The sequence below is a fragment of the Nicotiana sylvestris genome, chromosome 6, assembly GCF_000393655.2.
Source record: "Nicotiana sylvestris chromosome 6, ASM39365v2, whole genome shotgun sequence".
NCBI lineage: Eukaryota > Viridiplantae > Streptophyta > Magnoliopsida > Solanales > Solanaceae > Nicotiana > Nicotiana sylvestris.
This window is the reverse complement of record NC_091062.1, coordinates 169,159,409-169,231,497: the sequence shown is the minus strand read 5'-3', so window position 1 is coordinate 169,231,497 and position 72,089 is coordinate 169,159,409. Positions and strand designations below refer to the sequence as shown.

General features: G+C 36.9%; 2 protein-coding genes across 3 annotated transcripts; both read right to left on the bottom strand.

The window, feature by feature from the left end:
• Window positions 1-14,240: 14,240 nt before the first annotated feature.
• LOC104216953 (phosphomevalonate kinase, peroxisomal-like) lies at window positions 14,241-23,201 on the bottom strand. Of its 2 annotated transcripts, none has more exons than XM_009767094.2 (11): window positions 23,049-23,201; window positions 21,645-21,706; window positions 21,397-21,547; window positions 21,147-21,244; window positions 20,839-20,948; window positions 20,675-20,727; window positions 19,223-19,609; window positions 17,588-17,692; window positions 16,595-16,822; window positions 15,216-15,338; window positions 14,241-14,803 (listed from the first exon to the last, which is right to left on the bottom strand). In XM_009767094.2, the coding sequence occupies exons 2-11, from the start codon at window positions 21,650-21,652 to the stop codon at window positions 14,534-14,536; spliced, it is 1,533 nt and encodes a 510-aa protein (XP_009765396.1). In that variant the 5' UTR covers window positions 21,653-21,706; window positions 23,049-23,201; the 3' UTR covers window positions 14,241-14,533. The 2 variants fall into 2 exon arrangements, with proteins under 2 accessions (XP_009765396.1, XP_009765397.1); XM_009767095.2 differs by lacking the exon at window positions 23,049-23,201 and adding an exon at window positions 22,029-22,058.
• Window positions 23,202-36,537: 13,336 nt separating this feature from the next.
• On the bottom strand, window positions 36,538-41,550 carry LOC104216954 (protein IWS1 homolog 1). Its single transcript, XM_009767096.2, has 11 exons — window positions 41,277-41,550; window positions 40,156-40,657; window positions 39,796-39,915; window positions 39,369-39,589; window positions 39,139-39,268; window positions 38,988-39,050; window positions 38,825-38,902; window positions 38,073-38,167; window positions 37,909-37,974; window positions 37,649-37,802; window positions 36,538-37,078 (listed from the first exon to the last, which is right to left on the bottom strand). Exons 1-11 carry the CDS (start codon window positions 41,294-41,296, stop codon window positions 36,980-36,982), a joined length of 1,548 nt encoding a protein of 515 aa, XP_009765398.1. The 5' UTR covers window positions 41,297-41,550; the 3' UTR covers window positions 36,538-36,979.
• Window positions 41,551-72,089: the final 30,539 nt, after the last annotated feature.

Below are 72,089 nucleotides of genomic sequence, written 5' to 3'. Positions count from 1 at the left end.
CAACTGGAGATCTACACTGCCTCCCATACAAATCCTCATATGGAGCCATATACTCGACTGGTAACTGTTGTTATAAGCAAACTCTGTGAGCGGTAGAAACTAATCCCATGACCCTCCAAAATCAATGACATAAGCACGCAACATGTCCTCCAATATCTGAATAGTGCGCTCGAACTGCTCGTCCATTTGAGGGTGAAAAGTTATGCTTAACTCAACCTAAGTACCCAACTCTCGCTGCACAAACCTCCAAAACTGTGAATTAAACTGAGTGCCCCTATCTAAAATGATGGAAACTGGGACACCGTGCAGACGAACAACCTCCCGAATATAGATCTCTACCAACTGCTCTGAAGGGTAGGTAGTACACATAGGAATGAAGTGCGCAGACATGGTCAGCCGATCCACAATCACCGAAATAGCATCGAACTTCTTCAAAGTCCATGGGAGCCCAACTACAAAGTCCATGGTGATCCGCTCCCACTTCCACTCTAGAATATCCATATGCTGAAGCAAGCCACCTAGTCTCTGATGCTCATATTTCACCTGCTGACAATTGAGACACCGAGCTACATATACCACAATGTCCTTCTTCATTCTTCTCCACCAATAATGTTGTCTCAGATCCTGATATATCTTCACGGCACCCGAATGGATAGAAGACCGCGAGCTATGAGTCTCCTCTAGAATCAACTCCCGAAGTCTATCTATATTGGGCACGTATATCCGGCCCAGCATCCTAATACCCCATCATCACCAATAGTCACATCTCTGGCATCATCGTGCTGAACTCTATCCTTAAGGACAAGCAAATGAGGATCATCATACTGGCGCTCTCTGATACGATCAAATAAGGAAGACTGAGAAATCATACAAGCTAATACCCGACTGGGCTCCGAAATATCCAACCTCATGGATCGATTGGCCAAGGCCTGAACATCAACTGCAAGAGGTCTCTCCCCAACAAGAATATATGCCAAACTCCCCAAACTCACCGCCTTCCTACTCAAGGCATCGGCCACCACATTGGCCTTTCCCTGATGGTACAAAATAGTGGTATCATAATCCTTTAGCATCTCCAAACATCTCTGCTGCCTCAAATTGAAATCCTTCTGCTTGAACAAGTGCTGGAGGCTACGATGATCAGTAAACACCTCACAAGACACATCATACAAATAATGCCTCCAAATCTTCAACGGGTGAACAATGGCAGCCAAATCCAAATCATGAATAAGGTGGTTTTTCTCATAGGGCTTCAACTGACGAGAAGCATAAGCAATAACTCTACCCTCCTGCATCAACACACACCCAATACCAACTCTCAAAGCATCATAACACACGGTATATGAACCTAAAGTCAATGGTAAAACTAACACTGGAGTTGTGGTCAAGGCAGTCTTGAGCTTCTGAAAGCTCTCCTCACACTCATCCGACCACCTGAATGGAGCACCCTTTTGAGTCAACTTAGTCAAGGGTAATGTTATAGATGAAAATCCCTGAACAAACCAACGGTAGTAACCCGCCAAACTAAGAAAGCTACGAATCTCTATGGCTGAGGACGTTTTGGTCCAACTCTGAACTGCCTCTATCTTCTTCGGATAAACCTGAATACCCTCACTGGACACCACGTGCCCCAAGAAAACCACTTAACTGAGCCAAAACTCACACTTGGAGAACATTGTATAAAGCTTCTCCTCCCTCAATCTCTGCAACACAACTCCCAAATGCTTCGCGTGCTCCTCCTAACTACGCGAGTACACCAGAATATCATCAATGAAAACTATGACAAACGAGTCGAGATAAGGCTGAAACATGTTGTTCATCATATGCATAAATGTTGATGGGGCATTGGTCAGCCCAAAAAACATCACAAGGAACTCATAATGACCATATTGGGTCCTGAAAGTTGTCTTAAGAATATCTAAGTCCCTGATCTTTAGCTGGTGAGAACCTAAACGGAGATCAATCTTGGAGAACACTCTCGCTCCCTGAAGCTGGTCAAACAAATTATCAATACGAGGCAAAGGATACTTGTTCTTGATTGTTACTTTGTTCAACTGCATGTAATCAATGCACATCCTCATCGTGACATCCTTCTTCTTCATAAATTGAACAGGCGCACCCTAAGGCGATACACTAGGCCGAATAAACCCCTTATCAAGAAGTTCCTGAAGTTGCTCCTTTAACTCCTTCAACTCCACTGGTGCCATACGATATGGTGGAATAGAAATGGGCTGAGTGCCCGACACCAGATCAATACCAAAATCAATATCCTTATCCGGTGGCATGTCTGGCACGTCTGCAGGAAACACATCGGGAAAATCCCTCACAATAGGAACAAAATCAATACTAGGAGTATATGCACCGACATCCCTCACAAAGGCTAGGTACAAAAGACAACCTTTCCCAACCATTCGTTGGGCCTTCAAGAACGAAATCACCCTACTAGGGACAAAATCAGTCGAACCTCGCCACTCAATCCGTGGCACACCCGGCATAGCTAATATCACTATCTTAGATGATAGTCCAAAATAGAACGACACGGAGATATCCAATCCATGCCCAATATCACATCAAAGTCTACCATACAAAGCAATAACAGGTCCACTTGGGTCTCCAGACCCCTAATAGTCACCACATATGACTGATACACACGGTTCACAACAATAGCTGACTGGGTGGGTGTTGGTGAAGTAACTGGCGCTGAAGTCGATGGCTGACTCCTTTGTTAAGATGAACCTCCAAGATAGCGAGGACACTGCCTCCACATATGACCCAACTCTCCACGCTCATAGCAACTCTCGAGAGCTAGATACGAGGACTGAAGGGAACCCCTAGCACCGAAATGACTAGCAGATGCACCTAGCATAGAAGAGCCCTGAACTGATGGAGCACGGGACGAACTCTAGGATAGAAGGCACTGAGTGATGAATGGCCCTACTGAGAACTGTGAGATCCATGACGCGATGATACCCCATGATAACCTGGGCGAGCTGACTGAGCATGCCTGAACGGATGGCCTCTACCGTGCTGAAACTGACCTCTCGAAGGAGCACCACCATAACTACCAGATCCCCGAGGCCTCTTGGCCTCTCTCTTATCTCGCTTCTGGCGACGAGTTGACTCAATCTCGCGAGCAATGTCAACATCCTCTTCAAAAGTAGCACCAGACACCCTCTCCCTGATCATGAGATTCCGAAGCTGATACGTGATGCCATCAACGAACCTCCTAATCCTCTCTCTTTCCGTAGGAAGCAACCAAACAGCATGACGAGCTAACTCCGAGAACCTCATCTCATACTGTGTCACAGTCATATCTCCCTGACGCAACCACTCAAACTGCTTGCGTAGCTCCTCTCTGCGAGACTGTGGCACATACTTCTCCAAAAAGAGAACGGAGAACTACTGCCAAGTAAGGGGTGTTGCACTAACGGGCCTACGCCTCTCATAAGCCTCCTACCAAGTGAAGGCAGCTCCAAAAAACTGAAAAGTAGTAAATGCAACCGCGCTGGTCTCCAGAATACTTGTTGTACGAAGAATCCTCTAACACTTGTCCAAGAAACCCTAGGCATCCTCGCCCTCTGTACCACTAAAAGTCAGTAGGCTGAAGTCTACCAAACCTCTCCAACTTGCGCTACTCGTCCTCTGGCATAGCAAGAGCTACATAGTCCTGAACAGCTACAACCGGTTGGGCTAGAGGTACCCTCGGTGTCTGAATTCCCTACACGACCTGCTCAGGAATGCGAGCGGCTATAGTCTGAGTGCCTCCTCCGGCCTGAGAAGTAGTTGCGGTTGTAGTGACTGAGACCGCCTGAGCTAGGCTAGTGCATACTGATAGAATCAGGGCCAGGGCCTCTTGAAGACCCGGAATCACAATGGGCACAGTTGGTACCTGAGTTGGTGTTGTTGGAGCGTCCACAACTAGGACCTGATCATGAACTGGGTAGCTGGTGGATCTGCAGGTGCTGCCCTAGCTACTGTGCGGGCCACACCCCTGCCCCTACCACGGTCTCGATCGCATCCTCAACATCTAGCTGCCCCAACTGGTGGTACTGGTGGTCATCCGTCCTGACTGGTAGCACATGTCCTCACCATCTGTGAGAGAATAGAATGACATAAATTTAGTACTCGGATCAACAGATTCGCACGACAAGAATTTCAAGAATATGAAGTTTTCCTAAAGGTTCTGGAGCCTCCCAAGTATAAATACAGACGTCTCTGTACCGATCCACAAGACTCTATTAAACATGCTCATGATTCGTGAGACCTATTAACCTAGGTTCTGATACCAACTTATCACGACCCCAAATCGGACCCGATCATGATAGCGCCTCTCGTGAAACAAGGTCAGCCGACACCAACCTCAAACCATTTAAGACAGTTATAATAATTGATTTTAAGTCATAAATAAACTATAAATCCCAAAATAAAGAGTGAAATAGAACAATTGCGGAAACAACATAGTCCGTCATCGGGGTGTCACCAGTCATGAGCATCTAAACATCCGTCTAAGAGTATGAAAAATGACTACACAGTCTATTACAGAGCTAATTCAAAGGAAAGTAAAGATAGGATGGAGAAGCACTGGGCTGCGAACGCCGAGAAACTACCTAGTCAACTCCGAATAAGCCTGCGGTAGAAGAAAATCAACCCTCGCTAGCGTGGCTCGAGACTCCTGAATCTGCAAACAGGGTGTAGAGAGTAATGTGAGTATGACAACTCAAGAAGTAATAAAAGTAAAGGCAACTGAGAGATAAGAAAACACATGAATCACAGCAAAATGCTTCAAAGAGGCAGTATAAAACCAAAAACAACATATTTAAATAGTAAAAGCTCATAGAAATATCTTAGTTCAGTAAAAACCTCTTTAAAACATCGTTTAGCAGTTTACACTAGTAAATGATATTAGGGAGAAAAGATAGATACATAAATCAGCCCCTCGGGCAAGATCACAATCACTCGTATCAGCGCATCGGGCAATAACATGGAACAACATCAACCCCTCGGGCTATAGCACATCTCACACTGGGTGCCCACGCTCACTGGGGTGTACAGACTCTGGGAGGGGGCCCTTACGGCCCAAGCACAATAACAAGTCATCTCGTGGCATAATCAAATAGGCTCTCGGCCTCATATCAAGCCACCTTGTGGCATAACAACTCAGGTCATTGGCTTCATAATCATGAAATAGCATAATACCGCTGCGGCGTGTAGCCCGATCCTATAGTAACCTCACAACACAGGCCCTCTGCCTCACTCAGTCAGAAATTGCTCAAAGCCACTCGGGCATAGTAAAATATGATGCTCAGCCCAAAATATCATTTAAGATATCAAAACAGAGTAAATATGGCTGAGTTGTGAAAACAGTAGAATACAGCATGATTGAGTACAAATATGAAGTCAAAATAGTGAGAAATAGTAGTAAAAATCCCCTAAGGGTCCAAAACAGTTGGCACGAGGACCAAATATGGCATTCAGCTTAAAACATGATGATAGCAAACAGTTTTCAATTAAATACGCGGTTAAACAATCATACGGGATGGACTAAGTCACAATTCCCAATGGTGCACGACCTTACGCTCGTCATCTAGCATGTACGTCATCTCAAAGTAGCACAACGATATGATATCCTGGGTTTCATACCCTTAGGACAACATTTACAATCATTACTTACCTCTATCCGGTCCAAACTCTAGCCCACGATACTTTGCCTCTCGAATCGGCCTTCGGATGCTCCAAATCTAACCAAAATCAGTACATAACCATCAAAATATGCTAAGGGAACAAAGCCCACTCGAAAGTAATCAAATTACAAGACAAATCCCAAAATTTACCAAACCCGACCCACAGGCCCACGTCTCGGAATCCGACAAAATTTACATCAATAAAATCCTTATTCCCCACGAGTTCATTCATATCAAAAGTACCAAAATCCGGCAACAAATGACCCCTCCAACCCTTAATCAAATGTCTCCAATCTCAAGCCCTAGTTTCTTTAATATTTACCCAAAAATTTCCATAATCTTCAAGCCTAATCAATGAAATAATACCATAGGAATGAGTTTTATATTCAAAAATCTTACCTCAATGAAGTTCCCTTGGATTCCCTCTTCAAAATTCCCCAAAAAGCTCCAAAATCGATTTAAAAAATGGTGAAGAAAGGCTGAAAATCGCGAATAAGGGTTTATATACTTTCTGGCCCAGCCTTCTCGCACCTGCGGTACCTATACCCCACCTGCGATACCGCATCTGCGGCCCACTTGGCGCTTCCGCAAGCCCGCACCTGCAGTCCCCAAGCCACAAGTGCGGTTATGACAGACTTCAGCAGCTTTAGCCGCAAATCCTTAACTCTAACTTTTCCGCCAACCATCCAAAATCACCCCGAGGCCCCCGGGACCTCAACCAAAAGCACAAACAAGTCACATTCCACTATCCGAACTTATACCAATCTTCGAAACACCTAAAACAACATCGAGTCAACCAAATAACATCGGATTCCAGCCTAAGGTTCCAAAAACTTCCAAATTCCGCTTTTGATAAAAAAAAAGTCCATCAAACCTCATCTGAATGACCTGGAATTTTGCACACACGTCACAAATGACACAATGGACCTACTCTAACTTCCGAAATTCTATTCCGACCCCTATATCACAATTTCACCAATCAACCGAAAAATGCCAAAATTCCAATTTCGCCAATTCAAGCCTGAATCTACTCCAGACCTCCAAAACATATTCCGAACATGCTCCTAAGTCCCAAAGCACCTCCCGAAGCTATCCGAACCATCGAAATTCACATCCGAGCCCTTTTTCACATAAGTCAACATTCGGTTAACTTTTTCAACTTAAGCTCACTCAAAAGAGACTAAGTGTCTCAAACCTTACCAAAACCTTTCCGAACCCGAGCCAGCCAACCCGATAACACGTAATATAGCTGGACAAGACAATAAGAATAAGAAATAGAGAAACAGAGCAGTAACTCATGAAACGACCGGTCAGGTCGTTACAGGATGATTATAGGCAAAGAAGGACATCAAAAGGTCCATAATAAGCTCACAGCTTTATGAGAGTCAAGGGTCCGCCCTGAGTACTACAGTGAAAGACTAGTTGAAGAATAAGGAAGAACGCTTCAACCAAAGCATAGTGACCTAAAGAAGAAATAGTTGTGTAACAACAATCTAACTACAAAATTGTATGTACTCCAAAAGAAAGTTGCACCTACCATGGTTAATAAGCAGGGAGTAAAACCAAAAGTAATGTTTGAGACCATATGAGTAGCACAAAAACTTTTTCATGTGTGAGAACTCAGATAAGCTAAGTATGCACGCAAAAGGGCATACAAAAGGGGGCAAAAAGACTAGGAAAAGTAATTGCTTACGTTTGAAGAAAGCTGAAATGGAACGAAAGAAATTATTCGATCAATGATCCGGAGTTAGTTACATTATGAATGCACTTATGTTTTTGGAGTATTATTCATGCAGTATACATATCGACATTCATACAGTCGTACAAGACTTCGGTATAAGTTAAAAGAAAGGAATTTGGGCCCAGGGCATAGATAAATAATTGAATTGTTAGAAGATTGTATCATGAATATTCCATAGCATCCATGAAAGGCTAAAGTAATAACTAATACCATGAACCACAGATCGAGAGATAGCTTAAGCCTACATAAAGACTGATCAGAAGGAGGAGGAAACTAAAAAGTTACATCAACTAAGTAAATTAGGAGTTTGCCTATTGGACCCAGAAAGTTACAGACATCATAATTGAAAACATTGTAGAATCACTCTTAATATCAGAGGTATAAGAGAAATAGTACAGTAGCCATATTCTATAACATCACTACGATAAAGCCAGTTAGAAGTGTCCCAACCTCATAAGAAGTTAGTATGAAGCTCTCACGAGATTGTGTAAAGAGGTGCATGTATTATAATAGAAGATCAAGTTGGGGATGTGAATTATACCTATGTGGAAGAGAGGTTATGAAAGAGATAGGAAATGTGATGTGAGATTTTAAGGTAAGTAAGGTAAAGGTGAACAGTGTACGAGATACTTAGGTGCAGAAGATTGTGAATAACCCATACTTCATATAAAAGGCTAGAAGTGCTGAGATTCATTATCTAGGAATGATAGCAGCATCTCCAGTGGCATATCTTCCAGCTTATAGTTTCTAGGTACCGAGAGATCTAGCCAAGAGAGTAAAGGAGAGTTAGAGACGATGTGATGTCTCGCTTGATGTTCTAGAATAACATAAGGGAATCTATGGTACAAGAAAATTGAAGGAAGGATGGGAATAATATAAATAGATACGTAGAGGTCGCAAGCTAAATTATAGTAAAGCGACGAGGTTTTATGATAGGAGTAAGAATGAAGTTTGGAAATTCGATTGAGTAATGATTTGAAGAGGATTTCACGAGTTGTACAAGATTAAAAATATCCATGTAAGGCGAGTCATATTGGGATGCTATAAAATACGGTTATGGAAGTATAGTATCGCCCTAGATGGATCAATTTAATTACTCCAAATGTCCCTAATGAGACGTGAGCCCTAGTGGTAGTGTTACATAAAAGATCAAGTTATCAGTGGTAGATGATGGATCAACATTAAGGTGAAGCAACAATAGATAACAGTATGAGATCAGATTAGACCATCAGTCTTAAGGATGAGCAACGAGATTAACCTGGAGTTGGTTGTAGACCTTAGTAACGATAAATCGAAGTAAGAGTTACGGTATAATATGACCTGCGTAGATGCAGTAAAGTCATACAGATGGATAACCAGGTCTATAAAATAAGAAATATCCATATTCACAAGTTCTACAAAGTACCGAGCAAAGAACTTCAGTACACTTATAGATGCCCAGAGAGGCATCCTATTAAGCTTTGTGTATGTTTACAAAGTAAGGCCTAGAGGTTGGCTAAAAGCTGGAAGAAAAAGGAGAGGAGAGTCGCATAGGCACACTTACAAGGTCAGCATCATAAAGGTCACATGATAGAAGGTAGCAACAGTTACGAGATTGAAAGCAATTCGATCACAAGTCATGGCGTGGGAAAGAGACCTAAAGGGGGGAGATGCCCTGGCCTTTTGATTTATTCACAGAACAGTTGCCTAAATGACAAGGAGAGTATTAAGGTATTCACAAGAGCTATAAGTTATGAAAATTATAAGAGCATCAGTCAACATTCAAGGATGAATGTTCCAAAGGGGGGAATAATGTTACACCCCACAATATTACGTTGATATTACGTCCTGCAATACTATATTATGATGATGTTACATTCCACAGTACTACATTATGATGATGTTACGTTTAACAGTACTACATTACGATGATGTTACGATTCGCAGTACTACATTGCACCCTGTAGTGTTGTACGTTAAAATTGTCGTAAGGTAATTGACATCAGTCTAAGAAAAAAATTATTTGGATATTTTAAAGATTGTGCTATTTCAAACAAGTAATGAGTAAATTCGTGAAGGTGAGAGGGGGAGCAAGTCAAAAAAAAATGAATTTTCGTCCAAGTTTAGCATGTTGGGATAAAATTCGGGTCGAGTATTAATACCCGATATTTATGGAATAGCACTATAAAAGGTACCACATGTCCATGATAGAAAAGTGTATAAGGTGTGTTAAAAATAAGTAGTACTTTGAGTAATTTGGGATAATTCTTCATTAGGTGGGTAAGTGGTTAATTATTGGATAATGAGACATTAACTAGTTAATTAATAATTAGTGGTGGATAATTAAAGTCTTTTGGATAAAGACCAATGAGTCTCACGTGGCAGCACATTAAGCATAAATAGGTGACTCTTACCCATTTTAGCAAGGTGTCACATTAATGGAAAGTTGTTGGTTTAGTCATCAAAGTTGGTGCCACTTAATTGCCACTCTAACGTCACATTAGGTAACTGAAAATTGGCAGCAACATTGTTCCCCTTTAGTTGCTCAATATCATTCTTGCTACTCATATCCATTATGTGGAATTGAATCAAATTTACACAAGCTAAAAAAAGACAATCCAGGAAACAACCTATAACATACAAATCAAACAATTGGCCACTTTTACAAGTTCCACCAACGTCCAAGAATGCAAGTGAAGATGCAATGGGATTTTGTGATTCTAAGGAAGTATGGTGTAATCTTTCCCAAGAATTTCTCACGGATTTTTCCCCTACTCTGATCTTGTCGTCATGTATTTTGTCACAATTAACGTGTGTTAGAGGGATTGTCAAGATAATCGACTCAAGTATGTTAAGGCTATCTCTTCTTTATTTTTGGCATGATCTATACGAACGAACGAAACGAGCAAATGCACAACTTCCATAAATGACTCTATTCGTAGAAATGCTAGAGATGTGTATGTTCTTGTTCTCCCATGTGTCATATTATTCTATCATCTGTTTATGGGTCTCAAAAATACGTGAGTTGGTAAAGTTTATTTCATGATAATAATCAGAGGCATAATGGTCTTATGACGTACCGAGAGGTTTTATTAACTTATTTTCACGTGCATTTCATGCATTTACATATGCACATTGAACCATGACCAGACGGTGTTATATACACATATATATATGTATATTATATGTATATGAGATATGGGAAAAGGTTATGGTGTTATATACACACCACCACCTGATCAGCTGGTATACGTTGATGATTTTGCCCATAGTGACCGATATGATATGATGGGATGCCCTCAGAGGCCTGATGATGTTATGAAACATGTACCTATGCATTACATGGCATTTATACGCATATGCATGACATTATAAATATTTGATGATTTACTGAGCTATCTAAGTATCTATACTTACAGGTTGAGTCATTTACTCTATATTTCTTCCATGTCTGTTATGTACTTATTTATGTGCCTTACATACTCAGTACATTATTCGTATTGACGTCCCTTTTGTCTAGGGATGCTGCTTTTCATGCCCGCAGGTCTCGATAGATAGGTCGAAAGCCCTCCAAGTAGGTTATCAGCTCAGCGGAAGATGTTAGTGCGCTCCATTTGCTTCGGAGTTGCTTGTTTAGTTAGTATGATTTAGACATATATTGTTTTGTATGGTGGGGCCCTGTCCCGACCTTTATGACATTTATGTACTCTTAGAGTCTTGTCGACATATGTCGTGTATGTGAAAGATTGTACGGCCTTGTCAGCCTATGTTTTGAGTTTATAAATGATCATGTTGACCTATTAGGCCCGTATGTCACGTGTATATGATGATGTAATAAAAAAACGTTACGTGGGTACTCGATTGAGTAAAGTATCGGGTGCCCGTCGCGGCCCATCGGTTTAGGTCGTGACATTGACAAACGCCTTTTGGGCAGAAGTTATCTCTACAACTTATTATATTGTCAATCGTCTCCTTCTGCAACCTTGAACTTTAAGACTCTAGAGGAAATGTGGTCAAATATTCTTTCTAATTATTCTGATTTTAAGATATTTGGTTGTCCTGCATACATGCATGTAAATGATGGAAAATTAGATCCAAGGGCTAAAAAGTATATTTTTCTTGGGTATGCATCTAGGGTGAAAGGATACCGACTATGGTATTCTGATCCCATGACACCAAAATTAATAATTAGCAGAGATGTAACCTTTGATGAATCCTCTAAGTTACATTCCAAAAGGAGTTTTCTAGTTCTTGTAATACAGATAAAGGGAAGAATACAAAAAAGCATGTGGAGGTTGAGATTGGAATTCCTTTTGAGCCAAGCTCACCAACTTTGGAGCAAAATACAGTTGAAACTCTTAAAGTTGAGCCAGAAGCTAAAATTTCTGAAGTTGAAACTCCTGAAGTTGAATTAGAAGAAGAGGAGTATTCTATAGCCAAACATAGACCAAGAAGAGAAAATAAACAACCACTAAGGTTTGGAGATTATGTTGAATTTGCTTTTTTAGTTTCACAAAAAACTGAAGAAATTGGAGAACCATCAAAATATTCAGAAGCAGTTTCCGGTGTTGATTCAGCCAAGTGGCTGATTGCAATGAATAAAGAAATTGAGTCTCTCCACAAGAATGGTACTTAGTCTCTTGTGAAGCCGCCATCAAGAAAGAGAATTGTTGGTTGCAAATGGGTCTTCAAGAAAAAGGATGGAATTCCAGGGGTTGAAGATGCGAGGCATAAGGCACGATTAGTTGCAAGGGCTATAGTCGGGTACAAGGAGTTGATTTTAATGACATTTTCTCACCTGTTGTTAAACATAGCCCTATTCGTGTCTTGCTTGCCTTAGTTGCCATGTATGATTTGGAATTAGAACAATTTGATGTCAAGACAACTTTCTTACATGGAGAACTTGAGAAACAAATATACATGCATCAACCCGAAGGATTTGAAATTGAAAGAAAAGAAGATTATGTTTGCTTGTTGAAGAAATCCTTGTACGGATTAAAGCAATCTCCAAGACAATGGTACAAAAGGTTTTATTTTTTTATCTTGGGTCATGGTTATTCAAGGAGTATGTATGATAGTTTTATTTACTTCCGGAAGTTAAATGATGGTTCATTTGTGTACTTATTACTATATGTTGATGACATGCTCATTGCTGCTAAGGATTTGACAGAAATTCACAATTTGAAAAGTCAGCTTAAAAGTGAATTTGAGATGAAAGATTTGGGAGCAGCTAAGAAAATTCTTGCCATGAAGATCAAAAGAGACTGGGGAGCTAACAGGTTACTCCTAACCCAGAAGAAGTACTTGGAGAAAGTTTTGGAGAGGTTTGGCATGAAAGATGCTAAACCAGTTAGTACCCCTCTTGCTGCCCATTTTAAGTTATCAGTTGCTCAGTCACCGCAGTCAGAGGAATAAGAGAGGTATATGGCACAGGTACCTTATTCCAGCAGTCAGCAGTAATATGTATGCAATAGTGTGCACACGTCCAGATATTTCCCAGGCAGTAAGTGTAGTGAGCCGATATATAGCTTGCCCTGGTAAAGCACATTGGCAGGCTGTGAAATGGATTCTCATATACTTGCAAGGTACTTCAAACACATGTTTGGAGTTCAGGAGAAATACTAACTCTTTGGTTGATTTTCTAGACTCAGATTATGCAGGTGATCTTGACAAAAAAAGATCACTAAAAGGCTATGTATTTTGCATTGGTGGTTGCGCTATTAGCTGGAAGCTACATTACAACATGTAGTAGTTTTATCTACTACTGAAGCAGAATATATGGCAGTGACCGAGGCTACTAAAGAAGTCTTATGGTTGAAGGGTCTATTTGTTGAACTTAGTTTACACCAAGGTGGTATTACTATTTTTGTGATAGTCAAAGTTTCATTCACTTGATTAAAGACCAGATGTGAGGACGAAGCATATTGACATCAAGTATCATTTTATCCGGGAAACCATTACTGATGGAAAAGTCTATGTTCAAAAGATCAACACTAGAGACAATCCTGTTGACATGTTCACAAAGCCTCTTCCAGTTGGAGCTTGAACTTGATTGCTATTTATGAAGAATGATTTAGCCCATGTGGGCTTTTGCGGAGAGGGTGGAGCAAATTTACTATATCACCCAAAATTACGCCAAGGTGGAGATTTGTAATATGGCCAATATTTTGGCTAGTGGAATCCATATCACATAAGCATAAGCCTATTTGCAAAGTAGACTTTGTTGGCAATATTTTTTGGGACCAAAGTATTGCATTGTGTGGTGGATATCATTTGCAAAAGTTATATCTTTTCTTTTACAGCTTGGAGGCCAAGACTTTTTTGCTTATAAAAGGAAAGACCATTAGTTCATTTTCAACACACCAATAAGATTTGAGTCTTTATTTATTGTTTCTTCCTCTCCTCAAGATTTGAGTCTTCATTTTTTTGTTTCTTCCTCTCCTCCTTTATTGAGAGTTGTTTGTAAGAGAGATGAGTGTTGGAAAACACTTGTGTGATCCCCTTTCTTTGGAGTGATCTTGTGAGGTTATTCTTTCGGAAGGGTATTTGGGATTAATTAGAGTATTTACTCTAATTTTGTACTCTTATTGGTATAGTAAATTTGTTCCTCTCCGCTTGTGGACGTAGGTCACTTTAACCGAACCACGTTAAATTTATGTCTTCTTTATATGCTTTAATTGTCGTTGTTATCAACTTGCATTATATTTTTTATTGTTATTATAACATTGTTTGGCTAAATTCTGCACTACCCGATTTCCCGATCCTAACAATACTAAAGGAATTTTCAGATGGTGAAGAGGAAAGGAAGAAATAATTGTAAAGGAAAACTACATGCCGAGTTGGCAGAAATTGCAGGCCTTTTGATTCACCAGTTGAATGAAGCTAACCTTTTGATTCCACAAAACTTGAAAATAATCAAACCGAGTTCTGAAGTAAAAGGGACCTAGTTCTAACAAAATCAAAGCTTTGGGTAAAAATACAACAGGCTCTTATTTGGTGCTTGCTTATTGATGAAAGGTCATTCTGATCTTACAGTACAGAAGTTCTAACATATCCTTTTTATGTTGTAAAATCTGATGTTGTAGTTATATAGCATGAGAAAACCATTGCATGTATATCCTATACTCGTAGGTCATGACTGAAGTTGGATTGCAGAAACAGCTGCAGTGATTTCCTTTGCCCGAGGATCATTGTCTTCCAAAGACACACCACGAGGATCTTCTGTCACTAGCATAGCAAGAACATTGAGCGAACTCCAAGCTTTTGTAACATTTTTGCTTGAAGCCCCCAAAGTGACAGCAAAGACTGCATCAAATCCACCAGCACCAGGAACACCAGCCAACAAAACTCCCTCCATACTCATCGTTGTATCCAGAAGGTGAGTTTGTGATTCAGGTTCTATCTGTGAAATTGATACATGGTGGAAGACTGGTCAAAAACATGGGAGACGGAAGCAATTGCAGCTGTTTCCTAAGAGCTTTTGATCATATTAAGTCATATTCTTATGTTATTTTATGGTATGCAGCAGCATGCCAAGCCATAACATATGTAAGAGAATTATATTCTTTTTCGTTTACTTCATTGTAACGCTCTCTTTTTACTTTCTTGACATTCAAATGAACCATAAGGAAATGGTCATCAGTACATCAAGAGAGGTAGCGTTTGAGGATAATTCTTCAGAAACAAAGCTTATAGACGGGTTAAGAGTGATGTCCTAATAAATTTTTATCTGACGTAATTCAAATCTATGTGAAGAATGAGAGAAAGATGAGAGAAGATAGAAACATTCAGTTACATGGTACTGACAAACTTACCGGAATTCCTGCAGCCTCTCCCATTTTACGCATATAATACCTGATTCCAAGCATGGCCTCTCGGGCTCCTAATAACTCTTTAACAATTTCTGCTTGACTTGGTTCGTTTGCTCTTTCAGGCCACTGTTCATGGTGAAAACCAGAAGAAACTTAAACTTTTCGAAGAAAATTTCACACTGCGGAAGGAAAAATACATAATCCAACCAAAAAATAATGATACTTGATTTAAAGACACAAATATTTACACGGGAAGTACTTGGAATGCCACTTTGCACAGTTTCTCTGACATTTTAGCCAGTGTAACTATGTCTAACTGAGAAAATGATCATTCAGACAGGCAAAAAAGAGAAGAATTGAATAACTTTTTTAGATAATTACTGCTTGCCTCTAAAACGCGATGGTATTAAGAATTTTTTCTTCTGCTCCTAGACAACATAATGGAAGCTTCTCTAAGCAAAATGATATAATAAAAGTGCTAAGGGGGAAGAAGTTCCAGCTAATGGCTGCAACACACGATTTGGAGGACTCAAAGAAGGATGCTTGAGGAGGAGGATTTTGACTCTGAACAGAAAGAGTTCCTAAGGATTAACTGGATTAAAGTTCAGAGGAAGGGGGTCCGTGGCCTCAGAAAGACTTGCCAATCTATTATATTGGAACTAGAAAGTCATCCTTTGCTCTATTGATATGATTCAAGGAACAAATACAGTTAAAAATTAAAAGTTGATCTGGAAGTACTGAAAAGAGTTTAGGAATCTTTTGGAATTTATTTTTGATAAAAATAGGAAAGGATAAAACTTCTTGATTTGGCTATGACAGGAGAGAAGAAAAAAGGGGCAGAAAGAGGGAGGCAGGTACATAAAAGGTTGGTAGCACTATATCATGAAAATAAAAGGAATTGAAAGAATGAAAAGAAAACCAGAACAGGGAGAAGAAATTCCTTATCCGACATGTCTTTAGCTTGCATTTGCAGTATGTTTGTGTTAGCTCTTAGGTAATGCATTTTTCACCTATTAAGGCAGTAATAAGTTTTCTGTGGTTTATTAGTGAGGATGACTTATCAAGAAGGTAGCGAACCCCAATTTGCTTGGGATTGAGGCGTAGTTGGTGTATGACTTATCAAGAAAGTGAAGGTAGTCATTGCTATGGTGAGGAATCAAATCAATAAAGTTGAATGAATTTTCAGCGCTTCAACACACATGGATACTTAGCAAACTAAGCCTTTGCAGAACAAGATAGCAGCTAAGCGCATCAAGGATAACTCTACCTGCCGCTAGGGATAAAATAAAGCGAAAAAAAACTTATTAAGGATAGTTAGCAGAAATTTCTACATAATACTAGATCTTGAACTTCCTTTCCAGTTTTGACCAAAAGAGTTTTACCTTTTCTGCAGTAAGCAGGCTGCAGGCATTGATGACGCATTCATAAACATTGTAGTTCCTTTCTGCCAACTTACATAAGGTATTAAGGTGCATTTCCAGGGCAGAGTTTCCTTCTGACAACTTTCTCCATGTTTCTAGAGAACTCTGAGGATCAGATTTCTGCCATCTCTTAACAGCACCAACCATTGATGGGGTAGAAGATCCTCCACTGCCTGGTTCTCCAAGTAACTGCAAGACGCTTAGCAATCAATTTCAGCAACTTAAAAGAAGAAACAACATGCACCACAGGCAATTGACATAGTAATGATGAGTCAAATTCTGTGGCAGTAGAGTATAGTAGAGTGCCTCCAAAAAACAAGACAGAATCCATAATAGTAGGCTAGCATAAGGTCAAAAATTTTTAGACAGGATACATCTTCAATCTTAATGTTTATACGGCCACGGCAAAGAATCCCATTAAAGTGGCTAGTAAAAGCATGATAAGTAGCATCAGTGACCTTCCAAGAAAAGATAAAATAACCACCACAGTTGAAGAAACACTTAATCCTAACGAAACAAAATTTGTGTGTTTAGCCCTAGGCACCATTATCTCCCGGAAACAGCCTCTCTACCCCTCCGGGTAGGGGTAAGGTCTACGTATACTCTACCCTCCCCATACCCCACTAGTGGGATTCTACTGGGTTGTTGTTGTTGTTGTAGCTCTAGGCACCAGCAAAAAGTATCTATATTTAACAACAACATTAAGGAGTTGACGTATGCAACTTGTTTGTTGTTCGAGCCTGATAACCAATCTTATGTCCAGTCAACAACGAGCATGGAGGTCAAAAAAGGATGAAAAGCTGTTCAATTAGAAGTAGTGGTACTTGAAATGTATGATTAGCAGGTAAATCAGATTTCTTTTATCATCCAGTTTACTGGCAGCAGATAAGAAATTGCTCACAGTCAACCAGACAAATGTTCAAGAGAATATGAAATATCATTTATCAGACTCACTAGAGTCATCAGTGGAGGCAATGAAAACTTGGTCCTCTCATGGTCCCACTTGGCTTTTAGGACATCATCAATGACTTCTGTTAGTGGTGTTGCCATACCTGCATTCTGCAAATCCAAAATAGTTAACAAGTCAGAACAGTTTGAAAACTAGATTCAATAAAAATAAGAAGCAAAACTTGCAGTATTTCTTAACTCCATACACTACTATCTTTTCATTACTAAAGCTTTTCCTTTATGCTATTTTTCCTGTATGGTTAACCTACACCTACCCATTCCCCATCTTCCCTCCCCGGAGTCAATAGTGGCCCTTCCCCACTTTGCTCTTTTGGTGACTCGAACTCCAATATTGAGGTCGGAGGTGGAGGGTCTTCCACTTGAGCTACTCCATCTTGTCAACTCTTCCTTCAAGTTAAAGCAAACTACTAATAGGAGAAGGCATCACATGTCCCATAAGCTTCGCCTGGCACGTAAGCTATCATTCCTTAATTACTGTGAAGGTATGAACAGTTCAAATAAACAACTAACAACAGAAATCCTTGCTCCAGACCTTTGCATTTTTGCCACAGAATGAAATAAAAAATGTAATCTCTCACCTGAAATGACAAGCGTCTCTGTTGGATCTGCTGACAAAGAAAACTGATCTAGATGGATGACTTTAACCAAAGTAGTTTGGCAAATAGATAAAGAAAAGGCTCGCGTATCATACAACTGCCCCTCACCCCCGACATTAACTTTAGACTAGATACCAAAATGGCTGACCTTTTTAGGTACTTTGTAAGACCAAATCTGAGATTCCGTTACAGTTTTGGTTAGAGGTGGTTCTAGAAACTTACTAGAGAGTAGGTCATGTGAATTTCTGACTACTGGGCTTGATGTATGCAAATGACCAACATCTCCAACAGCGGATAATATCTTAATTTCAGCTCCCTTCTAACCCTTTTTGTTCTTTTAATTCAAGAAAATAACCATAGATAATTATAATTCTGTGGGCATAAACAGAGCCTCAAGTGACCACGCTAGTTTTTTGCCTTAGCACCTATGTCAATAGTCTAAAGCAAGTTTTACCAGGTCTCTGAGTTAAAGGCTTAAAGGCATAGAGGAACCAAGGGGTTGTTCTCAAGTCAACTTAGTTCCACCAAAACTTTACTTTGCAAGGAAAGAACTATTGTCAGCTTATACTTTGGTACCACTTCCTCAAGACTTCATGCCTAGCCCTGCATTAGTTTTGCACCTTGCTGTCCTTATTTGTGCCATGACTAATCCGAACAGTGTCATTCTATCAAAGTTAACAATAAACAGAAGAATAGCACCTTCTGGTGCTAAAAACAGCACCTGAACTATGTAATTTATGTATATTTTTATATGAAGTTATCTCATTTTGTAAAGAGTATCAACTTTAATTATCACTTCTCAGTTCAATAAGGTATTTGAGTTCTGACATGGACTTACCGTGAACTTCAAAGGAGAAGAAGTCTTTGGCAGATTAAAATTTAAAAAATATATCAACCTAGGCCCCACTGTTTTCATTTTTCCAGTTGCCAACTTACACTCAAGCCTAAATTAGAGCATATCATCCCTTCTATTGTTAAACGGTGATACTGAATTGATTAAAAAAATCGGACAGGCGAGAAACACCTGAGCAGAAGAAAGCACTTCAGGTGAAAACCGCACATAGCGTTGGCTGCCATAAACTGCAGAACTAACGTCAAACCCGCTGCCAACTTTACCCTGTGCAATGCAGTGGGCAGTTTGAGCTATCACATGAACAATATCAAGATTACTAGCATCTTTCCTTCCGTGGTATTGATCCTCAGTGAAAGAGGAGAGATTAACAACACCAAGATAATGAAGCAAAGCAGCAACAACTGCTGTTGTCATAGCTGCTGATGACCCCAATCCAGTTTTTGCAACTTCAGGCTTCCGATTTTCTCCAATTGAATCTTTTGCATTAAAAGTGATTGAGGTAAAAGGTGGAAGGGAAGCCAATGACTCAGGTGTAAGAGGGAGCCCACGCGCTTCAATCTACAAGAAGTATTTAACAGAATAGTGTCAACTATCTTACAACAAAAAGAAAAGGAGATAATAAAAGCTTTTGCTATGTCTTTTATTAAATTTTAACTTGTGCAACTGAGGCTTCCAAAAAGAAACTTGAACCGATTCAGTCATTAAACTATGAAAAAGGATGCATCCAAGTTGATGAATCCCAGCCACAGTAAAATCCCCATATCAAAGACCACTGCTATTTCTTGTACTATGCTCATTTATTAAGTAGTACCAAAGAAGGAAGGAAGTGGCATCAACCAAATTCAACTATTCTAGTTTGACTTTGATGTAAAATGCATGTGATTTGAACATCAATATTTTATTTAATCAAGCAGGTCTTATGTAACTAAAACCATTATCTTCATAAAGGTAACTGAAACATTATAGCATAGCACTTTTTGACTTGTCTACCATTTTTTAACATCAGAATATTTTTGGCCAAACATTACTCGAGCAATTTGTCTGTCTGATACAAATATTTAACTTAGATTACTTAATTTGGACTGAGCCATCGAAGTAGTACCTTTTTCTTTGAAACCATCTGAGCAATTTGGCAAAGCTCAGATTGCACAACTAATATGGCAATATGGCAGTGTTTCAATACTCCCTCCATCCTGATATATGTGAGACATTCTATTTTGGCAAATCCAGAAAATGTTTGGCACACTTTTACACAATAGTTTGCTATGCGACATTCACATCACTCAAGTATTCAAAATCAATCAAATTTTAATTTCAACAAATGATTTGATTTTTTTTCCTTATCATCCGACCAAACTTTTAACTACTACTACAAGAAGAAATGTAAGCTTAGGCTCGAGTAAAGATTGTCGCGGGACAAATGGATCAGAGGGTGTAATAAAGAAATTTGTTGGACATGAATCTTATGATTCGACAGCTTCCACAAACTACATTATAGAATGTCAGATTATCCGATTTTACATTAAGTCCATGCTAAAATAACAACCCAAACTCACAAGTAATAAGTATATATCTCTAATTACATGTCATATTGGGAATATGTAGGCTGCAAAGGAGGACTACCTGATTCCGATACGAATAGAACTCATTGCAACCCAAGATTGTTATATCAAGACCTGCATGACTAATACAGTTGAGAGATTGATTTTTCAAAAAAGGAATTTAAATCCATTGATCAATCTCATCTTCAGGAAAGAAAGGCAAAAGAGTAAAGTGTCAGAAGTTACCTCTCAGAAGTAGTTTATGTAATATATCCTTCTTATCTTTGTCAAATGTTGCATGGGCTGCTGCTATGGCATATTCCACTGCATGTTCTACAAAGGGGTTTCTTGATTCACTGAGATTAAACAAACATAATAGTTATTGCATTACTGGACATTTATTTCTTGTAATAAGGAAACAGATCAATCATTCAAGTATCAAATGTCCTTATTACTTAAATAAAAAATCTCATTGGATTCAGAAAGAAACAGAACAAAATAATGATAGATCCTCCAATAGAGAAGGTATGAATTCTGAGATTTACACTACTTGCCTGGAAGAGACAGCTTGAAGTTTTAAATGCTTAAGAGACAATTTGTACATAGTTTCTCTGGCCATCTGAGGAGAAGTCAATTTAACATCTGCCCATGCCTGAAAAAGTATAAGAAAGAAACGGGTAGTTTATACTCTACTTTACAGAGGAAAAACTAATGCAAAAGAGTTTCTTGATAAGAGAAAAAGAAAATTATTGAACTGACTTCTGATCAATGATTATCCACTTTAGTGCGGAAAATATCACTCACCCATGCCCAACTTTCAGGTTTAATTTCCTCGTAAAGTGGCTTCACAATAGCATAAAAACGAGCATTTGTACTCAGTACAATACCAGCATTTGGCCTCTCCAAAACAAGATAACCTCCAGTCATTAGAACCTTTCCAGGAGCAGAGGCCACACTAGTTAACCATAAACAGTATTTCAATCAGACACATTCTTGTGCACAAGTTTATGTACAAACAGACACGTTCGAATATCGAGTAAACACACACTTACACAGCCATTTCTTTATAATTCTCTCTTGGATGAATGACAAACTGCTATTTGACAGAGATTAGCTGCAATTCAGAATTACAAAGTTCTTAGTCATAGTCGAGAAAAGATAAAGGGGAAATGAAACACAGAAAAGACGGCGTTCTTAATACTCTTATTTTATTGTGAAGAACTAAATAAAAAAGAAAAACAAAAGAATGATATCAATCATTCATTTAACAGTTCGATCCAAAAAAAAAATGTGGGGGTCGACTATATGAATCCTTTGGTACAATTTTGCTCTTTGCAAGAGCAATTAATGCCAACACTAAAGAACTAGAGTATGATTCAAAATAAAAGGAAATGGAGATCCTTGATTTCACTACAATAGCAAATATGATGACTTACCCAGTTTGGTTAACTGGTAAAGAAATCAATGCTTAAACCATTTAACGTCTACTTCCGCTAAAATTGTGAAAGAAAGAAAGAACACAAAAAAGCTGAACTTTCCTGCCTACATAATCATCTGTCCACTAGTATGTACATTGAAGGCAGTAGGTTCCAGCCCACGCGTTCGGCTCGAACCCTATATATAATCGAAAAAGTTCTTAAGAATACATTTATACTCGCTCAGTTTCAATTTATGTGACAGTAGTTTGATTAGACAAGGAGTTTTAAGAAAGAAAGAAAAACTTTTGGAACTTATGGTCTAAAACATACCATGAGATATATGTGGCTATAAAGTATATAATTAAATGTAAAACGGAAAGTTTAAAGTTAAATTCTTTTTCAAAAATAGAAAGGTGTCAATCCTTGGAAACGGACTAAGGAAATAGTGTCACATAAAATATGATAGGGGTAGTACTAAATTCAAACCCATTGTGGGAACTATATTTATGCTATATTCGAACCCATTTTGGCAAAGGAGTAGAGAGAGGACCTCCACACCTACTAACTTTAGAATCTCGATCCGCCTCCGCCCATGTCCATAGTTACCAAAAAAAATGGAAAAATATATAGAAAACTGAAATTGGAGGAGAAAGGATCAAATCTTTCATAATTTACAATGTCAAATGAACTCAGTAATTCTCAGTTCTGTATTTCTACAGTCCCATATGAAGAAACTGGATTAACTTCAAATTGACAAGTAATCAGTGATATTAATTATCTCATTCACAAAAACTCACTGAAGAAAATATCAAATTGATAGTCATCTAGCACACATGTTTTCAATCACCAAAGAATGGAAGAATAATAGTATAGACAACTGATATTAGAAGAGAAAAGATCAAATCTTTAACAATTTACAAATTACAATATCAAAAAATGAATTTTGAAAAAGACCCACATCATTAAATTGGATTAACATCAGATTGACAAGAGATCAATACTGCCAAAATAGAGAGAAGAGGAAGAAGAAGAACATACAGTTGCAGGAGTGTGTGTAGAGGAAGCTACAGAATTGGAAATGGATTTGAAGAGGAAGAGTAAAAGGACTATGGCGGCAACATCTATGTCAAGCAGCAGTCCAGTTTTGACATTCTTATTAGTGTTCAAAGTTGCTTCATACGAGGAAATGTTAGAAAAAGATGTGATTAGAATTGTTTATATTTCTTAATTTTTTTTTTTTTAACAATTAACAATACATATAGGAGGATGGTAAAAGAAAGAAATATGACCTTATTTCTTTTCCTATTTTAATTTTAAAACTGAATTTCACCCATGAAAAAATAGTTAGCATGTCATTAATGGATTTGTATTGAAAGTTAGCCAATTAAATCCCCTAAAAGAAGTTTTTCTTCTTTAAAAAAAAAAAGACTCCTTAGGTCAAAAAAAATCATGAGTTAATAGGATTGAATTTTGCACTCCTGAGTTCATTTGTAGTAGTACTATATTCTTCTTTATTCCATAAAATAACATTGATTTACTGAGACAAGCTCTTGAATCTAAGGGTTTCAAGCTTAGCAAGACAAAGACGGAATACCTGGAGTGTAAGTTCAGCGCTAAGCAGAGGAAAGTGGGCGTGGATGTCCCGAGTAGAGACAGCTTCAAGTACCTCGGGTCGGTTATCCAGGGGGACGGGAGATCGACGAGGATGTTACACACTGTATCGGGGTAGGATGGATGAAGTGGAGGTTAGCATCTGGAATATTGTGTGACAAAAGAGTGCCACTGATACTCAAAGGTAAGTTCTATAAAGCGGTGGTTAGGTCGGCCATGATGTATGGGACTGAGTGTTGGCCGGTTAAGAAATCACATATCCAGAAGATGAAGGTAGCAGAAATGAGGATGTTGAGGTGGATGTGCGGGCATAGTACGATGGATAAGATTAGGAATGATGATATTCGAGAGAAGGTGTGCGTGGCTCCCATTGATGACGAGATGCGGGAAGCAAGGCTCAGGTGGTTAGGGCACGTTCAGAGGAGAAGCCCAGATGCTCCGGTAAGGAGGTGCGAACGGCTGGTTGTGGAGGGCTCGAGAAGAGGTAGAGGGCGGCCTAAGAAGTATTGGGGGAGGTGATTAGGCAGGATATGGTGATGCTTCAGATTTCCGAGGACATGGCACTTGATAGGAACAAGTGGAGGTCGAGTATTAGGGTTGTAGACTAGGAGGTAGTTGAGTCTTGCCTTATGCCATAACTATGGGAGACTAGTTTGGTAGGGATACTATTTTGCTTTTGCTTTGTATCATTCTTCTTGATTTCATGTTGTTCTTATTTTTCATATATATATATATATGTCACACCCCGAACTTGGGGGAGCGAGACTGGCACCCAGTGCCTTACCTATCCTTGCGTATCAACTTGCAACTAAGGGACTCTGAACATATGATGTCATACTTTTGGCCATGGGCCACATTGCAAAACGACAACGAATGCTAACTAAATATGAACATAAAGCTTGGCCAACAAGGCCGTCATATTTATTACAACTAACAAACCAACAAAATATACATACAAGGCCTAAAAGCCCAACATACTACACTAACTGACAAGATATGTCTACAAGCTTCTACTAATGGATATACTGTGATCGGAACGGCTATCTGACCTACTCATGACATATATACGTATATATACAAGATATACATAAGGCTCTAGACCCGAAAACTCCGAAAGACATGGAGCTTACCGATCAAGCTGAGCTCGGGCAACACTTATTGAAGAGGCCTAATCGTCTGTCTGTCTGACCTGCACGCATGAAATGCAGCGCCCCCAGAAAAAGGACGTCAGTACGAAATAATGTACTGAGTATGTAAGGCAATATACTGAAAGCTGAAACTGAACTGATAATATAATAACTGCAAGTAGCTGGAACTCAAAGATAATCTGAAGATATGTTTACCTGCTCATACTGACTCAACTCTCTCAATATAGTAAGTAAAATAGTTGTCCGGCCCTATAAGGCTCGGTATACATATATATCTACTCTGCCATAGTAGGCTCGCTCATAAGCGCTCGGCCATACTAGGCTTTGTATCTCGACCAACTAGGCTCGCTCATAAGCGCTCGGCCACAGTAGGCTCGGTATATATATAACTGCTCTACCGTAATAGGCTCGCTCATAAGCCCTCGGTCGTACTAGGCTCTGTATCTCGACCAACTGGGCTCGCTCATAAGCGCTCGGCCACAATAGGCTTGGTATATAACTTACCATCTGATCAGAGGTTGCCCAATAGGGGCCTGCCCATCGATTATAGCTCGATGGTAATGAAAATACTTTTAATACTACATATATATATATAACTTCTCTGCTCTCTTGACTGGAAGAATGAAATACTCAAATGAATATGAAGTCCCGATAAGGAAAATATTATAATTTACAACACTAGGGAAATATACGCAATTTGCGAGACTAGCAAAATATACGTAAATTCCGGGATATGAATGTAAAGACGAGATCATGCCAAATGAAAGAAGAGCTTAGCATTAACATACCTGAGCCGGTTTTCTTGACAATCTCTCTAACACTCGTCTTTTGTGAAGAACACGTAATGGCAAGATCGGAGTAGGAATAAAATCCGTCTTCGTATGATCAAAATATTTCCAACCTTTATCGAGCAAACTAGAATGTTTACAACTTGATAGAAGAGCTATAAACGTTATTGCATCTGGTTGGACGAGTGCTTGTCTCATTTTATCAAAGACTGAAATTGTTTTGTGCTAAGGCCATATATGGCAAATACGGTGATCATGGAATTCCAAGAAGTTAATGATTTGCCCTCAAATCCTTGGAAAATCTTCTAAATATTTTTCTAAGTTCTCACACTTACTGTACATGCTTTTAAGAGTGGTAAATACATACACATTACCTATAAAATTATTTTATATACACAAGCAATGTATCTCTTTCCCGATATGTAACAAAGAGAAACCTGCACATGCTTGAAGTAAGCTTACCTTGTCCAATTTTTTTAATCCATTTCTCTTAATGAATTTGATCACGATGTTATTTAACTTCTCTTGCTGAAGCCATCTATTGCCTATCACTTTCATATAAGACCTCTATTTGAGAGGTTTTATGCTTAAATGGAGTGGCCCCACATGCCAATGACTAAGCCACAAGATCAACTATTGTGCCACCTTTTAATTTCTAATATAAGAGTCACCAATTTTTGGAATGGGGGCTTCCATGTTCTCACCTTAGTATTCATCCAAAAAATTTAATTAATTTAATTAGATAATATCCCGCTACCCGGTAATTAATCAATTACCCGTATAATTTAAAAATTGCATCAAATTACTTAAAATTCTACTTATTTTTAATATACTTTATACCTTATACTACCGTGTTCATATGGTATCTTGCATGGTACTAGTATATAATTATCGAGTATTATCGCTCAAAATACCGTTCGACCCGTATTTTATCCCAAATGCCAAACTTGGACGAATATTCGTTTCCTTTGAATTGCTTCCCCTATCACCTTCATGAATTTACTTATTGCTTGTTTGAAATAGCATAATTCTTATAATCTTCGAATAATCTTTTCCTTGGACTGATGTCAATTACCTTACGAAAAATTTCACGTACAGTACTACAGGGTGCAACATCATCATAATATAGTACTGCAGAATGTGACATCTCACTTCCGGGCTCTCATCAATTTATTTATGGCGCATTTTCACGTACGAAAATATGGGGTGTAACATTATTCCCCCCTTTGGAACATTCGTCCTCGAATGTTGACTGATGCACTTATCGTTCTCATATCCCATAGCTCTTGAGAATACTTTAGTAGTCCTCTTGCCATCTAGGCAACTGTTCTGTGAATAAGTCCAAAGGCCAGGGCATTCCCCCCTTTAGGCTTCTTTCCCACGTCATGACTTATGATCGAATTCCTTTCAATCTCGTAACTCTTGCTACCTTCGATCATGCAGCTTCTACGATACTGACCTTGTAAGTGTGCATATGAGACTCTCCTCTCCTTTTTCCTCCAATTTTTAACCAATCCTGAAGTTCTTCGCTTGGTATTTTGTCGAATTTATGAATATTGTTATATCTTATTTTATAGACGTGGTTATCCATTTGTATGACTTTACTGCATCTACATAGGTCATAATATGTCATACCTCTTACTTTGATTTATCATTATTGAGGTCTGCTACCAAATCCCAGCTTACTCTCATTGCTTCTTCCATATGTATAAATTTAAGTCCCTTAATGCTTCCTCATTACTGTTCATCTTTAGAATGACGGCCTAATCTTATCTCATACTTTGTAACTTATGTCCATCCATTGTTGATTCACCTCAATATTGATCTACAATATACCATTGCTAACTTAACCTTTTATGTAATATTGCTGCTAGGATTCACGTTTTATCGGGGAACGTCTAAAATGATTAGATTGATCCACCTGGGGCGATACCCTGCTTTCATAACCGTACCTCACAGCATCCCAATGCGATTCACCTTGCGTGGGTACTTTAATCCTGTCCAATTGATAAGATCCGTTTCTTTTCTTCGTTGAATCATTACTCAATCGAAGGCCCAAACGTCATCATTTATCTATCACGATTACATTATTATTCTATTACCAGGGCATCATTTCATCTCTTCTAAATGCTACTAGTCTTAGACTCTTTTGAGTTCATTCAGATTATACTGAGCTTTCTATAACTTATAGGAATCATCAACTCCCTTGTTTTCACGGGCTTAATCCCGAGGACTTATCCATTTTCGTCATCTTCTCACTTGCCCTTCTCTTATCCTTATTCTTGTCTTTCTAAAACCTTATTGTTACATCATACTTAAGCTTGCGACCGATTTCCTTGTGCCTTTTTGGAACATCGAAACATCACATCGTCTCTAACTCTTCTTTCAATCTCTAATTAGACCTTTCGGTACTTAGAAACCATAGGCTGGAAGGTATGCTACTGACGACGCTGCTATCATTCCTGGATACTGAATCCCTGCACTTCTAGCCCCTTTTCCACAGTATGGACTAGTCATAACCTTCTGTATTTGAGTATATTATATGTTGTTCACCTTTTCTTTACTTACCTTAAAATATTGCCTCACATTCTTCTATCTCTTTCATAACCTCCCTTCCACATAGGTATAATTTATCTCCACAACCTGAAGCTCTATTATAATACTTGCACCTTTGGTGCATACGCAATCCGGTGGGAGCTTCATACTAACTTCTTATAAGGTTGGTACTCTTCAATTGGCTTCATCGTAGAGCCGTTATAAAATATGGCTACTGTGATATCTCTCTTACACCTCTGCTATTTAAGAGTGATCTTGAGGTCTATAATTCTCTTGGTCCCTCCTGTTTTGTTTAGTCGATGTAAATCTTTAGTTTCCTCTTCTTTCTAATCAGCCTTTATGTAGGCTTAAGCTATCTTCTGATCTGCGGCTCCTGATATTAGTTATTACTTTTGCCTTTCATAGGCACTGAGGGATATTCATGATAAAATCCTTTAACACTTCAATCATTCGTCTATGACCTGGGCTCAATTCTTTCTTTTAACGTATACCAGAATCTTCTACGGCTGTATATACTGCAGGTATAGAACTCCAAACTCTTAAGTACATTCATAACGTTACCAACTCGGGATTATTGATCGAGTAATTCCTTTCGTTCCTTCCTAGATTTCTTCAACATAGGCTATTACTTTTCCTAGTCTTTTTTTTCCTTGTTGCATGCATACTTAGCTTATCTTAGTTCCCATGCATGCCAGAGTTTTCGTGCAACTCATATGATCTCGAGTATTACTTTTAATTGTACTTCCCGTTCATTAACCATGGTAGTTGCCATTTTCCTTTGGAGTGCTTACAATGTTGTTGTGAGACTATTGTTACACAACTATTTCCTCTTTAGATCGTTGTGCTTAGGTTGAAGCCTTCTTCCTTATTTCCTCAGCTAGTATTTTGTTGTATTTCTTAGGGAGAACCCTTGACTCTCGTAAAGTTGTGAGCTTATTACGGACCCTTTTGATGTCCTTCCTTGCCTATAATCATCCATAGCTGCCTACCTCCATACCCTTGTTCTTGTAGGGTTGCTTATAAACTGACATTTTGATTGCCTTCCCAGTGGCACTTTCTTTTATCCTCGTAACACTCGTACAATATCTTTAGTTACCGCGACTCTTGTTTGAATATATCTCAAATATTATAATGATATTCTTCGAGGCTGAACTCTCCATGTTGGGTTCTACTATGTTTATCTCACACGATCTGATGACTCGTCTGTAACCTCTTGTTTAGCCATAACTAGGATCTTCCTGACCAATTACTAACTACTCGTTGGCCCATTCTCATATCAATATTCCTCGTAATCATTCTTGGATTATCTTCTTTGTCTTAACTTACATATCGCACTGGCTTCTTATTTATTAATAACAGCTCGGGCAGGAACCTTTACTTCCCCTCCTTGACGTCATGCTTGCACAATATTCTTGAATTGTAGCGTATCTGTAAGACTTGGATAAGTGCCATCTTATTCCTCTTTCATTTATCGCATTCTTTCTTTACCATTCCATAGTCACTAGAACTACTTAGTTCTGACTTAATGCCATATCACTCCATATCCCTCCCCCCCTTCAGGGGTGTACTAAAAGCTTAAGCCATGAGGATCTACCTATAGATGTTTTCTCTCTTCATCCTTGGCGTCGTTTCTCAACATCAATGATCCTTACTCGCCTTGCGGCAATTCTCCTGTAAAAAGGATGACAAATTCCCTTACTCGCGAAGGTGACACATAGCGTAACTGGCACATACAGTCTCTTAAGCTTAACTTTGCTCACATTGCTTGCTCTAAGGAAGCTTCTCCCTGAATGACTTTTCTCTAAATTCATCGTGAATCTTCTTCTGTGGTCCATTCTATTTCCGTCGGAATGAAATTTGAAATTCCCATGATACTGAGTACTTTCTAATCATTTAGTCCCTAATTCGTATTTAGTTTATTTTGTTTACCATTCCATACTGATTTATGTTACTTTGGGGATTAACTCTCCCCTCTGGTAGTCGCGTTGGAGTCACGAACTTATTTCTCCAAATGAGGATATAACCTTATGGCATATACTTTTTCGTTGTCTTAAGGCCCATCACCTTTCGTCTCTTCCTTCATTTGACAATAGGTTCTGTAACACTCTACCGTTTTCATCAATGTATCACACCTTATTCATAATGCTTCCTTATCTCTCTTCTCATTATTCTGCTAATATTTCTTCATATCCCTTTTCTTGTGAAAACTTCAACACGACATTCTTTCGCTTTTAGATTCCATTTGCTCCATCCAGTGGCTCTTCAAGTTGCTTAATGTTTTCGCTTTACTAGGGACGCGAGCCACACTAAGGTAATATTTATCCCTTCAAGGCTTAAAGTGCAAGTCTTTGTAGTACTCATATCTGGCTGCACTACTTTAGAGTGCACCATTTAGGTGTCTCATAAAGAGATCTATTAGCACATTTTCAATATCCTACAGAAATGTCAACTGACGCAATCAATTCATCCATCATATCTTCTTATACTACTTTTGTTAACCCCTATAGGACATATCTGGAAAGGGTGTGACTAATTATATATACCTCTATTACTATTAAATATACTCAAGAAGCATATGTTCCTCTGCCTCAATTATAAACGTTGTTAACCTTCATTAACTAGGTACCTCGTATCATTTTTCACCTTGCTCCTTTTACTTGCCGAAACTTGTACTTATCTTCTTAATCTCTCATTGTCCTTCACCATAAAGATGGATAGGCATTCTTGCCTTAAGGCTTCTTATCAGGAAGCTTACCCATTTCAGTACACCCATGATCTGCTAAAGACCTCATATTTACTTATCGTAGGCATCATACAAAATTCAATTCCTCTGACTCAGTTCTTCCACAACTATCTCTCTTTCCAACCTTCTTTCGGGAAGTAGGCATCGTCTTATTACGAATAAAATAGAATTTCAGAACTTGGATTCTTATAAGTGAGCTCTACCACACGATCTAGAGTAAGAAGAAAGAATGACAATCCTAAAAACCTTGTAGCCTCCTGCTTATAAGTGTGGTGCACGACACACCCATAAACAAGACTCTACTAGACATGGCTTGTAGACTCCCTAGGACAGAACTACTCTGATACCACTTTTTTCACGCCCCGAACTTGGGGGAGCGAGACCGGCACCCAGTACCTTACCTATCCTTGTGTACCAACTTGCAACTAAGGGACTCAGAACATATGATGTCATACTTTTGGCCATGGGCCACATTGCAAAACGACAACGAATGCTGACTAAATATGAATATAAAGCTTGGCCAACAAGGTCGTCATATTTATTACAACTGACAAACCAACCAAGTATACATACAAGGTCTGAAAGGGCAAATTACTGCACTAACTGACAAGATATGTCTACAAGCCTCTACTAATGGATATACTGTGATCGGAACAGGTATCCAACCTACTCATGACATATATACGTATATATATAAGATATACATAAGGCTCTAGACCAGAAAACTCCGAAAGGCATGGAGCATACAGATCAAGCTGAGCTCGGGCAACACTTATTGAAGAGGCCTACTCGCTTGTCTGTCTGACCTGCACGCATGAAATGCAGCGCCCCCAGAAAAAGGACGTCAGTACGAAATAATGTACTGAGTATGTAAGGCAATATACTGAAAGCTGAAACTGAACTGATAATATAATAACTGCAAGTAGCTGGAACTCAAAGATAATCTGAAGATATGCTTACCTGCTCATACTGACTCAATTCTCTCAATATAGTTGTCCGGCCCTATAAGGCTCGGTATACATATATATCTGCTCTGTTGTAGTAGGCTCGCTCATAAGCGCTCGGCTATACTAGGCTTTGTATCTCGACCAACTAGGCTCGCTCATAAGTGCTCGGCCACAGTAGGCTCGGTATATATATAACTGCTTTGCCGTAGTAGGCTCGCTCATAAGCGCCCAGCCATACTAGGCTCTGTATCTCAACCAACTGGGCTCGCTCATAAGCGCTCGGCCACATTAGGCTCGGTATATAACTTACCATCTGATCAGAGGTTGCCCAATGGTGGCCTGCCCATCGATTATAGCTCGATGGTAATGAAAATACTTTTAATACTATATATATATATATATATATATATATATAATACTATATATATATATATATATATAACTTCTCTGCTCTCTTGACTGGAAGAATGAAATACTCAAATGAATATGAAGTCCCGATAAGGAAAATATTATAACTTACAACACTAGAAAAATATACGCAATTTGTGAGACTCGCAAAATATACGTAAATTCCGGGATATTAATGTAAAGACGACATCATGCCAAATGAAAGAAGAGTTTAGCCTTAACATACCTGAGTCGGTTTTCTTGACAATCCCTCTAACACACGTCTTTTGCAAAGAACACGTAATGGCAAGATAAGAGTAGGAAAAAAAATCCGATTTCGTATGATCAAAATATTTCCAACCTTTATCGAGCAAACCAGAATGTTTATAACTTGATAGAAGAGCTATAAAAGTTATTGCATCTGGTTGGACGAGTGTTTGTCTCATTTTATCAAAGACTGAAATTGCTTTGTGCTAAGGCCATATATGGCAAATACGGTGATCATGGAATTCCAAGAAGTTAATGATTTGCCCTCAATTTTTTGGAAAATCTTCTAAACATTTTTCTAAGTTCCCACACTTATTGTACATGCTTTTAAGAGTGGTAAATACATACACATTACCTATAAAATTATTTTATATACACAAGCTATGTATCTCTTTCCCGATATGTAACAAAGAGAAACCTGCACATGCTTGAAGTAAGCGTACCTTGTCTAATTTTTTTTAATCCATTTCTCTTAATGAATTTGATCACAATGTTATTCAACTTCTCTTGCTGAAGTTATCTATTGCCTATTACTTTCATATAAGACCTCTATTTGAGAGGTTTTATGCCTTAAATGGAGTGGCCCCACATGCCAATGACTAAGCCACAAGATCTACTATTGTGCCACCTTTCAATTTCTAATATAAGAGTCACCAATTCTTGGAATGGGGGCTGCCACGTTCTCACCTTAGTATTCATCCAAAAAATTTAATTAATTTAATTAGATAATACCCCGCTACCCGGTAATTAACCAATTAGTCGTATAATTTAAAAATTACATCAAATTACTTAACATTCTACTTATTTTTAATATACTTTATATATACTTTATACCTTATACTACTGTGGTCATATGGTACTAGTTTATAATTATCGGGTATTATCGCTCAAAATACCGCTCGACCCGTATTTTATCCCAAATGCCAAACTTGGACGAATATTCGTTTCCTTTGAATTGCTTCCCCTCTCACATTCACGAATTTACTTATTACTTGTTTGAAATAGCATAATCCTTATAATCTTCGAATAATATTTTCCTTGGACTGATGTCAATTACCTTACGAAAAATTTCACGCACAGTACTACAGGGTGCAACATCGTCGTAATGTAGTACTGCGGAATGTGACATCTCACTTCCGGGCTCTCATTAATTTATTTATGGCGTATTTTCACGTACGGAAATATGGGGTGTAACAATATATAAATATATATATATTTCATATTATTTCTGTGGTGTTACTAATATTATCTTCTTTTTTCCTTTTGTCTTCTTGAGCCGAGGGTCTTTCGGAAACAGCCTCTCTACTCCTTCGAGGTAGGGGTAAGGTTTGCGTACACACTACCCTCCTCAGACCCCACTTGTGGGATTTCACTAGGTTGTTGTTGTTGTTGTTGTTGTTGTTACTCATACTATTGACTAACAAAGCAAATGAGTAATTAGGGTCCGTTTGGCAATAAAAAAAGAATCTTTTTTTCATTTTCTTCATTTTTTTCCGAAGTCGGTATTTGACCATGAAATTTTGTAAAAATAGCATGGTATAGCTAGTTTTCGGGCTGGTCATTCAAAAATAGTCAGCGTTTACAAAGTCAATGAAAAATAGCCACTATTTTGCTGCAACAGAGACCGGTCCAGCATAATATACTGGAGTTTGGTGCACCTGTGTATGAACTCCGGGATATTATGTTGGACCGGTATACTTTGCTGACTCCAGTATAATATACTTGAGACTGGAGCACTGGTGCTCCAAACTCCAGTATATTATACTGGACAATTATACTTGCTGCAACTCCAGTATATTATGCTAGAGTTCTAGTGTACTTATGTTGGACCTCCATCATATTATGCTGGAGTTCCAGAATACTTATCCTGGAAATCCAGTATAATATGCTGGAGTTCAAGCATACTTATGTTGGAACTCCAGTATAATATACTGAAATATTTTTCGGGTTTTGAACAGTGTTTTCGCTCAGATTTATCTTTACATGAAAAGTGGCTAAATTTCGATTACTTTTGAAGTTAGGCTATTTTTGAATGACCAGTTGTAAATCTGGCTACTTTTGAATTTCTCTCTGAAATTTTCGATTTTCACTTGAAAATGAATTTCGAAAATTTGAAAAACTCCAAAAAGGCTATTTTTCAAAATTTTCACTTCAAATACTCACAAAAATTCAAAAAGGGCTCAAAATTATATTCATGTCCAAACATAACTCTAATTTTCAAATACCTTTTTCACTAGAAATTTTTTATCACTTTTTGACAAAAATTTTACAATTGTTATGTCCAAACGCCTACTTAGTCTTCAAATGTTAGAGGATAACTTTTAGATATATTTGTAAAAACTAGCCCTAGGCACTTGCCTAGTGAATTACTAAAAAAAAAACTCCTATTATTGAAGTTTTGACAAGTGAATATTATTTTATAGATGAATTGCTAGGTCAGTGTTCAAATTTGGGAGGCAGCTTAATGTTTAGTAGGCGTGGCAAATGGGCGGTTTGGGCTGAATTTGGATGGGTCAAGATGGGTCGGGTCAATAAATGGATCATTGCCCAACCCAACTCAAAGTGTATTTGGGCTAAGATGGGCTAAATAACGGGTCATAGCCCAACCCGCCGAACTTGACCCATGTTTTAGAAACATGTTCATCTTACATAAACAAAGTGTTTTACCTTTTATACACCTATGTATATAATGTAAATAAATACTATTAGTATTTTGAGAATCAAAATATATTTTCTTAAAAAATAAATTAGTATTTAAAATTTGTAAGTTGAAAAATATCTTTTATGTTATTTCTAAATAAGTAAATTTCACCACAACTCAATTACAAAATTACTCATATTTACATTAAAACTTAAATACCTTGATTCTCATTTTTAAACTTAGATACAAAAACTAATGTGGGACAACTAAGTAAATTTCTAGATAAGTTGGGTTGAGATTCCTTTATGTTGGGTGAGCTTCATGGGTTGTATTTGAGCTACTTGATAGGTCAGAATGAGTTATAAAAAATAATGGGTTAACTTGGGCTCAGCCCAAATAGACACATGAGCTAAAATATTTTTAGCTCCACCCATTAATCTCTGGGCGAGTTGAATGGGTTTAGGCTCAAATTGCAACCCCTAATAATGTTTAGTAGCAGTGCTATGATAGCACTTTGCTGAAAACTTTCATTTTCTCCAAAACAGTCTCATACATACACACAAAAAAAAAGGTGGGGTGGAGGCTTTGGAGTTTATCTTTATGGAAATAAGGTACTGACTTTATGATCAGCATATTTTATTAGAATTGAATGGCAAAAAGATGCAAGAATCGAAACCATTAACAGTCCGATGAAAGAATCGAAACCATTAATAGTCCATTTTATTCAAGAGTTGGACTCTATTTTTTGTGCAACACTTTAACTTTATCTTTATAGAGTTGGTCATTCCAGGTGAGCTTAAGAGGTCAAGGGCTGACCATAAACAAAATGCAGGAGATATAATACATAAGCTATGTATTGAATAATAATGTAGTGAGAACCTTTTGGTTAGACGCATGAGAAAATATAATCTCAAGCACAAAATTTCACATAACCAAGTACAATGTTTAGTTTGCAAGGTACAACTCTGGATTACATACTAATTTAATTTTCACGCAATTAGTAAGACGTTTGATTTATAGTATATGTACTATATTCAATGTAATACATGGAGAATAGTATTAAAGTAGGTCATTCGGCATAAAAATCCTTGTATTATTAGTCATTGTGTAACACAAGAATTGTTATATGACAACTAATAATACATGGATTGTTATGCAGAGATTGCGATTGTAAGAGTATTTTATCTTTAGATACACGTATAGTTATTTTTATTTCACATTTTATAGTGCATAAATTATACAAGGATTCTCACTTAAGTTACACTGATTAGATGTTTAAAGCCAAACATTGTATTAGACATATACATAGAGTTATGCGGTGAAAATAGATATATGCATTAGCTATACAGATCAATTACAGTAGTAATGCAGCATTTTATTTTACAACCCAAATATTGCGTGAGTTAGCAAAATTGCATGTCAAGTGTTTACTCTCAACGAATCATGCAAAGGTCATAGTCTATGACTCATAGATTTGTAATTATTCTGATGAAGTAGTTTAGCTCTGGAACTTTGATTACAATGGGGAATACTTATAAAAGCAAATGAAAGGGAAGAACCCCTGGGCAAAAGAGATACAGGGAACAACCTAATACATCCCAAACGGCAGTAATGTATACCAAGTTGCACAACTCATAGCAACAGCCATGACTTTCATTACACCAATGACTTGGAACCTTATTTGTTGAACGTGAGATATGAAATATAAATGGGTATCAGCCACCTTACCTAAATTTGGTATTTGGCTGACATGCCGACATATTACATGGAAGATGACATCCTCCTAAGAACAGAACACCCATCTTCAATTGCATGAAACTGTTGCATAGCTGAGCCAACAGGCTGTTCTACCCAAATAAGGGCGAGCACAATAACTAGAGCCTAGAGGTACTTCACCATGCCACGACCCTCCACGCTGAGTTTCGTAGCTTGGAGTTTCTTCTTTTTTGGAGCTTTTAACTGCTGCAGTTTCTTATTCATCTGCCATGAACATACCCAATAGTTCAGTGTTAGAGAGAAGCAATTCCTAATAGCAGCAAAAGCAATAACATCATAACGAAGTCAACTTCCAGAAATCAAAATAGTTATACTCAAAAAGGAGAAAATATAGGGTTATCTCACGCCATAAACCCCATTTCAATGAGATTAAGAGTACGTAAGATGATAAATGTCAGGTTATCGCCCAAAAAAAAAAAATGAAATCAAGACTGGCAGAGACTCCAGTATTACATCATTTCCTCCAAATTAATGGATTTCACAAGAATATTTTAATTAAGTGGATAGCTGCTTTACCACAATGACCGCTAAAAAACAAATTGAGCACTTCATTTGTCAAGTAGAAAGCTATTACTGGCTCCTCTGAGAAGGAGATCGGCAGATTAATCATAAAAATCATCCCCCTTTTGTTGCCCTTTTACCGATGAAGTAAGAAGTTTCATTTAAAAGGCATCAAAAACCCATTTGTTCTTAATTATCTCTAGTGCCAAGATGGACGAAAGTGAAATGAAGAACATAATATAAATATAAATTTACTTGGAAAGAGGGACACACCTTCATTCGGCGCTGGTCTTGAACCATTGCTTTGGCCCTTGCCCTAACTTCTTCAGGATCAATCTTAGATTGTGGACGCACCACAAAATCCATTGACATTGCTTCAGGCCTTGATGTAAGTTGCCTGGAAGATGATGGACCAGACTTTTGGCCCCTGCAGATTTGCAAGCATATTAAACCTTGAGAAGAATAAGGATGCAGCGGACAGAACTCAATTCAAAGATGCTAGGATCAAAAGGTGCAAAGTCAGAACATCTTACTGTGAAAATCCAGCCAAGTCAAGGTCATCGTCTCTGGATTCCACTCCTGAAGCTTTATTCATGGGTCTGTGTCAAGATAGAAAATATAGTCATAGATGGTAAAGATTCGGACTTCTTAGACAACTGATATAAAGACCAATAGAAGAACTGAAAATATTAGATACTTTTTCATGGAAGGCCGCCTAAATTGAGCAGCTCTCTCATCTTCAAAGTTTCTCATATCTTCAAACCTTGTACTCTTGTTGAATATTGGTCGACTCTGGATCAAACACAACCAAATTTCAGCGTTTTTACACATTCGTAAGCACCTATTCAGTACACCAGGTACTTAAATGAACTCCACAAACCGGACAAAGGAGAACCACAGACAAACCATAATCATAATCAACATATACTAGAGAGTGTAGGAACAAAATTATAATTGACGGCCATGATGCTATTAAGGTGATGATCAAAAGAAGCTACAAGAGTTCCTCGAAAGTATAAGAAAATCAATAACATATGTGCAAGAAGATAATAATTCATTGTGTTCTTAGGTGGAAAATTTCCAATAAGTAGATACCCTCTTGTAAAAATCAATATATAAGGATTATTCTATTAAAAAGACATGACCTATCCAAAAAGAAATAAAATCCTTTAAACCATTTTGTTTCGAACTACCAAATGCATGATGCAGTTCTCCAACCTCCATAGAAAAGAAGAATGATATAGCTGAATTACAAAAGCTGGAAAGATATTGCACGTCTGAAACATATTCTCCAGATACAGTGATGAACTAGAAAATGAACTCAGCATTTTAGCAGCCAAAAGATTACTCACACTCCAGCACGTGTGGAGTGTGATAAGTACCAATACAGAATCCCCCCTTTTTATATTTCCATTCATGAAAGGGGAAGAATAGTTAAATCCAACTTACCCATTTGTCAACCAAATCCTTAGCAAGTTTCCTGTTAGCTGTAGTCTCCTCATCTGACTTTGAGAGGAACATAATAACCTACAAAACAAGCAAGTAGACAATAAGTCTCCTCAATATGCCTACCGCGAAAGCCATTGCATTACCACTTTTACGTTAAAGGTACCTTTCCAAGACCACTCTTTTTCAACTGCTCTCTTCTATCATACTGCTCAAGATCAATTGGATACTACAGGATCACCACAAAGCATATCAGTCATATAACATTACGGCAAACGAACAAGAAACTAACTTGAATCTAGAAACCACGTTCATACATCAGTAAGGATTTTTAGGATTGCAGCACGAATGTTTATATTGGGCAGGCTACCATCTGGAAGGGGCTCAAGCCAAGTCCTCAAAAGAGTCAATACTCCATGATCTAAAAATTCTTGCTGAAGTTGCTTCCTGCAAATTGAAAATTTAAAAGTGTGAGTCTAGAAATATTAGCCTCCAAAAAGACAAATTTAGTTACTACCACAAAAAATAAAACGACAAACTCACTCACTTTGATAGGACGTCTATGAGAAGAGGAAGCTTTTTTAGTTTATTTATAGCAGGTTTAGACTGTCTATTCAGTTCCGCATCCTCTTCAGCAACAACTTCAAGCTCAGCCATAACATTCTCTACTAGCAATGCAATTTCTGCTGCACTCTTTTCAGTTTTCTTTTTCTTCTTGCCTCCCTTGAAGAGCTTCTTGATTTCATCATCCTCTTCCCCTTCTTCAGCCTGAAAAGCATCAAATTAGAGCAAATATGACATCACCATCAACAATTGGCTTCACGGGCGCTCACGCGCTCAGACAAAAGCAAGAAATCTGAAAACCAGCACGCTTTCTATTGAAATTTACAAAGCCTCATGAATAAGGAAACTGCAATATTAGGACGTGAGGATGAAAAATATAGCAGGAGCGAACTATAAGGACAAAATTCTACCTGTGGAGCACTGCTGGGAGACCGTGGTTCATTGTCACTTCCATACCTGTCAGCTGGATCCACACCACTATCATCAATGAAGTTATCATCATCCAATGTCTTCGGACCTTCTTGGTCATCCTACACATTTGAAAACAAAGACATCAGAAACATGTCATTAAAACTAAACACATTCAACCCTAGTAACTCATACAGACTAAACTAGCAATATCAGTAACTTTTTTCCAGGCAAGGAACTTCAATAACTCAATTTTTTAGTCGGGAATCCCAAAAACGAAAAGATAAAGAGTTCCTTGTGATACATGAAGAGTTACAAAGCTATTGGAAAGATGATAACAACAGAAATGATAGGTCAATAACCTCAGAGTCACCACCAGCAATGGTATCCCACATCTCCTTCATCTCCTGATCACCCTCCTGGTCCTTCAACCTGCTTCCTCCAGCATAACCCCCATTTTTCCTCAACTTAAACTTCTTCTCGCCTTTATCTCTCCTCTTCTTCTCCTTCCTTTTCTCTTCACTAAACTCCATACCAAACCTCTTCCTCTTCCCACCACCGTCGTCCGACTCATCACGCACAATGCCAGCCATGTCATCATCAGCAGCACCGCCATAAGCATCCTCATCCCCTATCCCAATATCCGGTGTGCTCTCTCTAGCCGAAGTTTTCTTAATCAACCGCTTCCTCGGCTTAGATTTGTTAGGATCATCATACACTGGGGTAGGTGACCGTTCTCGCTGTCTCTGATTCCATGCATCGTCATCGTCCAGATTGTCGCCAAGGAAGTGTTCCTGTTGCTCGTGATCAGATCGGACATCCTCATCAAAGTCTACCAACGCCTCTCCTTCCTCATCTATGTACCTGAATTATTAAAAAATCCCGATTAATTCGCCATCTGTAACCCAATTCAACTCATCATCCAAAACGAGACATGCCCACAAAAAATCACAAATATCCAAAAAGTTTCCAGATAAAATCATTAGATACCATAATTTCACTCTTCTTCAAAGCAAAAGATCCACAAGAATAGCAATGAATTCATTATTGGAAACCCTAATTCAACTCATCACACCAAAAAGGGTCATCCAAAATCGATATAATACAGAACCACAGGAAAACAGCACAAAAAAACACAAATTTACCAATCAATTCAATGATCAGAAACCTAATTCACCTCATCGTCAAATTGAGTCATCCAAGAATACGAAAGACCCACAAATAAACTGACAAATCTGGACCAATTCATCATCAGATAAAAACTAATTAAACTTATCACCAAAATGGGTCATCCCAAAACGACTCAGACCGACCAAAAATCATAAAAATCTCCATCAATTTCATCATCAGAAACTCCAATTCATCTCACAGCCAAAAAAAAAAAACACCAAAAGAAAACCACAACGATTGAAATCAAAGAGAAACAATTGAAACCTAATCCTTTGTTATCACGATTCAAAAAAGAAAAGAAGAAGAGACTCACGGATCGTTGTTGTAACTCATCTTGAACGCTACTTCCCTGTAGACAACGGTGCAGAGAGAAAAGATAACTTGATATTATGTCTCTGAAAGTAATCTATTAGTAATATATATAGTAGATGTTTGTGAAGTGGGGGTAGCTCGGTGAAGTCGATTTTTGCTGAGCGAGATGAAAAACGTTTTAGGCTATGAAACGAAACGAGTATTGATATAGCGGGGAGAGAGCGAGGGAGGGTTTGGACTTTCTATCTTTAAATTTATTTACTTTTTGATTAACTTCTATCTCAGCATTCGTCAAAATCTCTTATTGCCCTCTGTGAGGAGGAAAAGACTTTGGTAGTCCCTAAAATATGCCTATAGGAGTAATTTTTATCCCTTATCTATACCACTAAATATAAAATATCCCTTATATCTTTATAAAAGTGGACGCTATAATCTAATCCTTAACAAGGTTTATAAAACTAACGAAAAAAGCTTCAAATAATGTTAAAAATAATGCTGTTAAATATTCTGTTAGTATTCCATTGCTTCACGACTTTATAAACTCAAAACTGCACCTTTGAAATCCTCTACTTCCGGTGCAAGATTATTCACCAACTTTGTAACCAGAGAATGTTGGGATATATACTATTAACCATGAGTTTGGTTTAGATATAGTATTTATTATGAAATAATTATTTATTCAATTTTAATAAAGTTTTAAATAGATCATATAATAGTCTGTGTCATTTGCTTATATAGTAGATGATTTAGTGTATAGAGTTTAGCTTATACACGGAAGATTAAATCATCGGTTCTTATAAGTATAAAGTTTGAGTTCACAATCTAATGATGGAATTGGACAAACCATCAGGAATGATTGTAGCACAAGATTAAATATAATTAATCTTGATTATGGGAATGGTTTAATTCCAACTTCTTGTGCTAGTACATTTTGTATGTATTGAACGGACCAGGTAGAGATAAGTATTTTATACTGACTTAATAAAATAAACTCTCTAGCCATTAAATGTACTTATACTCTTAATCTTGATATAATTATTATTAGCTGTGTATATTATTATTGTTTTGATTTATTAAAAGGCGAGATTCTTTCGTGGGTCAATATGCCTGGTAAATTGGATAATAATAATATACATTGGCGAAGTAATAGTTAGTTGATGGAATCCATGTCTCGGTTTAGAGATTGATGATATACCTTTATGAAAGCTTATAAGTTTTCATGTGTAAACCCGGCCGGTGGATTTTGTATCCGACACATGAAATAAGTTAAGCGAAAGTCTAAAGGAAATAATCAATAAATTAAATCGTCAGTAATTTAATTTAATTGATTCGTATCTGAATCTTAACATGGGGAGTTAAATAAGATTTAATGGATGAATTTCGAAATTGAATAAGGAGTGTAATTACGAATTTTTAGTGGAATAATTCGTAATTAATTATGGTGGATATTAATTTCGAAAATTACAAATTAATTCCATAATTGGAAGCCTTGTTAATTAAATTTTGTGGTCCCTACTGTGCCTAAATAATAGGAAATAAAGGAATCATTTTTCTGGTGGAAAAGAAAACCCAACAGGTTTTGGAAAAGGGTCTTAACCCTTAAAACTTGTGCTATAAATACATAAGGTTTTCCACCTAGGGGGATGAGTAGATGGTGGCTGAAATTTTCAGCCAAGTTTTCCTAGAAATTTCGCCCACACGAAATTGCTATTTTCGGGTATTATTTGGGTAACACAGTAGAAGACTGTGGAACGTTCGAGGATCACGATTGCTGGTGATGGAGATTCCATTGAGAAATTATGGAACTGAAGGCTCACGTGGTAGAAGAGATATGTTCACGCTTCAAGAGATAACCCGTGAAATCCCGTTTATGCTAGTTGTCTAAATTACATGTGATTTTGATACTGGGATTGCTTCCGCTGCATATAATAATCCATCAGAGAAGACAAAAAGTTACAGAATCAAATACCCTTTTCAAGGTTCAGGAATACACATTTTAATGTGTTTGTTATAAACATAAAAAAAGTTTTTTAGTTTCTTAATGAATGCATGAAGCTTCACACACACACAGTTAGTGCAGAGTTTTTACTTTTCTATTGTTTCCCAATCTATGTGTACATAAACATTAGAAAAAAATACACTCTTCGTCTTTAAATTTTGAAGCTGGCTTTGTGCATAAGTATATTAATATACCCATATTTTTAGAAGAAAATAAAGGAATTAATCAGTGAATATACCTATATGGAGTTAGGTACAGTTCCTTAAATTGGTATCATCTGAAAAACTTAAGCAGAAAATTATATTCTAATAGACCAATTCAAAGTAAAATAATCAGATACGTACTCTGAGAGAGATCATATATTTTTCACCTTTTTTTCACCACAAGGTCATAAAGCAGAAGGTTTGAATTCTCAAAAAAAGGCTCAAAGCATAGAGCTACAAATTAGTACGGAACGATAGCTTCAAAAGCTTCAGTTTCAATTACTTTGTTACCAGCAAATCACACGAATTGGTAACATATTGCAAGAAGATGCCCACAAATTAAACAATGCATCACTTTAACGAAAACATCGCTTATTTTTCGATTTTCCTTCCGCAGAACTTTGATTCTTTTGATTCCATGAACTTTGATTCTTTGATTACAACATCGCTTATTCTTCTAGGGCTCATAGTTTCTAAATTAGAGAGGGTTTAGTTGAATTTCAAAGAATTTGGGAGAAAAAGGGATGGAGTTCGATTATGGATTTCAGGAGAAAGAAGGTCTATGGGTAGGAGAGCGAGAGAATGAAGAGAAAAATGAGCGATGGGATACTAACAGAATATTTAGCAACGTTATTTTTAACACTATTTGAAGCTTTTTCCTTTAGTTTTATAAAACTCTGTTAAGAGTTAGACCATAGCTGTCCACTTTTATAAAGACTAGTTTTAGAACACGCGTGTTCCTCGTGCCAATAAGTAAATAATTTTTAAAAACTCACATATGTATTATATTAAATAATATCTTTGATTTATAATAAAAGTAAAATGTATAACTTTCTAAATATATATTTATGTTAATCCCAAATCCAACTCAATGAAAGTCCTTAAGTTTTGTAAGATTATCTTACGAAAATTAGTGTTATTTTTATGCCTTAATATAGAACAAACAAGTAAAAAAAAAATTACTTTTATCACGATGATGTTGGCACGTAACTCCTGTAAAATTTAATAAGTAAATATATAAGTTTTAAAAATGACTAATGTTGAGTCAATGATTTGTAATAAAAAAATAATATATAAAAAATATAAAGAGTTATCATTTGTTTGAATATTTCTAAAAAAAAAGGATAAAGAAAATTAATTAAAAATAACTCATTTAGATTATATTTTATCTTCTATTATTTCATCCTTATTGTTTCATGTTCATATACGTTAATAGAAGAAGAATTATTTATTATATGTTATTTTTCAATTATTGAGTAAATTCTGTACATTTACAAATATTTTTTCAAGTCAAAATAATTATTAAGTGTAGTTTTAACATGGAAGGTATTATAATTATGGTACAAACATCATATAAGTGAATAATATATTTAAACTAAATTCTTAATTGTTTCAAATAAAGAGTTATTTAATAATTAAAATTTTAGTTGATTTTAAAAAGTTTTAATATTAAAAAAAATTAAATATCGTGAACAAAATTTGTATCCAAAAATATAAAATAATTAATAAAGGAGATAAATAAATATTAAACTAACGTTGATATACGTAGATGGGGGGTGTCACACCTCCTTTTTCCGTACCCGAGAGGGTACAAGGGAGTTTTTTTCAATTAAAGAACAATCGAAACGGGATTTGTTTATTTATTTCAGAGTCGCCACTTGGGAGATTTAGGATGTCCCAAGTAACTAATTTTAATCCCGAATCGAGGAAAAGAATGACTCCATATTACAGTTTGCGCACCAGAAATCCGGATAAGGAATTCTGTTAACCCGGGAGAAGGTGTTAGGCATTCCCGAGTTCCGTAGTTCTAACACGGTCGCTCAACTGTCATATTTGGCTTGATTATCCGATTTAATACAAATATGAACTTATGTGCAAATTTTAACTTTTTTACCGCTTTCATAATTATTATTATTATTTTTTACAAGGAATTGCAACGTTGTGAAAATGTGTCTCGAACCGCGTTACAATCAATGTACCCGTGGTCGTCGACACACTTTGACTCCGTTGAGATTTGGATTTGGGTCACATCAATGTGCACCCGAGTTTAAGAAAATTAAATTATTAAAGGCGCGCCTAAAGCGACTAGCGTATCATCTACTTTGGGTAGGGCCGTGGAATTTTGCTAAACGGTCCATCCCGAAGTCTAAGCAATATAAAGCAAATATTTACTGAGGGCCCCGCAATTTTGTATTTTTATTTGGCGAGGCTCATCTCATTCTTATTTTTAAAGATAAACCTATAGTGACTACATTTCTTCTATTAAGTTTGTCTCTAAAAATAAAAGAAAATTTCTCAATTAATTACATGCTGAAAAAAAAAAAGATACTCTAAGGCTATTTCGGTAAGAACGGTTTAAGACGCGGCCGAAGCTGGCTCGGCTTATTATGACAAAATTCAAACGGTATTCACCTGACCGCCGACTCTTTATTTTTTTTCTTTTCAAATTATAATAAAAACCTGTTATTGCAAACACGGCCCTTCAGCGCCTCGGGGACGAAGATTTATAGGGCTGTGTGGGTCAACTAGACCAAAAATCCTAAACATGACCCAAAAGTGGCTGTTTATGCAAAGTCAGCCTTCCGGCGTTCCTTTCGGGAACATTCGGCTATTTATGACATAACAACATCACCTGACTTATTTATGACTCTTTTTATCGTTTTTCAAATTAGAAAACTCAATATTGCAAACACGGCCTTTCAACGTCTCGGGGACGAAGATTTTTAAGGCTGTGTGGGTCAACTGGACCAAATCTTAAATATGACCCAAAAGTGGCTGTTTATGCAAAGTCAGCCTTCCGGCGTCCCCTTCAGGAACATTCGGCTATGTCTTGATAAAACAGCGTCACCCGACTTCTTAGAAGTTTGACATATGTATTTTTGCTATTTTTTTTTTTTTGGTAAAAGAGGAAGTTGGACATCACCCGACTTATTTATGACAAAATTAAAAATCTTGACATATTTTTTTTTTGGACTTTTTTTAGCAAAAGGGGGGTTGGACCCGAAGAGGGTTGCCTACGTATCTCACATCCGGTGAGAATCAAACCCGCGTAGTTCGGGCGGTCATGAATAAAGTAAATAAACTAATTTTAATTTATTTTTTTTGAATTTGTGAAAGAACTGCTTTAATAGAATAAAGAAAATATTATTTTTTTTGGATTTTTGATTGATTTTCTTTTTTAAAAGAAAGACTTCCAAAAATACCTTTTCTTTTGATTTGAATTTTGAGAATTTCAAAAGTAAAAGGAAGATATAAATATATATATATATATATATATATATATATATATATATATATATATATATTGTCTGAATTTTCATTTGCTTTTTTTTTCTTATTCTAAAGAAAAAAGAAAATATCTTTTTAGAATTTTACCTTTAATAAAAGAAATGCTTCTAAGAAAATATTTTTTGAATTTTGAATTTTCTTTTCAATTTTGAAAGAAGAATCAAAATATTTTCGGATTTTTTTTTTAAAAAGAAAACATTTTTATTATTAATTTTTTTTATCAACAAAAGATATTTATATATATTTTGCAAGGCATATCTTTTTTGGAATTTTACTTTGAATTTTCTTGGCATGACAAATACTCTTTGCAACAAATAAAGATATATATATATATAAATATATATATTTTTTTGGAAGTAAAGAAAAATACTTTTTGGATTATATATATATATATATATATATATATATATATATATATATATATATATATATATATATGTATGTGTGTGTGTGTGTGTATAAATAATAAAACCACTTTCAACGCACGACTTTTTTTTATTTTTATTTTTGGCATTTTCATAGACAAACAAAATAAAAATAAAATATTTTTAAAAACAAGACTCTTTTTCATTTTCATTTTCATTTTCATGGCAAAACAAACTATTTTCTTTTCTATTTTTTTTTTTTTGAAAAAAACAAGACAGAACAATGATGATTTTTTTTTCTATTTTTCCTTTGCTTTTAATAAAACAAACTAATAAGACATTTTTTTTCTCATTTTCTCAAAATCTCGGCAGAGGTTTGACAGTATTTGGTATTGGTTTTTTTTTCAAAAATAAACAATCAATTCCCTAACCGCTATTTCTTTTTTTTTTCAATTTCAAAATATTATTCCTGATATTCACAAGTCAGTCAATACACAAGTCTGAATCAAATAAATGCGCAAGTAGTAGCAAGTAAGATGCATCAGGATGGTCATTTTCATTTTTTGGTACACCTGTCCTAGACAGACCCAACCCCTGTGTTGAGCCTCCAAAGTCAAATGCACGTGATGCAAACAAACGTTCCTACTAGGGATCCGGCATGAAGCTGAGTTATTCTAGGTTCATAACCTGGGTATTTGTTCTAGACTGTGTACCCGAGCGGACAACTCGAGTCGAGGAGGGGGCTACGTACCGGGGACCCGCGGAGTCGTCCGGCTTTATAACTTGTCCGGCCTCTTTCTTATTTCAGGTATTGACACTAACAAAATAGGGAGTCTCGACCAGCGAGCTTCTCCCCGGAGGTAAGAAGAGAAGGGTTTCGGCACAGTTTATATGTACAGTTCAAATAATATCAAAGCGGTAAAAGCAACATTTAGCACATTAGGCTCAAACATGTAAAAATCAGATAAAACCAAATATAACAATTTATCTAAGCTCGAATTTCTAAACCTGAACCAGTGGTTCTGGGTTTATGTCCCCAGCAGAGTCGTCAGAGCTGTCACACCTCCTTTTTCCGTACCCGAGCGGGTACAAGGGAGTTTTTTCCAATTAAAGGACAATCGAAACGGGATTTGTTTATTTATTTCAGAGTCGCCACTTGGGAGATTTAGGGTGTCCCAAGTCACCAATTTTAATCTCGAATCGAGGAAAAGAATGACTAGCCTAAAACCAAATATAACAATTCGATATAACAATCAATGTACATGCGGTAAAAGCAGCATTTAGCACATTAGGTTCAAACATGTAAAAATCAGATAAAACCAAATATAACAATTTATCTAAGCTCGAATTTCTAAACCTGAACCAGTGGTTCTGGGTTTATTTTCCCAGCAGAGTCGCCAGAGCTGTCACACCTCCTTTTTCCGTACCCGAGAGGGTACAAGGTAGTTTTTTCCAATTAAAGGACAATCGAAACGGGATTTGTTTATTTATTTCAGAGTCGCCACTTGGGAGATTTAGGGTGTCCCAAGTCACCAATTTTAATCCCGAATCGAGGAAAAGAATGACTCCATATTACAGTCTGCGCACCAGAAATCCGGATAAGGAATTCTGTTAACCCGGGAGAAGGTGTTAGGCATTCCCGAGTTCCGTGGTTCTAGCACGGTCGCTCAACTGTCATATTTGGCTTGATTATCTGATTTAATACAAATATGAACTTATGTGCAAATTTTAACTTTTTACCGCTTTCATAATTATTATTATTATTTTTTACAAGGAATTGCAACGTTGTGAAAATGTATCTCGAACCGCGTTACAATCAATGTACCCGTGGTCGTCGACACACTTTGACTCCGTTGAGATTTGGATTTGGGTCACATCAATGTGCACCCGAGTTTAAGAAAATTAAATTATTAAAGGCGCGCCTAAAGCGACTAGCGTATCATCTACTTTGGGTAGGGCCGTGGAATTTTGCTAAACGGTCCATCCCGAAGTCTAAGCAATATAAAGCAAATATTTACTGAGGGCCCCGCAATTTTGTATTTTTATTTGGCGAGGCTCATCTCATTCTTATTTTTAAAGATAAACCTATAGTGACTACATTTCTTCTATTAAGTTTGTCTCTAAAAATAAAAGAAAATTTCTCAATTAATTACATGCTGGAAAAAAAAAACTTATTAGTTATTAGTTTACGGCTAATGTGAATGGAAAATTGCGATCGAGTTTGTACAAAGAAAAATTGCTTTCATTCTATATTGGATGGGCAAAAATCGCTCGCTTTATCTTTGCACGAAAACCCTTCGTGTCTTCGGGCAAAGAGGGGCAGCTGTAAGCACGTGATTTTTGCCCTATATGAGAATTACTCCCAAAAAATTCAAAAATAAAATAATTTTTCTTGGTGTGCAATTTTTGTGATATTTTGTGTAACTATTTGTATGTTTGTCTATGCATGTTTATTTGTTAAATTAATAAAAAATACAAAATATGTCGCATTTTGCATGTAGGATTTAATTCTACAATTGTTAGTAATTAAATTTGTTTACAAAAATTAAAAATTACAAAAATAGGCATCTTTTGCATTTTTAGCATTTAATGTCCAAATGAACAATTTTATGCTTAATTATTACTTAATTGTGCGTTAATTGTTATTGGAAGTTAATTTGCGCTTTTATAACTTAATTTAGTTCTTAATAATAATTTAAGTACTTTTATAATTTAGTTTTAGAAAAATAAAAGAAGAAAAGAGAACAAAAATACAAAGAAAAATCGGATTGGGCCACTTCTTCAATTTCAAACCACAGGCCCAAATAATTGTCCAACTTTCCCCATGACCCGGTCCACTTCAAACCGGGTCGACCCGGTCCGCTCCATTAACCCAACACCCCTTCTTCATTTTTGTCCAACACAAAACAAAACCAAAAAAATAAAAAATAAAAGGTGAATTATCACTATTAATAGTTTTATTTTTTGTTTTTTTTATATATAAAAAATCCGAAAATATTTTTTTATTTATTTTATTTTTTTATTTTTTTTAAAAAATATATATAATAATTTCGGGAATGATTTAAAAAAAATAAGAAAAATGGAAGTATTGAATAAAAAATAATATAAAAGTAAAAATAGGTGAAATTCTCTTCTTTTTTTAAAAAAAGTAAAAGAATGTAGAAAATTTAAAAAAATAAAAAGTTTTGTGGAAATTTTTAAAAAATTTAAAAGTAAAAGAAGGTTGGAATTAAAAAATAAATATAAAGGTATCTGAAAATTTAAAAAATTTAAAGTAATTGAAAGTAGCATTTTTGAAAGAAAAAGAAAAGATAGTGGTTTGTTTTTTAAAGAAAAGTTAAATAAAGTGAGATTCTCTTTTAAAAAAATAAAAAGTGGGATTTTAAATAAGATAAAGTAATTAAAGTTGGAATTTTAAAAATAAAAGTAAATAAAGGTGGGATTTCTTTTTCTAAAAAAATAAAAGCAATTTGTAAGTGGGATTTCTTTTAATTAAAAAAATAATAAAATAATAAAAAAACAAATCTGAAAATTTCGAAAATTTTGCTATAAATAGAAGAGAAAATTTAGGAAGAAGGGGTGGAAAAAAAAGAGGAAAAACTAGATAGAGAGAAGAAAAAAAGAGGGGGCGGAGTGAGAAGTATACACCCGATATACACTCTGGATACAGAGAATATACAGGGACGAAATTCATTTTGGAGAGAGTGAAAAAGATATAACCAAATTTTCTGAAATATTGAGAGTGGAAGAACACCATAGAGAGTTCAAATCTAGAAAGAAAAAAATAAAGAGAGATTTCCGCACTATTTGTCTTCTCCATTTTTACTAGTTTTCTCCGTGTTGCTGGGATTTCTGGACTGAGGTGTTGAAGCTACTGTGTTGGGCTTTCTGCTGCTGTATGTTGCTGTGTTACATACTACTTTGCTGATCTTCTTCTTCTTGTACTGTCATTTCCAGGTACACATTTGTACACTCTCGGCTTGAAGCGAAATGAAATATTAATCAGGCTTTGTTCCTGTTGAATCCCTCCTGTTTAGATTTGTGTTTGAATATAATTTTCCTTTCTTTGTATAAAAATATAGTCGATTAATTAATGAGTAATGGACTTGCATATGTATAACTTCTTCATCTAATAATTTTAGTTTAAATTAACCAAATACTAGTTAATTTGTTTTTGATATTATGGTGTGTCAATCTCATGTTCTTAGTTGATTTCATGTACTAAATATTAGGGAAAAAATTAAATGACTATTTTATCTAGTGTAAATTCTATTTTAAAAAGATAGAAAAGATTAACGATATTTCGCTAAGAGCCTTCGTGCTTTTAATATACACAAACGATATTTTTTCTAGTGTAAACATTAGTCTTAGCATACACGCTTTGTGCATGTACCCAATATTAATATGTACATAACTTTTATGAATTATATGAATTTTTTTACATGATGTATTTTGGTTATAAAATAAAAATTAAAAATATTTATATAATAATGAATATTGATCTCATTTTGTTAGCTCATTATGAAAAAATCGTGCCGCAGAAGTCCTTAAATGCCTTATTATAATTTCTAAGGAATTCTTTGGTAATATCTTATAAAAATTATTGCTATTTTGTAACTTAATACTCGAAACAAACAAGTATCACAAAAATAATTTATTGCAATTCTCCGAAGATTTGTCAAATAATTTAAATTAAAAAATTAAATCTTTTGGTCTTTTAGACATTTGGGAATGTAGATGTTGGCTCTGCAGCTCCTAGGAGAAGAAAAGTGACAATGTAAAGTTTAAAATGACCAATATTAAGTTAATATTTTACAATAAATAACTTAATAAATAAAAAATATAGGAACTTATTATTTGGACAAATGCAAAGGAAAAGGAAAATAATAATCACTCATTAAAATATATTTTGTCTTCTACTATTTCATCTTTATTATTTTAAGTTTATATTTTTATCAATTTAACTCTCAATATTATACTGTAACAACAACAACAACAACCTAGTAAAATCCCACAAGTGGGGTCTAGGGAGGGTAGTGTGTACACAGACCTTACCCCTACCCCAAAGGAGTAGAGAGGTTGTTTCCGAAAGACCCTCGACTTAAGAGAATAAAAAGACAAAATGAGACGATATTAGTTCACCACATAGATCATAGGGAAACTAGGAACATAAAATGCAGAGAAAAAAAATAAGAATAAGTAAGACATGACATTGCCACTAGCTATCTTAGACAAAAAAATCTTAAGGGTCACAAAGGTGCAAAGTAAGACAAGACTCAACTACCTCCTAGCCTACAACCGTAATACTCGACCTCCACAACTTCCTATCAAGTGTCGTGTCCTCGAAAATCTGAAGCCTCGTCATATCCTGCCTGATCACCTTTCCCCAATACTTCTTAGGTCGCCCTCACCTCTTTTTGTGCCCTCCACAACCAGTCTCTCACACCTCCTTACTAGAGCACCTGGGCTTCTCCTCTGTACATGCCCGAACCATCTGAGTCTCGCTTCTCGCATCTTGTCATCAATGGGAGTCGCGTTCGCTTCTCCCGAATATCATCAAATATTGTATTGTAACTACTTTCTTTTTTATTATTTCTTTTACCATCAATATTATCATGTACCCTACAAGTTTTACAATTACTTATATGATGAATTTGTAAAATAATGAATTAGATTTTCTAACTACTTAGTTGATTCAAAAACTTATTTTCTCAAATTAATTTAAAAAGCTTAATTATTCATTCTGAAAATTAGAGGAAATAATTTTTCTTCATTTAAATTCTTAATATTAGATCATCCGAAGTTTAATAGTTAACTATAATTATATTATTATCCAATAAGAATTCTATGCTCAAAGAATTATAATTATATTATTATCCAATAAGAATTCTATGCTCAAAGGATTAAAATATCTTCACGTAGAGAATTTTAGTTATTTCTAAAACTTTAAATATTAGGAAGATAATTAAGCTATATTGGGTAAAAATATTGACCAACATATGATTATGATAAATTCTAAAATTTAATTATTTTTAACCACTCTATTAGAGTGTAAAATTTAAACCCCACCTTACTCGTTTAAGTAAAATACCCAAATAAAAAAGTGACTACGACTTTGAGTTATAATGTTAACACGTTTAAGACAAAAAAGTTAGGGCGGGATTAATCTACATAATTAAAATAAGGAAAAATTTACTAATAAGTCAAGTTCTAGTTGATTTTAAAGTCTTAGATATTAGGAAGTTAATTAAATAACTATTCCTAAATAGTAGGAAATTAATTAAATGAATATTTATAAAAATTAGAAAAATAATTAAATGACTATTTTGTTTAGTGTAAACTTTAATTTTGAAGGGTAAAAAAGGCAAACGATATTTGGCTAAGAGCCTTCGTGCTTTTAATATAGTACTAGTTTTTTGCTACGCGCGTTGCGCGTGCATCCAATCTCCATAAAGTCAAAATTTTAAAAGATCACGTAACTATTATGTTCAAAATTATGTTTGAGTTATATATAAATTAAAATTAATGTTTAAGTTTTTGTAAATAATATATCTTGACTTTATATGTCACATAAGTTGTCTATCATCAGTAGAGATACTCAACATACAAGTATTAACGTAAACAAAAACTTTTATTAGTTTTTAGATACATCTTCGGTTGTATAAAAGTTTATTATTTGGGAGGTTTGATTTCTAGAACCCTCTTTTCTTTTCGATAAATAATTTTTAGCTTTGTTCATATTTTATGCGGAAGAAAATAATAGAAGGAGAATTAAAATGCACAAAGCAATAAACATAATTTGAGAGAGGAACAATAGAAAAAGAAAAACGTACCAATAGTATATAGTTTGAAATTGTTGCCTATTGGTTTTTGTCTTAAATTTGATTTCGACATGTCTTATTTGGAATAGGAAAATTTTAATAATTCTGAAGTTTTAATAGTAAGACTTAATTCGTATGTAGTTCAAATAAGAAAATATTTAATAATTAAAATTTTGATTAATTTTAAAGTCTTAAATATTAAAATATTACTATTTTATCTAATGTGAAATTAATTTTTAAAGGGTAAAAATAAAAAATCATACGTGTTTTGAACGTGTACACATATCAATCAATATAAATTTTATGAAAATCATATGAATGTTTATCAACTTATGTTTTCTGACATGTAATTGTTATGTGTTATTTCGAAAATATTCCTTCAACTTGCGGTTGAACTAAAGAGTTTAATAATCGTAACTGTTGGATTATCTTATATCTAATTGTAGTGTTTATTAGAATATATATTTACGTTTGGTACATACATTTCATAGAAGAAGTGTTTGACTAAAAGATAATATATATGCTTATACCTTTCACAAAAAAGTCTTTTTGTACGTTTCTTTTATACTTTTACTCTGATAATTAAATTATATAAAATTTATGAGTACTAACTCTATGACCGAATAAAATCTACAATTAAGAATAAGAAAGATTGAAGAAGTGTCAACATTAGCTATAGGTTACTACTTAGTCTTTTTCTATTTTATTTGTTATTTTTACTAATATAGATTTAATTGGTTATACTTTTATAACAAAAAATAATTCAAACCTACACCAAGTAATAGCTACTCTTTACTTCTTACCATGGTTTTTTTTTTTTTTGATATTATTTGTCTTTATAAAATTATTGTGTTACATAAAATAAGGAAAAGATTTTGCGCAATAGATATAATATAATAGGACTTTTTATATATAGTTCAAAAAGGAAGAATTTAATGTTACAAAATTTATTAGATTTTGATCTCCTAGATATTGGGAAAAACATAAGTTCTCAAAAAATATATTCTTGAAATTAAAGAGTTAACTCCTTATTTTAAATTGAAAATTGATATATTACCGATATTTTGTCTTAGTTCATTATCAAAACGTTGAATATCAAATACAAGTTTAAAATTGCATGACTAAATTCTGCATATACCATTTTGAATCATATATGAATGCGAACTTTATACAACCATGTTTATTATACTCGATTTTGAATTTCTAAATACAATATTAGGACTTTCAACACAATTCAAATAACGAAAAATTTATTAACCAAACTTTAGTTAATTTTAAAAGTTTTAAATATTAAAAATATTAAATTATAATTTTGTCCATTAGAAACAAAAATTTAGAAAATATAATTGTTTAAAATGCGGAAGAACTAAATGGAGTGCAAAATTTACCTCTTACTTGAGTTTGAGTCAACTAATGATTAAATTGCTTATAACAAAATAAAGAAAAGGAAAAAATTGAAAATAAAAACTTTTCTAAGATTCCTAATGTGTTTAAAACTTCTTTACGTTTTTGCTTACGAGAATAGCCAATAAATTTGGCAGAATAGGACTAAAAAGATGTAAAATTTACGTTTAATTTGGATTTGGACAAAGCTAGAGTTTTATTTTATTAAAGTTGAAGTCTAATAGTGATTAAATCATTTCTAACAAAATAAAAAAGGCAAAGACTTGAAAATGACTTCAAATAAGGAAATAATTTAATAATCGAAATTTTAGTAGATTTCAAATTCCTAAATATTAGGATAGCAGTTTAATTACGATTTTATCCAATGTGAAAATCTATTTTTAAAGGGTAAAAAAGGCGAACGACATTTCGCTAAGGGCCTTCGTGCTTTTAATATAGTATAGATAGATAAGGATATTTAATATTTAGTGGTATAGATAAGGGACAAAAATACTCCTATAGGCATATTTAGGGACTACCAAAGTCTTTTCCTCGCACTCATACTTTACTTTATTGTAACTTACTAATATAGGTGTTTATATTAATCCAATAGATGTGAGATATTGATCAAGTGCTATGTATTTTCATAATAATTAGGGAGCAACTCTTAAAGTTAATTATTTAAGTAATTATTATGTGAAATTATTTAATGTGGATAAGTATTTGTATGTTTTTAGAACTAGTCTTAATGTACGCGTTTCCCATCTCAATGAGTAATTTTTGTAAGAAAATTACATATTATAGTATTTATTTAGTTATGTTTGATTTATAAATAAAGCTTCTAAATAATTATCCTATATGGCTAGTCCAATAACAGAAAAAAATTGTTTGAAGAACTCCTCAAATATTATTCAATATATTCACCTTAGATTATATTCCAATTTTATAATTTTGTCAATTACAATTTTACAAATTATCGTACTTCCTTTTTAGTTTCTGTAAAAGCACATAACCCTTGAAAATTTAATATTTTTTTCTCTAAAATACTTAGGCTTTTATTCCGATACTTAAAGATTTATAAAATAACATAAATAAAAAAAAATGAATTAAATGTCTTCTCGATTTATCTCCCTTCAAATGTTTCAATGTTATCCAATGTCATGACTCAAAATTCACTATAGGTCGTGGTGGCACCTAACGTCGCCGTCAGGCAAGCCAACGGTGATTGATCAACTTAATTACTCATTTTAATTACTTTTGAAATCATAATTTTCATTAATTAAATAGTATAAAATAAAAATTTCAAGGTGAAATAAAAATAATTACGTGAACTACCATACTAAACACCTAGTAGGAACCCTCAAAACTCAATGTCACAAGTGCATGAGCATCTACTAGAAGGTAGGATAATAATACAACAACTGTCTAGCATACAAGTTAGACAGAGAAATGTAAATAATTCAGCGGATCGTAGCATGGGATGCAACTCACCGTAAGTCCCCATAATAGCACCTTCGCACTCGAAAGACCACCAGAAATGTATACCTGCACAATAAGTGCAGAAGAGTAGCATGAGTACGTAAATCAATGTGTATCCAGTAAGTATCTAGCCTAACCTCGGAGAAGTAGTGATGGGGGATCGACATCGACACTTACTAGTGGTCCAATAAGTCATATGCAGTAAGAAGTAAACAAATGTGCGGCAGTGGAAATAAACGGTATAAACAAATATAAATACAAGGTGCAATCCACCTCTGAACGGTAAACTCAACCTCTCACTTAGTAGTTACCTTCTCAACCAGAGTATATATAAAATGATCCTCACCAGATAGGTCGTCACAACTCAAATCAGGAAAAACACATGGATAAGCTGGTTTCTTGTCAAATATTACGCACGATGCTGCCGAAGCGAACGATCCGATCCCATAAGAGTGTTTTAGAAATGTCGTGGTGAACGGCCCGATCCCATCATAATATTTGCACTGCCGACGGTATAACGGCATGAACCATAGATGCATATATTATATTGCTGAGGCGAATGGACCGTTCCCTAAGAGTTTGTTACATAATTCTGCCGAGTCGAATGGCCCGATCCCATTAGAATAAGAAGTTTTAAAGGGTCCTTAACCCCACTCACGAATAAACGTGTGAGTTATGAATTTTAAGGATAATCTTTCGATGAAAATGTATAGTGTGGTAGAAATTCGTAAGAGGAGCATAATTATTCTGCGTCTAATCATGTAGTTCATCAAATCTCTACAGTAGCAAGTCTATCACTCTACGCAAGACTAGTCTCAAGTCGTAACGTAAAATAAAGGAATTTAATAGGCAAGGACAACTCAAATAGTACAGTTAAAGCATGGCGTGAACCTAAGTCTATCCGTACATAATCAAGAACTCTAGCATACGCATGAATACCCGTCGCCTCTTACGTGTGTAGCTCCCACAACATGTAATACATAAGATTATAACATATACAGGGTAAATTCCCCTTCACAAGGTTAGACAAGAGACTTACCTCGCTCCTAAGTTTCACAACCAGCTCCAACGTCTCTTTAGCACCTCAACCAAAGGCCCATCGATCCGAAACTATTCAAACAATCATGAAAACCAATAAAAAAATATACTCCAACATCATAATTAATTAATTTATAACACTTTCCAACTTTGCTCGAAAAGTCAACAACGTCAACCCTCGGGCCCACGTGCCCGGATTTCAAAAATTTAAAAAGATAAACTTTATCCATAACACCACGAACTCAAATATATAATTTATTCCCAATTCCATGTCCAGTTTCGTGGTAAAAATCTAAAAATATCAATTTCTAGGTTTCTTTCAAAATCTCACAATTTCTACTAATTTTCATGTTTAAATCCACATATAATTCATATATTTCACTAACATTATGTTGTAATTACTTACTTTGCAATGGTTGATGAAAATATCCCCTTGAAGCTCTCCAAAAATCCTCAAACCAAGAGAGAATGAAAGATAATGGGCCAAATCCCGCATAAAATCAAGTCTGCTTAGGCCCGTCCTTCTTCGCGATCGCGGGAACATCTTCATGATCGCGAAGGCTAATAATCACTTCCTCCAAAATTTGTCTACGCGCTTGTGACCAAAAAGCCACATTCGTGAAGGCTTAGCGCCTGGCAGGCCCCAGCTCCCCTTTCTCTTTGCGTTCGCGACCGCCAACTCGCATTCGCGTAGGCTTCCCCAGCCTCTGCTCTACGTTCGCATATCCTTCATCGCGTTCGTAATGGGCAAAATCCTAGTAGCCCCCAAAATCCTTCTTCGCGAATGCATGAGACCCTTTGCGTTCACGAAGAAGGAAACCAGACACCAGCAACAACAGTGACAAAACAAGAAAAATTGATCCGAAACCACCCCGAAACTCACCCAAGGCCCCTGGGACCCCGTCCAATCATACCAACAAGTCCCAATACCTTATCCAAACTTAACCAAAGGCTTGAAATACCACTAATAATACCACAATCATGAATCGACGATCAAAATCCTTCTTTCAACTTTCAAAATTCCAAACTTCGACGAACACGCCCGAATTATATCAAAACATTCTGAAATGACACCAAATTTTGTGTACAAGTCACAAATCATGATATGAACTTATTCCAAGGCTTGGAATCTCAAGTGGATATTGATAACACCAAAGTCTACTTCAAACCAAACATAAGAAATTCTTAAACTTTCAAAATGCCAACTTTCCACAATAAGCGCCAAAAAACTTCTGACCACCCGATACTCAACCCGAACATACGCCCAAGTCCGAGATCATCATACAAACTTATTGGAACCTTTGAATCTCGACTCCGAGGTCGTTTACTCAAAAGTAAAACCTTAGTCAATTCTTCCAACTTACGCTTTTGAAATTAAAATTTTCTTCCGAATCAACTCTGAACTTCCCAAAATTCAATTCCGACCACACGTACAAGTCATAAAACGTGAAGTGAAGCTACTTGAGGCCTCAAACTTCCGAATGATGCACTAGATCTCAAAATGACCGATCGGGTCATTACAAAGTAGCGAGATTTTAGTTGTTGAAATTATGATTTACATAACACTGCAGGGATCTGGACCACATGAAGAGGTTTTGTCCCAGACTTCGGGGCAAGGCAGTACAGCAGGGTCATCAGCCTATGATTACAGCACCAGCTGCCTCACCAGCCTTCCAACCGCCAGAGGCGGAGAACATGTGGGTAGGGGTTGTCATAGAGATGGAGGCTAGTTAGGTGGAGGCCAGTCAGTTGGCACTCCAGCTAGGTTCTATGCTTTTCCAGCTAGACTAGATGCAGTAGCCTCAGATTCTGTGATCACAGGTATTATTTCTGTCTGCAGTAGGATATTTCGGTACTATTTGATTTAGGGTCTACATATTCATATGTTTCATCCCCGTTTGCTCATTTTATGGGTGTTTCTCACGAGTCCTTGGGTACTCATGTATATGTGTCCATGCTAGTGGGTGATTCTGTTGTTGTGGATCGGATCTACCGGTCCTGTACCATGACTTTCTGTGGTTATAAGATTATAACAGATCTTTTGTTGCTTGATATGACTAATTTTGAGGTCATCCTAGGCATGGATTGGTTATCTGCATATCACGCCATCCTTGATTGCCATGCCATGACTGTTACCTTGTCGATGCTAGAGTTGCCTAGATTAGAATGGAAAGGTTCATCTATCAGTGCATCTAGTTGGGTTATCTCTTTTCTAAAGGCTCGACATATGATCGAGAAGGGTTGTTTGGCTTATCTAGCTTATGTTTGGGATACTACTATAGAGAATCTGGCGATTGATTTAGTGCCCATGGTCCGGGAGTTCTCTGATGTGTTTCCTTCTGATCTACCAGGCATTCCACCTGATCGTGATATCGATTTTTGTATTTATTTGGCTCCAGGTACCCAGCCTATCTCTATTCCACCATACTACATGGCTCGAAAGAAGTTGAAGGAGTTGAAAGAACATCTTGAGGAGTTTCTAGCAAAGGGGTTTGTCAGACCGAGTGTATCACCTTGGGGTGCACCAGTGTTATTCGCGAAAAAGAAAGATGGGACTATGTGGATGTGCATTGATTACTGCTAGTTGAACAAGGTTACCATTAAGAACAAGTACCTTTTTCCGCGTATTGATGATTTATTTGACCAGTTGCAGGGTGCTAGGGTGTTCTCTAAGATCGACTTAAGATCGGGGTATCATCAGCTGAAGATTCGTGATTCAGATGTTTCGAAGACGGCTTTCCGGACTAGATATGGACATTATGAGTTTGTAGTGAAGTCCTTCAGTTTGACTAATGCCCCGGTGGCATTTATGGATTTGATAAACTAGGTGTTCCGGCCATATATTGACTTGTTTGTCATTGTCTTTATTGATGACATACTGATCTACTCGCGTAGCATGGAGGAGCACGAGCAGCATTTCAGAGTGGTGCTTTAGACCTTGCAATAATAGAAGCTATATGCTAAGTGCTCTAAGTGTGAGTTCTGGTTAGATTATGTGGAATTTTTGGGCCATGTTATATCAGGCGAGGGTATTAAGGTAGATCCCAAGAAGATCGAGGCAGTTCAGAGGTGGCCTCGTCCTACCACAGCGACTGAGATCATGAGCTTCTTGGGGTTAATGGGTTATTATCGCTAGTTTGTGGAGGGCTTCTCATATATTGTATCACCTTTTACTAGATTAACCCATAAAGGTGCTCCATTTTGGTGGTCCGATGATTGGGAGGCGAGCTTTCAGAAGCTCAAGACAACTTTGACTACGACAACAATTCTAGTGTTGCCTTTCGGTTTAGGGATGTATACTGTGTGTTGCAATGCTTCACACATTGTCCTGGGTTGTGTATTGATACAGGAGGGGTGAGTTATTGCATATTCTTCATGTCAGCTAAAGCCCTACAAGAAAAATTACCCCATACACGATTTGGAGTTGGCTGCAGTTGTTCATGCTCTCAAGATCTAAAGACATTATCTTTATAGGGTGACTTATGAGGTTTACATGGATCATTGTAGGTTGCAAAATTTGTTCAAGCAGAGGGATCTCAATTTGAGGTGGCGCATGTGGCTTGCATTACTAAAGGATTATAATATTACCATCCTTTATTATCCGGACAATGCGAATGTGGTTGTGAATGCCTTGAGCAGAAAGGCGGAGAGTATGGGTAGTATGGCATTCATTTCAGCAGAGGAGAGGCCATTAGCTTTGAACATTCAGTCCTTGGCTAACAGACTTGTGAGGTTGGATATCTCAGAGCCTAGCCAAGTTCTTGCATGCATCGTCGCTTAATCTTCATTATCCGAGCAGATTAAGGCTCGTCAGTACGACGATCCCCACTTGTTGGTTCTTAGAGAGATATTACAACAGGGTGGTGTCAAGGAGGTTGTTATCAGTGAGGATGGTGTTCTACGACTCTAGGGTCGTCTATGTGTTCCTAATGTTAATAGATTGAGGGAAAAGATTCTAGAGGAGGCACATAGTTGAGTATATGGCGAGATATCTAAATTGCCAGCATGTCAAATATTAGCACCAGAGGCTAGGTGCCCTACTCCAGCAGATGATTATACCTGAGTGGAAATGGGAGCGCATCACTATGGGCTTCGTATTTGGGTTACCGCGGACTTTGAGGAAGTTTGATGCAGTTTGGTTATTGTCGATAGGTTGATCAAGTCAGCACACTTCATTCCGGTTATGACTACGTATTCTTCAGAGAGATTGGCCCAAATTTACATTCAGGAGACTGTTCGGTTGCATGGTGTGCCTATTTCCATAATATCAGATAGAGGCCCTCAGTTTACTTCGCATTTCTGTAGGGCATTACAGAGTAAGGGACTCGGGTAGAGCTCAGCACAACCTTTCACCCACAAACCGATGGGCAGTCGGAGAAAATGATTCAAATCTTGGAGGATATGCTCAGAGCATGTGTGATTGACTTCGGAGGGTAGTGGGATCGATTCTTGCCTTTGGTCTAGTTTGCTTACAACAACAGTTATTAGTCCAGTATCGAGATGGCTCCATTTTAGGCTTTATATGGTTGGCGATGTCGTTCGCCCATTAGATGGTTTGAGCCCGGCGAGGCTAAGTTATATGGTCCTGATTTGGTGAAGGATGCCTTGGAAAAGGGTAAAGTTAATTCAGGATCGACTTCGCACAACACAGTCCGGACATAAGAGTTACACGGATCAAAAGGGGCGTGACTATTCATGGTGGGTGAGAAGGTTATCTTGAAAGTCTCGCCGATGAAGGGAATCATGAGTTTCGGGAAGAAGGGCAAGTTGAGCCCAAGGTTTACAGGCCCATTTGAGGTGTTGAGGCGAGTAGGGGAGGTTTCTTATGAGCTTGCTTTGCCTCCCAGTCTATGGGGGGTTCATTCGATTTTTCACGTATCTATGCTCCGGAAGTATCTGTCACGCCCCAACCTCGGGAGGTGCGACCGACGCTCAATTGAGTGAACCCAACTAAGCAAGCCTTAACATACACTTTCTACCCAACTTAATACGATTAAGGAAACCATGCTTCCGTTTATTTAGACAATGGGAAAGATAGTACATTCAACATTGTTGGTTCATTTTATAACACAACCTTAAACCGTAGTTAAGTTTCCAAGATTCCATACGATTACACTTTAGAGAAGCAAGAGTTATAATTACAACATAGTTCATAAACCCATCCAACACCCGTACATAACCCACACATACGTCTACGGAGCCTCTAAGGATACAAAAGACAAGTGTGATAATTCCAACAACAAGGCTCCGACTATACCTCAAAAATAGAAGTCCACAATAAAAGATGTGCAATATAACCCCTTGAAGGAGAAATGGGCTCACCAAGACTTTGAGAAGAAGGTACTCCGCTACGCGTGATCGGCACTATCCGCAATGGAGCCACCTACATTCATTTAAAAATGTAGCGTCCCCGGTAAAAGGGACGTTAGTACCATGGAATGGTACTAGTATGTATAACTAAACACCATCTAGTTAGAAAGAACTTTCATACAAAAATAAGGAAATCACAAGTATAACTCAAAAGCTTTAAATGATCACAACATTATCAAGGTAAAAGAATCATACAATTTTCACATCATGTTTCCATAGCCTTTAGTTTGGGACATTTCCTACCGTTCAACATTGTTCACAATACCACCACTATCTTGAGCGGAGTCCGATCACGACCCGATCGGCTAGGTTGCCTCATTTGAGACATATACTTCAATCACCATTTCATTTCTTTTTTTCTGGAATTCAATATCAGCATATTACCATCATGTGTGTGGCATGATATCCGATCACGGCCCGATCGGCTAGGCCGCCTTACCTAGTCATTGTTCCTTTCTCATTAATCATTTCATTTGAATCTTTATTTCACATCTATCATATCAACTCATTGGCACTTAGGGCCACAATTATCACATCATTTCCACTTTCAATGTTAGGCTTGTAATTTAGGATAATATGTGAACACAAGAGCAAATAAAATTGTAAGCATAGATGAGATTTCACATAGATGGCACAATATATGCAGCTTCAATCTCAATTTAAGGTCTAAGCATTTCAATACATGATTCATATTCCTTGCACCTTTTCAAGTTATCAAGAACAACACATTAATCATATTGAGATACATCTTTCACGCATATAAGGTCGCAACCCCAAATTCATGTGAAACAACAATCAATACAACAATTCAACTTTAATCTTATCGTGTTTACACAAACACCGACGGAGCTCAATTTCTAAAAGACGGGGTTTTAGCCATACATACCTCAATTGAGCTTCCTTAGACTCTACAATGTTCCAGAATTCTTAGCAACCTCAATCTATTTTGGAAATATAATAATTTGAACTAAAATTAGGAAAATGATCATAATTCTAGCTCATTTGAGCATTTCATCAAACACTATGTGTGCGTTAAATCTTTATGGTCTTTTTATAGAGGACTTCATCAACCCACAACCCATACTTTACCATTTTTAGCCCAATAATGTTCCTACATACTTTGACAACACATGCAAGTAAGATAATAACTCCAATACCCACAAACTTTCTTGATAAATACCCATCTTTAGCTAAGATTTGAAATTTAAGGGTTAGGGTGTAGAATTTTACCTCAAGGATGAAAACCTAGTGTGTTTTTCCTTGTTAATCTTTCAAGATTTGAGCAAGAATTGAAGAAAAATTTATGAGGGACACTTTGCCACTCTAGGGCACTCTCTCACTCTAAAAATATCCGGTTTTAGATAAAGAAATGACCCATTGCATTTATTTGGCGAAATGAGGTCGTTTTATAACAAAAGCTCGATTTTTGCATAGCCGCGCCGTGTGGGGTGCCGCATGGGGCGCCACGGTTGTGAAAAATGTGCTCAGAAGACATTTTTGAATGCTCTCTGTACCTCCCCACAAGCGCGCTGCATGGGGCGTCGTGGTAGTGTAAAATTCTACGCTGCTTTTGGTAATTTGGTCATAACTTTTGGTAGGAGTGTCCGAATGATTAACAATTTGAAGCATTAGAAACTAGGCTTGAAGATCTTTAATTTTATAGGTTGTAAATCCCATAACTTCTTAGGTATATGTATATATGCTTGTCCAAAATTTGGCCTGGTGCATATACATTTGTAACATTAGACTTATCATGTAATCTTCCAACTTGATTAGACTTATGACTCTCCTTAGACCTCATATGACTTATAATGTGACTCATACACTTATTATCATATCCAATTGATATCCATCATGTTAATAGCATATAAAATATTATAATTAGCCTACATGGCACCTCGAAATCCTAAATTACTTAGCAAAAAATTTTCGGGGCCTTATAGTATCATGTCGATAGGCTGCATGTGTTAGACTTCAGCATGGTTTAGTTAGATGAGAGCCAGGGTTATGAGGAGAATCCAGTTGCCACTGTTGACAAGCAGGTTTGCGAGTTGAGGTCCAAGAAGATTTCTGCGGTAAAGGTTCAGTAAAAGGGTCAACCAGTCGAGGAGGTGACTTGGGAGACCGAGGAGGACATACGGAGCAGATATCCACACCTATTCAGCACTCCAGGTACGATTATAGACCTGTTCGAGGACGAAATATTTGTTTAAGAAGTGAAGAATACAATGAGCCGATCGGTCATTTTGATTTCTAGATACACGTTCCCCTAATTAAGACTTCTCGTATGTTCTTTTACTATTTTATAGTTTGCAGGGATGGTTAGTTCGGGTTTGGAAAGTTTGACTTGAGTCAACATTTTGAGTAAATGACCTCGGAATGGGATTTGACGGTCCCAGTAGGTTCGTATGATGATTTTGGACTTGGGCGTATATTCGAATCAGGTTTCGGATAACCTGGGAGCATTACAATGCTTAATATTGAAAATTGGTGCATTGAAGGTTTTCAAGTCCTTTAAATTTGGTTTGAAATAGGTTTTGGTATTATCGAGATCAAATTTGGGATTCCGAGCCTAGAATGAGTTTCGTATGGTGATTTAAGACTTTCACGCAAATTATGGTGTCATTTCGAGTAGTCTAAGTATGATTCGGTGCATTCGGAGCAAGTTGAAAACTTGAAGTTCATTATTTGATTCAATTTGGTTTTGGGTAATGATTCTTAGTATTGATGTTGTTTTACGCTTTTTGAGAGTTCGAGCAGATCAGCATTATGTTTATGGACTTGTTGGTGCGCTTGGACGGGGTCCCGGGTGGCTCAGGTGAGTTTTGGACCGTCCGGAGCTAAGTTCCAAAAATCTGGTGTGCTGGTTCTGGTTTCCTTCTTCGCGATCGCGAAGAAGGAAAAGGTGAGGGACTAGATTTTCTCTACATGTTCGCGACCCCTTGCCCACGTTCGCGAAGGTTTGGGACTTGTGGCCTCCACATTCGCGTGAGAAGGCCCACGTTCACGTAGGGAGATAGGCTCGGGGAGGTGAATTCCTTCTTCTTCGCGTCGCGAGCTGGACCTCGCGTTCGCGTAGCTCAGGCTTGTCAGCCTTCGCGTTCGCATTTGTTTCCTCTCGTTTGCGATGGCCATTCTCCTGGGCCCTGGGCAGATTGCCTTCGTAATCGTGATTGCGAAGGTTCATTTAATGTCAAAATAGGATATTTTGGTTCATTTCTTTCACATCTTGGACGATTTTAGAGCTCTTTGAAGAGGGGTTTTCACCTAGCATTTAGAGGTAAGTAATTTCCATACAAAATGAGCTTAGCACATGCATTTTGGGTATATTCTTAACACATAAATTGTAAAAATTATGGGTTTAGTCGAAAAACCTAGGTTTTGATAAAAATGGAATTTAACCACGAAATGAGTATAGAATTGGGTAAAAATTGTATATTTGAGTTTGTGAGGTTGTGGGTAACATTTATTTCCAAAAATTTCCGGAATCCGGACACGTGGCCCGGGTGAATTTTAGGAATCTTCCAATTTGGTTGGGTAATCACTCTAATAGTTAGATTATGAACTTTTGAACATGTATTGATTAAATTATATAATATTTGACTAATTTCGGGTTGTTTGGCTCCAAGTTGAGGATTTGGAGCGAATTTGTGGACAGGAAGTGAGCTTGAGAACGAGGTAAGTGTCTTGCCTAACCTTGTAATAGGGAACTCATCCCCTTAGGTGTATCTTGTTGTGTATTACTTGTGTGGGAAGCTAAGTATGCACTAGGTGACGAGAGTCCGTGTATAGCTATATTTCATGAGATGTCCGGGTAGTCTTAGATCCTCACCGTGCTTTAATTGTACTGTTATGTTTATTATGCACATTAGTTGTCTTAAATAGAGCTGAGACTAAAGATTTTAAAGTTTAAATTTTCCAATTTAGATTCTTATTTTTGGGAAGAATTGAGGAATACATAATAACTCTGAGAAATCCATGTCCTCTCGCCTCGCAAGTACTTCCACGAGCTAGGTAAACTTCTCTACTCTCATGGTAGTGGGCCGTTCACCTTGGCAGTATAATAGATGTATCTATAGTTCGTGTCGTTCGACCCTCGGCAGTGCACACATTATTTTGGATCGGGCCGTACGACCTCGGCATAAATTGTGCATGATGTAAGCACGTGATTTTTGCTTCACGAACAATCACTCCAAAAGGAATCAAAATAATTGCAAATGGCCTCGCCGTACAAATTTTCAATTTTTATGTGACATGTGCTGGTAGTCCTTAGTGTTTATATCCATTTTTCATTGAATATTATCAAACAAAAATACAATAAGTATGCCGTGTGTAATCGGGCCGTAATTCGGTTTTTAAAAGGAAATTCACAAAATATGCAGCTTTTACTCTAGGCTGTGATTTAACCATTTTTTAAATTCTAATATGTGTGTGTTAATTGTTGTAGGTGTCACCCAATATGTGTGTAAGTTTATTTTAATTTTTACATTGTTTTAGGAATTTTTGTTTAATTTGTTGAATTAAAAAAGGAAAGGAAAATCTGATTGGGCCCCAAAACGAGGCCCAAAACCAAAACACTGATCCAGTCCAAGACGAGCCTGCCCAAGCACGGACTCAAACGACGCCGTATCGGCGTCCCTATTGAAGCCATTGATCTGATTCAAACGAACGGTCCAGATCAGGCTGTTCAACTCACCTCAACGACGCCGTTTCAGGCAAGTTGATCTGAGCCGTCCAACCCCATTGATCCAACGGTCCCTGGCTTCCCTCATGACCCGACCTATTTAGCCGGTTCAACCCAATCCATCACTTAAACCCAAACGACACCGTTTTAATACCAAACGGCTCTGTCTCACCCCTCACCATCAGATCCAAGCCGTTGAGATCATCTGATCCAACGGCTCAGATCTAAACCCCTAGACCATATATAAGCCTTCCCTCACACCCCACGCCCCCCATCCGAACCCCCCCTTCACTCGTCTCCTTCCCTTAGCTTGAACCCCCAAACCCTAGCAAGCCGCCCTGATATCCCTTTCACCAGAACCCGGCGGCATGAACGCCGATGACCACCCCCTTCACACCCCTGAAGCATCCAACCACCCTGAACACGAATCCACTAACCATGTACCTCGAATCACCTCCTATCGTCTCGAATCTGGATTTGAAGATTCGAGATGAAACTCGATCTATAGCAAACCACCCCATCTTCATACCAGACACTCCCCTGACCCTCCTCGTGACCAAACCGAGTTTGGTTTGGTCCGAATCTACCCACAACTCCCAAAAACTCAAATCTGAGAATCTGAACCTTAGAACACAAGAGCCTGAGGAATCCGACCTGCTTCATAGAGGGTTTGAGGTCTAATAGACCTTAACCAAGGTGTTCTCGGCTGAGAACACCCTGGTTAGAGTTTGTTTGGCCTCAAATGGTCAAATCTAATTCGGACTGGGGTCGGCCTGCTTTGAACATTTTCTAGTAAGTTTTCCTTTTCTGTTTTTGTGTGGATGAGTCTGTTAGCATGTTCTGTTGTGTTTGTTCGGTATTTTCTGATACTTTTCTTAATTTCTTCCGTCCTTGTAAAGACCTTTTATTTGGTCGATTGTCTTCTGTGTATGTTTTGAACGTATCCTATGATAAGCATGTCCGATTAGGATAGTCGTCGCATGAATAATTTGTATAGGTTCCCAGTGATTGACCAAAGTTGTCCGAATCCCTTTAGGTCCATGTACGTATTGTTTATATGAGCGACTGATTGTTACCTGTTATAATTAGTATAGTCGACTTGATGAATGTCGTCGATTAACTTCCTACGACTAAATGTTCAAATACTCTAATACGTACAACCTCACTTGACTGAATGGACCTGTATTGTGATTTGAATGTTGGACATTATCTATGAATGCTAGTTTGTAACTGCATTGTAAACAATTAAAAGGACCAGGCTAGGGCAGTTCTGAAATGGAACTTTCAGAAGTTCAAAATGTCCTTATTGCAGAGGGTCAAGACAGTGATAACCAGGGTTTAACAGGGGTAGTCTGGGGTTTGAAAAGAACAAAAATGATTAGTTTAAATGAGCTGACAAGTAGGGTACTAATTTGGGATTAAACTAATACCAATGGGGAACAAGACACAAGAGTATGGGGTTTAAAATGAATACTTAAATGAACCCATAACTCTTGATTAAAGAAAAGCCAGGCGTGGGGAACAAAAGGGCTGGCATCAAAAGATGCTTAAGGATGGGTTTAAAGGGTATGGGCAGTCTGCAAGTAGGGGGATCCAGGCAACTTAGCTGCACTGGGTCGTTTGGCTTATAAATAGGCCATTTCATAACTTAAAGAGGGCTGGACTTTTAGTCTTCAGAAAAAAAATAGAAAGAGATTTCAGAATACTGTGAATGAGTATCATTTGAAAACTGTGTAAGAGTTCAAGTTGTTCAAGCTGTCTTTGCTGATTGTTGTTGGCTGTTGGCTCAGTTTTTGTGGTTATTGATTTTCTGCTGTTACTGCATTGAACATTCTGGGTTTTCTTGGCTGCATCTCATTACTCTTTTCTGGGATCACTTGTTTCGTGCTCGACCATCTGTTGGTTTTTCTTTGTTCCGGAAATTGTTGCTGGTTGTCTGTGGACTGTGGAAAACACTTGTGGTTGTTGGTTTGTTGCTGTGTGGTTGTTGTGTATCTGCTGTTGCTGTGTTTATTGCATACTGCCCAGCGGATCATTCCTTTCTTCTTTATCCTCTATACCAGGTACACAACCAATGCACTGTCAAATGTAATTGAAAAATTGAGCATGAATACAAATGAAAAGACCTGAAGAATGTCTTTTATACATAGATTGTTACATTAAATATTCATGTAATGTATAATGGTTTACATTCTTGTTTTGGATGCTGGAGATAGTCTTCTTGCCTAATTAATGTCAATGTATGGTAGTTGAATGTTAGACTGTATATATAGGTTGGTGATAAGAGTATGCCCAAGGCAGTAGGTTGTATCTCAGATTTAGTTCAATGGTGTAGTATAAGTCTGTAATGTATGCCAAGCATGAAAATCGTACACTACCAGTTAAGTTCTTTCCTTTCCGATAAATTGCCATATATCACTGTTAAACCATGTTTTAAGACAAAGAACACAGGGCTTGCAATCTCAACCCCACGAAGGTTGAGCCCAGGTCAAAATAGACCAAGCAGGCCTGCACCGGACAAACAATGGCCCAGGTCTGGCCCATCACGCACGGGCTGGATTTGGGCCTTTAATTTTTGCTCGGCTGACTGTGTACGTGGCCGTGCTTCTGATTTTGCGCAAGCACTCGGAATTCTGTTATAGATAACTTGCAAACATGTAATTAATTAGGACTATCTACTGTTTTCAATTAGTAGAGACAAACGTGACAAGAAACGTAGTTGCTATAGGATATCCCTTTAAAATAAGAACGAGATGAGCCTCGACAAAAATAAACAAAAACGCGCAGGCTGCGGGGCCCTCGTTAAATGTATATTATCGAAGCATTCAGTTTCCAGGATGGGTCGTTTAGCAAATCTCACGGCCCTCCCAGAATAATAACGCGATAGTCTCTTTAAGCGCGTACTTAATAATGTTATCTCCTTAAACTCGGGTGCACATTTATGTGACCCGAATCCAAATCTCAACGGAATCGAAATGTGTCTCTAACCACGGGCACATTGATTGTGGCGTGATCTGAGATGCATTTCCATGACGTTGCAAATTCTTTTCATAAGGAATGAGACGAGCCTCGACAAACAAAGATGTACAAAGTGCGGGGCCCTCTAAATGTATATGTATAAAAATACTTAGAATTCGGGACATGCCGTTTAGCGAATTTCATGGCTTTTCCCAAAATAACAATACGCTAGTTGCTTTAAGCGCGCCTTTAATAATTTATTTTCCATAACTCGGGTGCACATTTATGTGACCCAAATCCAAATCTCAATCGAGTCGAGATATGTCAACAATCACGTGTGCATTGATGTAACGTGGTTCGAGATATGTTTTCACGACGTTGCAATTCTCGTAAAATATAATAATGAAAGCAGTAAAAATTTAAAATTTGCACATAAGTTCATATTTGTATAAAATCAGATAATCAAGCCGAATATAACAGTTGAGCGACCGTGCTAGAACCACGGAACTCGGGAATGCCTAACACCTTCTCCCGGGTTAACAGAATTTCTTACCCGGATTTCTGGTACGCCGACTGTAACATGGAGTCATTCTTTTCCTCGATTCGGGATCAAAATTGGTGACTTGGGACACCCTAAACCTCCCAAGTGGCGACTCTGAAATAAATAAACAAATCCCGTTTCGGTTGTCCTTTAATTGGAAAAAACTCCCTTGCGCCCTAGCGGGTGCGTAAAAAGGAGGTGTGACACATGATAATACTCGGAGCCCGATTACACTTGATATTATTTTATGGCTTGAGAGGTTATAATTTATTTAATGACATAAATTGATTTGGAGTTAGTAGGTGTTGGTTGGACATTTTTGGAATTTTCTATCAGTTAAAGAATCATTTATTCACTGCTTGCTATTGTGTTATTATTATCCACGTATTCTATGCTTATTTAGAATTTCTCTATTTTATTTGTTGGCCCATAGTAAGTGTCGATGTCGATCCCTCGTTACTACTTCTTCGAGGTTAGACTGGATACTTACTAGGTACATGTTGTATATGTACTCACGCTACACTTTTGCACTAATCGTGCAGGATCTGAGGCAGGTGCATCTTGCAGTCATTCCGGCGCGCACCCCCGTTATCCTGAGGCTTAGTGGTGAGTTGTTCTCTGAGGCCGTTCTGTAGCATCCGCAATCTCTCTTTTGTATTTACTTTCTGTCTACTCCATTTCATAC

Coding starts and splice junctions, on each gene's coding strand:
- LOC104216953 (XM_009767094.2), bottom strand. Junction 21,245..21,396: donor AACCTGAAAGTTGGGCATGG/GTGAGTGATATT, acceptor ATACTTTTTCAG/GCATGGGCAGATGTTAAATT. Junction 15,339..16,594: donor GCCTGCTTACTGCAGAAAAG/GTAAAACTCTTT, acceptor CACCATGAACAG/TGGCCTGAAAGAGCAAACGA.
- LOC104216954 (XM_009767096.2), bottom strand. CDS start 41,296: ATGAGTTACAACAACGATCC. Junction 40,658..41,276: donor ATGAGTTACAACAACGATCC/GTGAGTCTCTTC, acceptor TTAATAATTCAG/GTACATAGATGAGGAAGGAG. Junction 39,590..39,795: donor CTCCCAGCAGTGCTCCACAG/GTAGAATTTTGT, acceptor GATGCTTTTCAG/GCTGAAGAAGGGGAAGAGGA.